We start from the raw sequence: 68,161 nt of genomic DNA on the forward strand, positions 1-68,161 counted from the left end.
CACACCTACATATTGACAGCACAAATCTGTGATCTGATCTTTCTGTAAAACTAATTTAAAATCAACTTTATTTTAAACCTACCTCATCTGGTGTTTAGTCAACCAGTGTTGGGGAAAAGGGGTTCTATGGAAAGGTTGAGTTCCTTCTAGTCATTGAACAGTGGTGTATTCCACTCTAGTGGCCTAGCCCTAGATACCAAACTAACTCACAGTATCTAAGGAATCAAATCCCATCACGTTTATTAATTTGTGTATAGTTGTAAACAGGACTTTTCAGAGATTCTCTGATCAATATTCCATTTTAGTGAAAATCAAATTTTACATGTGCAGAAAGAAATGTTGCAGATCTCTCCAGAAAGACATCCTCTTTGTGAACAGTGGAGATTCCTCTCCTCAAACATGGTCATTGTATACACAGGGCCTAGTTCAGAGTCGGATCACAATCAGCTCTGTTTAAATATGTTGGAGAATTCAGTCCTCCATCTGATGAGTTTAACATAAGGTAGAGGAAATGGCTCACACTTACAGTTGGTGTGACTCACAAAAGGTAAAGACCATAAACTCCTGTATCTACCAACACAACAGGACTCTAGCAACACAGCCTACAGTAGAGTAGAACGTCCAGCCTTCCAGTAACCGAGCTGCGATAGAGTACACAAACTTCTGTGTAGCATAAGGCTATTGAGAGGACCCTTGATACTTGACGAGAGGATTTCAAACTCCTATTGACCCTGGGCATGTGGATGATACGAGGTGAGATGACTACATCCAGACTGTCCTCTGTCAAAGTGTTTTTTCTTTACAATGTACTTTTGAGCTGTTTTTTTTTTAACATAGGTTTTTGTATGACTTTTCCTGGGTCATGTTCGTTAAGGCACACCATAGTAAAGCTTTTTGCAATGAAAAAAAAACAAGCATTTATTTTTTTGGGATACTTTCAGAATCAGATATCACTTGTTTTAAACTTTATTCAGTGCCATTTTATTCTGTTTGGTGCCTACTGACCACTGCCTTGATCTCATTAACTGGTGTTCATTTCCTCTGCGGATGGTTTCAGGCTCGGCTCCAGAGGTTTCGCTGATAGGCCTGCCAGGCACAGCTAGACTGGCAGAGAACAGCAAGGCTGGCACTGTGACCTACAGCTTCCAGGTGGCTCTGTCCCCAGGTTCCAGCTTGGCATCAGGATACCCCAGGATACTCAACTCTGACCCCCTCACCAACAAATTCACTGTGTCCATGATCAACACTAACAAAGCACAGGCGAGGCATTGCTCAATACTACCCTAGCAAGGCCTGATATGTACCAGGCCATGGGTTCAAATGCTATTTGAAATCTTTAAAATACTTTGAGCATTTCTTTCAGCCTGTCTGGAGAGCTATGTGGATGGGGTTTGTACTTTTGAGACTTTTTAAAAATGATTTCAAATCATTTTTAAACCCAGGTCTGGTACAACCCCTCACAGAAGAAACGCCATGTCTTGCAAAGTGAAAGTAAAGGTGGATGATTTCATGATACATTTTCTGTTCTGAATACAGGTAACAGTAACAGGTACTACCAACCTGGATTTTGAGACATCACCCAACAGCTTTGTCCTTCAGATCCTCGCCGTGGACAGTACGAAGGACCTGGCTCTTCAGAGACTCACAGTGATCCTAACTGACGTCAACGAACCCCCTGTATTCCTAGATGAAGGTACTGTGTGTGTGTGTGTGCCTGTGTGTGAACATGCGTGAAATGGTTATTATGACTTCCACAGCCCATTTTAACCTCCTGTGTGTTCCTGTATCCTCTCAGAGTCTGTCCTGTATGTTCTGGAGAAATCCCCACCAGGACAGATCTACAGGCCAACAGTCTCTGATCCTGAGAACCAGCCTGTGACTGTATGACTTCCTCAACCTCTCTCTCACTCACTCACTCACTCACTCACTCACTCACTCACTCACTCACTCACTCACTCACTCACTCACTCACACTCACTCACTCACTCACTCTCTCTCACATACCAGGGTTGGGTAAATTTCAATTCAGTTAGGAAGTAAATTGAAATTCATCGTATTGAAATTGAATTTACTGTGCAACCCTGACACACACTGTCTGTCTATTAGTTGAAATATCTGACTTCCATGTTGTTGTGTATTTTAGTTTACACTGACCCCGTCAAACACAGAGTTTCGTATTGACGTTGGCTCAGGCTTCCTGACTACAACTAAACAGTTCAGCTATCTGACTGACCCCAGAAGGTAGAGATATGTCTCCTGCACACAGACATCACATTCTAATATATTGGGTACTGTGCCGTTGAAAATGTCTCTCCACAGATGTCGCTAACAGCATAGCACAGCATTATGTCAGTGTGTAGTGATGTCTTGTAAATGTTACATTCTAACATTCTTATCCGTCCTGCATTCTGTGTCCTGCAGCTATGCCTTCAACCTGACAGTGAGTGATGGGAACATCAGCATATCCAGAACACTGGTCATCAACATCGTCAACAGGAACGATGATAAACCTCAGTTCCTGAAGTCAGTGTTACTGTTGAAGACTTTAGTAACACTTTACTTTAGAAAATACTCATATACATCGTTTATAAAAGTGAATTTGTTTATAGTTTTAAACAAATCTGTCATAAACGGTTGTAGGTAGCACACTGGTTGAAATTGTGTGTTTCTCATTTAGCTCTTTCGATTCCTGTATGACCTTACCCATTTTTATTTTTTTACTGTATATCTATACTGTGTGTGTTTTGTGTCGTAAGCAGTACAATCACAGACTTCACAGTCTCTGAGGAGCTGAGTCCAGGGTTTATCGTGACCAACATCACAGCAGTGGTACCCGATGACTCCTTCTACATCATCTACAGCATCGGCACCAACAACTACCTGGCTATACACAGTTGTGAGTACACTGCGCAGTCATACTATACATACTTACCGTACTTCCACAAAATATCGATAATTGACCATAACTAAAAGGGAATTTGTTCTGCGATCAATTAGTGAAGATTGTAATTTTCAGTTTTAACAAACCGTCCCCACTACAATTAGAAAAACATGGAATGTGGACATACAGTATGAGCTCAGCGTCACTACCTGATTGAAATTTAAAAAAACAATGAACATTATTTAGATTTTTTTTAAATGCTCACTGTGCGCCCTGTGTTTTGGCCTGTCCCATGTCTCAGACACTGGCCTGGTGACTATAGCCAACAGGATGGACCGTGACTCAGCTCCTCTCAGGGAGGACCCCGTAATAACGGTCCCTGTGACAGCCACCTCCAGCCCCTCTGGTCCTCCCTCCAACACCATCACCCTGACCAACACCATCACTCTCACCATCACCGTCACTGACATTAACGACAACCCTCCCATCTGCTCCCCAGGCGCACAGAGGTCATATTTTTATACTGTTGTTTATCTTTTATTTTCAGTATTGTATCCAACAGATAGAGACAGTTAGGTAGGAAAGGAGTGTGTCAGAAGAGATGTGGCTTGGATTTGAACCCGTGTTGACACTAGTATGTACACGAAGGCAGCAGCCATTATTGTTATGTATCCATTGCATCGTTTCCTTTGACTGGATCCAGGGTGGCAGTATCTGAGACGGAAAAACCTGGGTCCCTGATCACCACGGTAACGTGTACAGATAATGACGTTGAGACGGCCTTCAGAGAGTTCCTGTTCACTGGCCTGTCCTGTCTGGGCTGCGCTAACCGCTTTGCTCTGGAACCCACGGGATCCAATCAGATCGTAGTAAGCAGAATATTAATATTTAAAGGGACAGGAGTTTTTCCTGACCAGTGACATGAAAGTATAACATTACTGAATGATCCCATTTATACAAAGTCACAAACGTATACTTACATGAGGTTGTTTACAATTCTTTCCCCGTACAGCTCAAAGGAAACCTGGACCTTGAGGATCCCAGTAACCTGCTTGATGGTAATGAAGCAGCTGTGGCTGAGGATAAGGATGAGCCCAACCTAAAAGGTAGGTGACTGTTTATTTGCTGGTTTGCTTGTTTCTTTTTTTATTAGGTGACTGACTGCCTAGACTGAACACAATTGTATATCACAAAGTACAGTAGTGTGATTTCCCCCCCCCCCCCACACTCAGACTCATTTTGAACTCTAATTCCCATGGTGCTTTGCAGGTAGTGCATACATCTATGTGACGGTGACACCTGTGAATGAGTTTCCCCCTGTGTTTAGCACTCCATCGTATTTCTACAGAATCTCTGAGCTTCTTGGACGTAAGTTACTACAACTATAATAACTACACTAAAACAATAACAACTACAGCAACTACACTACAGCAACTACACTACAACTATAACAACTACACTACAACTATAACTACACTACAACTATAACTACACTACAACAACTACACTACAACTATAACAACTACACTACAACTATAACTACACTACAACAACTACACTACAACTATAACAACTACACTACAGCAACTACACTACAACTATAACTACACTACAACAACTACACTACAACTATAACAACTACACTACAGCAACTACACTACAACTATAACAACTACACTACAGCAACTACAGTACAACTACAACAACTACACTACAACAACTACACTACAACTATAACAACTACACTACAACTATAACTACACTACAACAACTACACTACAACTATAACAACTACACTACAGCAACTACACTACAACTATAACTACACTACAACAACTACACTACAACTATAACAACTACACTACAGCAACTACACTACAACTATAACAACTACACTACAACAATAACAACTATAACAACTACACTATAACAACAACACTACAACTATAACAACTACACTATAACAACAACACTACAACTATAACAACTACACTACAACAACAACACTACAACTATAACAACTACACTACAACTATAACAACTATAACAATTACACTACAACTATAACAATTACACTACAACTATAACAACTATAACAACTACACTACAACAATAACAACTACACTACAACTATAACAACTACACTATAACTATAACAACTATAACAACTACACTACAACTATAACAACTACACTATAACTATAACAACTATAACAACTACACTACAACTATAACAACTATAACAACTACACTACAACTATAACAACTATAACAACTACACTACAACAATAACAACAACACTACAACTATAACAACTACACTATAACTATAACAACTATAACAACTACACTACAACTATAACAACTACACTATAACTATAACAACTATAACAACTACACTAAAACTATAACAACTACACTACAACAATAACAACTACACTACAACAATAACAACTATAACAACTACACTACAACTATAACAACTATAACAACTACACTAAAACTATAACAACTATAACAACTACACTACAACTATAACAACTATAACAACTACACTACAACTATAACAACTACACTACAACTATAACAACTACACTAAAACTATAACAACTACACTACAACTATAACAACTATAACAACTACACTACAACTATAACAATTACACTACAACTATAACAACTATAACAACTACACTACAACTATAACTACACTACAACAACTACACTACAACTATAACAACTACACTACAACTATAACTACACTACAACAACTACACTACAACTATAACAACTACACTACAACTATAACTACACTACAACAACTACACTACAACTATAACAACTACACTACAACTATAACAACTACACTACAACTATAACAACTACACTACAACTATAACAACTATAACAACTACACTACAACTATAACAACTATAACAACTACACTACAACAATAACAACTACACTACAACTATAACAACTACACTACAGCAACTACACTACAACTATAACAACTACACTACAACAATAACAACTATAACAACTACACTATAACAACAACACTACAACTATAACAACTACACTATAACAACAACACTACAACTATAACAACTACACTACAACTATAACAACTACACTATAACAACAACACTACAACTATAACAACTACACTACAACTATAACAACTACACTATAACTATAACAACTACACTACAACTATAACAACTATAACAACTACACTACAACAATAACAACTACACTACAACTATAACAATTACACTACAACTATAACAACTATAACAACTACACTACAACAATAACAACTACACTATAACTATAACAACTATAACAACTATAACAACTATAACAACTACACTACAACAATAACAACTATAACAACTACACTACAACTATAACAACTATAACAACTATAACAACTACACTACAACAATAACAACTATAACAACTACACTACAACTATAACAACTACACTACAACTATAACAACTACACTACAACTATAACAACTACACTATAACTATAACAACTACACTACAACTATAACAACTACACTACAACTATAACAACTACACTACAACTATAACAATTACACTACAACTATAACAACTACACTACAACTATAACAACTACACTACAACTATAACAACTATAACAACTACACTACAACAATAACAACTACACTACAACAATAACAACTACACTACAACAATAACAACTACACTACAACAATAACAACTACACTACACCACACCGAGCTCATTGATATGTGTGTGCCTCTCCCTCCAGGTGGGACGGTGATAGGATCAGTGAAAGCTACGGACAGAGACCTCCCTGCCACCGACGTCCGTTACTCCCTGATCTCTGGTGGAGGAACTGGTGGTCTGTCTAACATCTTCTCCCTGGACCCCAAGCTGGGGAGTCTCACCCTACTGACCCGGCCAGACTACGAGACCACCCAGACCTACCGCCTGGTCATCAGAGCTGAGGACGGGGACCCCATCAGTCCGCTCATTGTCACCACTACGGTACCACGGCCTGGTGACCTTTATATTGACATAACAAGACATTATTCCTAATGATGTAAACACAGTCCAGTGCCTGTTTTTTCCAACCACTTTTTTTTTCGTCTTCCAGGTTGCCCTAGCAAAAGGGGTATTTATCTTCAATGGGTCTTACCTGGTAATTAAAAATAAATATGCATGTATTGGTGATTTTTGCGTTTTGTTTAGGTCACTATCAACATCACAGAGGCCAATGACGAGCCTCCACTGTGTGGCCCCAACCAGACACATCTAATAATCCCCAAGGACCTGAGGACAGGCTCCAACATCCAGGGCTTCATCATGACCTGCTCAGACAGGGACTCCCCTTCAGCCTCCTTCATCTACTCTATCTCAGGTACCGCCGGCCTCTAGGCAGCATATTCAGAAAACATTTCAGTACGAATGCTGATCTAGGATCAGGTTCCTCCGTCTAAATGATCTAATATGATACAAAAGGCAAAACTGATTTGAGATGACTTGGTCCGTTGTGGCTCAGTTGGTAGAGCATGGCGTTTGCAACGCCAGGATTGTGGGTTCGATTCCCACAGGGAGACCAGTATGAAAATGTATGCACTCACTGCTGTAAGTCACACTATATAAGAGTGTTTGCTAAATGACGTACAGAGTATTCAGAAAGTATTCAGACCCCTTGACTTTTTCCACATTTTGTTACCTTACAGCCTTATTCTAAAATAGATTAAATAATTTCTTTCCCCTCATCAATATCAACACATTACCCCATAATGACAAAGCAAAAACTGTTTTTTAGACATTTTTGCAAATGTATAAAAAAAAAAAACAGATATCACATTTACATAAGTATTCAGGCCCTTTACTCAGTACTTTGTTGAGGCACCTTTGGCAGCAATTACAGCATCGAGTCTTCTTGGGTATGACGCTACAAGCTTGGCACGCATGGGTTTTTCCCATTCTTCTCTGCAGATCCTTTCAAGCTCTGTCAGGTTGGATGGGGAACGTCGCCGCACAGATATTTTCAGGTCTCTCGAGAAATTTTTGATCGGGTTCAAGTCCGGGCTCTGGCTGGGCCACTCAAGGACATTCAGAGACTTGTCCCAAAGCCACTCCTGCGTTGTTTTGGCTGTGTGGTTACGGATGTTGTCCTGTTGGAAGATGAACCTTCACTCAAGTCTGAGGTCCTGAGCGCTCTGGAGCAGGTTTTCATCAGGAATCTCTTAGTACTTTGCTTCGTTCAACTTTCCCTCGATCCTGACTAGTCTTCCAGTCCCTGCCGCTGAAAAACATCCCCGCAGCATGATGCTGCCACCACCATGCTTCACCGTAGGGATGGTGCCAGGTTTCCTCCAGACGTGATGCTTGACATTCAGGCTAAAGAGTTCAGCTTGGTTTCATCAGACCAGAGAATCTTGTTTCTTATGGTCAGAGTCCTTTAGGTGCCCTTTGGCAAACTTTAAGGGGGCTGTCTTTTACTGAGGAGTGGCTTTCATCTGGCCACTCTGCCATAAAGGCCTGATTGGTGGAGTGCTGCAGAGATGGTTGTCCTTCTGGAAGGTTCTCCCATCTCCACAGAGGAACTCTGGAGAATCTGTCAGAGTGACCATCGGGTTCTTGGTCACCTACCTGACCAAGGCCCTTCTCCCCGATTGCTCAGTTTGGCCGGGCGGCCAGCTCTACGAAGAGTCTTGGTGGTTCCAAACTTCTTCCATTTAAGAATTATGTTTCCCAGATCTGTGCCTCGACACAATCCTGTCTCGGGTCTCTACGGACAATTCCTTCCATAGCTTGCTTGGTATTTTTTTATACATTTGCAAAAAATTCTAAAAAACTGCTTTCGCTTTGTCATTACAGGGTATTGTGTGTAGATTGACAAGGGGGAAAAAAACAATTTTATGAATTTTAGAATAAGGCTGTAACGTAAACAAAATGTGGAAAAAGTCAAAGGGTTTGAATACTTTCCGAATGCACAGTAAATGTAATTAGCACTCCTACTGTAAGATGCTTTATGGACACCAGCCCTGAGCTAACTGAGAAACCTGTACTCTAGATATGATCCTTGAAGACTGGTCTGACATACTTAACTTTTAGAAATATATAAGATATCATAGGCTTGATATTTCCCAAAATGTTTCCCTATAGGGGCCAGCAACCTGAACAACCATTTTGTGTTCTCACCTTCCTCTGGCACCAACGTCACCAGACTCTTCCTGAAGGAGCCCTTTGACTATGAGAGTGGCCTGGACCGAGTCTGGCACTACAGGTCAGATATTCTAGCTACTATTGGTGCTCTTATCAGTCTGAACACCTATCAGTCTGACAAACATATACTGTACAATGCACTCTGAACTGAGAAACTATCTGACTGTGATGGTTACATGCAGTCTTAACTTCTAACTTTATATGGTTGATTGGTTGGTTGGTACAGCCTGACTGTGCTGGTTTCTGATGGGAACCTGCGGTCTGCAGGGTCTGAGCCAAGAGGTCTGACCCAAACTGGCACAGTCATCATCAATATCCTAGTAGTGGACCCTGACCTCACCACCATCACCACCACAACTATAGTAAGCCTTATCTCTATACTTTAATGAGCCTAGCGTAAAGTCAGATCACCACTCCCCCAGGGGGCATTGCTTTCTTAAAGCAGTGGTTGCAGCTGCTGCCTTTGGTCATGGCGACCTGAATTCGAGCTGTGCTCAGGGACCTCCTACACTCCAACCACTATTCGGACTCCTAACCAATTGTGCTATTTTATGTTTTTTTCGCAGTGCAAAAAAAAATATATAAAAGAAATATATATAACGATGTACAAATGGCCCCTGACTAACCTGAACCCCTGCACATTATACGGTACCCCCTGTATATAGCATCATTATTGTTATTTTGTTGTGTAATAAACATTTTTTTAAAGTTTTACTTTAGTTTATGTAGTAAATATTTTCTTAACTCTATTTTCTTAAAACTGCATTGTTGGTTAAGGGCTTGTAAGTAAGCATTTCACTGTAAGGTCTACACCTGTTGTATTCGCCGCATGTGACAAATAACATTTGATTTGAATAAAGACATTAGTAGTGTTACCATAACAACTATTTGCCTCTTTTCTACATCTACTCTGAACAACACATCTTGATGTGAATTTCCTCACACCACAGACTAGAGCAACCACAGTTAACCTTTCCCTTGCAGCCTCGTGTAACATACATCACCATCACCAAGAACACGTACAGCATTGACGACTGGTATATATGGTTTGTCATTGCTCTGGGGACCATGCTACTGCTTGGTTTACTGTCATTCCTGCTGTATCACCTCTGTGGGAAGCTCTACAAGGCTCTTAAACACAGTGTCTGCTCCTGCTGCGAACCCAGGCCCCGGGAAGACAAGGAAGTACTGTGAGTATTAACTGAAATGATGTTACAACCAGCTTACGACGTCTTTACAACCAGTTTTGCCTGCTGAGCCGAGCTGTGAGAGAATCATTACGTTTTACGTTTTAGTCATTTAGCAGACGCTCTTATCCAGAACGACTTACAGTAGTGAATGCATACATTTCATACTCCATACTGGTCCCCCATGGGAATCGAACCCACAACCCTACCAACTGAGCTACACAGGACTAAACAAATGTTGTCAAACCATCCAGTTATTGAAGGTACATTTACATTTTAGTCATTTAGCAGACGCTCTTATCCAGAGCGACTTACAGTAGTGAATGCATACATTTAATTTCATTTTCATGCATTTTTTGTACTGGTCCCCCGTGGGAATCGAACCCACAACCCTGGCGTTGCAAACACCATGCTCTACCAACTGAGCCACAATCGTTACATGGCTGTGGGGGAATCGTTACACGGCTGTGGGGGAATCGTTACACGGCTGTGGGGGAATCGTTACACGGCTGTGGGGGAATCGTTACACGGCTGTGGGGGAATCGTTACACGGCTGTGGGGGAATCGTTACACGGCTGTGGGGGAATCGTTACATGGCTGTGGGGGAATCGTTACATGGCTGTGGGGGAATCGTTACATGGCTGTGGGGGAATCGTTATATGGCTGTGGGGGAATCGTTACATGGCTGTGGGGGAATCGTTACATGGCTGTGGGGGAATCGTTACATGGCTGTGGGGGAATCGTTACATGGCTGTGTGGGAATCGTTACATGGCTGTGGGGGAATCAAGACATTGTTGATAACAGAAATGTATATTTCATGTATTACTAATGATATATTTTATTTTCTCTGTCACATAGGATCCCAGAACCAACACCTCCAAAGAGGGAAATATTAATGGTAAGAGTCTACCTACAGTCTGGCTACAGTCTACCTACAGTCTACCTACAGTCTGGCTACAGTCTACCTACAGTCTGGCTACAGTCTACCTACAGTCTACCTACAGTCTGGCTACAGTCTACCTACAGTCTACCTACAGTCTGGCTACAGTCTACCTACAGTCTGGCTAGTCTACCTACAGTCTACCTACAGTCTGGCTACAGTCTACCTACAGTCTGGCTACAGTCTACCTACAGTCTACCTACAGTCTGGCTACAGTCTACCTACAGTCTGGCTAGTCTACCTACAGTCTACCTACAGTCTGGCTAGTCTACCTACAGTCTGGCTACAGTCTGGCTATAGTCTACCTACAGTCTGGCTATAGTCTACCTACAGTCTGGCTAGTCTACCTACAGTCTGGCTATAGTCTACCTACAGTCTGGCTACAGTCTACCTACAGTCTACCTACAGTCTGGCTAGTCTACCTACAGTCTGGCTACAGTCTACCTACAGTCTGGCTAGTCTACCTACAGTCTGTTAAAGTGCCGCTGTGTTCTAGGACCTCGATTCAATTGTTGGTGACTGTCCTCTCTATATACACGCTCTCTCTATTCCAGGAAGTGATCAAGATCAACACTGTATTTGATGGAGAGGAAGTTGATCCTGGTAAGTTTCTCTCATTTCCTGTTATTTGTTCTGAGATTATATAAAACCTAATTCTGACCTTTAGCATTTAAAAAAAAAAATGTAAACATTTTTTTTTTACATTTTTCAGTCACAGGGAGGGTGTACGAGTACAACAGTAAGTCTGGAGCCAGACGCTGGAAGGACGTTACCACTGTGTCTGAGTCTGTCCCTATGATACAGCCAGAGAGCAGCAGCATGGTCAGGAGTGGGAGGGCTAGCACTGGCCAATCAAAAATGAGGAGTGAGGGAGTAGGCAGGGCCACAGAGGATAGAGGATCTCCCTGGTCCAGTCAGAGCAGACAAACGTCTGGATAGTCTGCAAGGTCTGCTCGGTCTGCTCTTTCAGAAGGAGGCGTAAAGTTAGATATGGTACCCATGACAACTAGGGGAAGGCCCAACATGTCTGAATTCTGATTCCTCACTGACATATAATACATTACTTGTGTGTTTAGACATTTTTCAAATCATTATTATAGGATTTAAGTTTTGGGAAAATTGTTTAGCCTTTACAACAGTTGTGTAAACGTTTGTACAGATAATGTACGTGCAGAGATACTCAAATATGTTGTACATTAGTACAAGCTGGGTCGGGTCATAATATGACTTGGTAACAGCTTTGTAAATCAAAATAACAGACAAATAAATATAACCTGTCAACGCTTATCTAGATCAAAACTGCTCTGGTGTTGCTATGTTACACAGACCGTTGAGGCACAGACCGTTGCCGTCATTCATCAAAGTCAAGTGTAACCAACTGTCCTACTGATGATTCACTAATCCTGCCACCCTTCTACCATAACTGTGTCTTTTGGTACGTTTTGAAATGCTCAGAAAAAAAGTATATTCACACAGAAAATAATCAAATAACATTTTCATAATTGCAAAGAAAGTTGCTATAGACTATAATCAACTTTTTCAATGTTAAAAGACCGGTCCTGTACAGGACATCAACTAACAGTTGGGCACTACAGTCAGACGCTTCATCATTGGTCAGGGCCTTTTCACGCAGGGAAGTTGTCAGCAGTCATATGAATGACACAGTTGGTCTTCAGACACTCCTGGGAAGAGAAGAGAAGGGAAGGGAAGAGAAGGGAAGAGAAGACAAGGGAAGAGAAGAGAAGGGAAGGGAAGAGAAGAGAAGAGAAGGGAAGAGAAGAGAAGGGAAGAGAAGGGAAGGGAAGAGAAGGGAAGAGAAGACAAGGGAAGAGAAGAGAAGGGAAGGGAAGAGAAGGGAAGAGAAGAGAAGGGAAGAGAAGGGAAGGGAAGAGAAGAGAAGAGAAGAGAAGGGAAGAGAAGAGAAGGGAAGAGAAGAGAAGGGAAGGGAAGAGAAGAGAAGGGAAGAGAAGGGAAGGGAAGAGAAGAGAAGGGAAGGGAAGAGAAGGGAAGAGAAGGGAAGGGAAGAGAAGGGAAGGGAAGAGAAGGGAAGAGAAGGGAAGGGAAGAGAAGGGAAGAGAAGGGAAGAGAAGAGAAGGGAAGAGAAGGGAAGAGAAGGGAAGGGAAGAGAAGGGAAGGGAAGAGAAGGGAAGAGAAGGGAAGAGAAGAGAAGGGAAGAGAAGGGAAGAGAAGAGAAGGGAAGGGAAGAGAAGGGAAGGGAAGGGAAGGGAAGGGAAGGGAAGGGAAGGGAAGAGAAGAGAAGGGAAGAGAAGAGAAGGGAAGGGAAGAGAAGAGAAGAGAAGGGAAGGGAAGAGAAGGGAAGAGAAGACAAGGGAAGAGAAGAGAAGGGAAGGGAAGCATTCGTGATGATTTAAGTCACAGGGAGTAGACAAGCAAACGACACCTTCCACATTGCAGCCGACTTTGAAGTCGAGTCAAGACTGACTGATCTACAAATAAATCACCTTGTATCATAAATATCTACTCAATATCATTTTTTTTTAGATCAGGTCAGTCACAATTTACCCATGATACATCCTGATTTAGGATCAGTTTAACCAGCACCCTGTGACTGAGTACTGGGTTGCTGTGTGTGGTAGAGGGGAGATAGACTGGCCCTATATTTGTTTGTGCTGTCAGTAAATTACCATATGAGTTGGCAAAACAGCACAAACAAATCTAGAACCAGTCTAGAGGACAGAGCATGTGACAAAGCAAAAAAATGTTATGTGTTTGAGAGAAGGGAGTTGACTAAAGTCAACACACAGCTTCACACAGGAATGTAAACAGCCTGTCTCCTTACTACTGTAACCAGCTTGATGTGCCTCTATTATAGCCTAAAAAGGAATTGAATTGGGTACAGTCTCACTTATCTCTAATATTCACAAGAATACACCAAAGACGTCATAGATTTCATCAAGGCAATTCATTGGCTGGGATTGTCCTGAGAGAGAAAAAACCCCACTATACTAATATCTAATACATTCAGTATTGTACATGAAAGAATATTCTAAATGACCAAAGCATATTACATGTCAGTGGATGGACAGAAAGCAACATTGTGATTAAAAGCTAAAGTTTGAAGGAAACTGACACAGTAATAGAATAATAACTATTTACAGACACAAAACAAAAAGTTAATGTGACAAGAACAACTGTCAAAAGGCGTACAAGAGCAACTCAGAGGAAGTTAAAAAGGTTTGTTCCTGCAAGGGCACCATACCACCTCTCCTCTGCGGGCACTGTTGCTGATTAGGGCATCAGTGGATGGCGAAGGGGGGTTCATATAAGGTCTGGCACCTGCCTGCGCTCAATCCCTAGGCTCTGGAGCTGGGCAGTCTGTCTCTGTCGTGCCATGGGGTCTCTTTATCGGGGACCCAGGTGTTGCCCACCCACAGAACGACATTCAAGGAACCACAGAGAGAGAGAGACAAGAGAGAGAGACAGAGAGACAGAGACAGAGAGAGAGACAGAGACAGAGACAGAGAGAGAGAGAGAGACAGACAGACAGACAGACAGACAGACAGACAGACAGACAGACAGACAGACAGACAGACAGACAGACAGACAGACAGACAGACAGACAGACAGACAGACAGACAGACAGACAGACAGACAGACAGACAGACAGACAGACACAGACAGAGGCTTTTTCTCAATTTCATATAAATCTGTTCTCTCCTTGGCTCCGCCTCTTCATCTGCACTGACCCGGAAAAGATTGACGTGTGAAAACAATATGGTGGAAGCTCATCATTAGGCTGTCTTTCACTTGATCATTTTATTTTAGATCAGTGGGGAAAAGGAGAGAGAATAAAAACATGACTGAGAAAAGACATTATCTCACCAGACATGTTGAGACCATGCCCTGTGCCTTTCAGCCCTGTGCCTTTCGGCCCTGTGCCAGGGTACACTCTGTAGTCCCCTGGCCCACGACGATGCACTCTTCAACCACAGGATGGCAAAGAGCACGATCACCACAATGTTCTGCCAGAATGGAAGGAAGGAGACACACACACACAAGGAGGAGCTGGGGGACGACAACATTTAAGAGTCAGGGTCTCTCTAGCGGCCTGGAGCCAGCCCTGGTCTGCTGTTTCCAACTATTTATGTGTCTTAATGAATAAATACTCAGAAGCTTTGCCATCAGCAGACCATGCAGTAGCCTGATTCCAATAGGTATTACCAGTGTGACAACTATATGCACACAATGACTAGTACTATCTAGTGTGGTTGACTTACCTACCGTAGTAAAATGCACTGACTATAAGTCTCTCTGGATAAGAGTGTCTGCTAAATGACCACAATGTAAATGTATTAGCGTGATGGTATTATTTCATCCCAGAGTGGTGTGTTCATGTAACTCACATAGACCAGCAGTCCCCATACGGTACGGTCCCCATACGGTACAGTACAGTCCCTATACGGTACAGTCCCCATACAGAACAGTAAAGTCCCCATACAGTACAGTACAGTCCCCATACGGTACAGTACAGTCCCTATACGGTACAGTCCCCATACAGTACAGTACAGTACAGTCCCCATACGGTACCGTCCCCATACGGTACAGTCCCCATACGGTACGGTCCCCATACGGTACGGTCCCCATACAGTACAGTCCCCATACAGTACGGTACAGTCCCCATACAGTACGGTACAGTCCCCATACAGTACGGTACAGTCCCCATACGGTACAGTCCCCATACAGTACAGTACAGTCCCCATACGGTACGGTCCCCATACGGTACAGTCCCCATACGGTACAGTCCCCATACAGTACGGTACAGTCCCCATACGGTACAGTCCCTATACAGTACGGTACAGTCCCCATACAGTACAGTACAGTCCCCATACGGTACGGTCCCCATACGGTACAGTACAGTACAGTCCCCATACGGTACGGTCCCCATACAGTACGGTACAGTCCCCATACGGTACAGTCCCCATACAGTACGGTACGGTCCCCATACGGTACGGTCCCCATACGGTACAGTCCCGATACGGTACAGTCCCCATACAGTACAGTACAGTCCCCATACAGTACAGTACAGTCCCCATACGGTACGGTACAGTCCCCATACAGTACAGTCCCCATACGGTACAGTACAGTCCCCATACAGTACAGTACAGTCCCCATACAGTACAGTACAGTCCCCATACAGTACAGTCCCCATACGGTACAGTCCCCATCCAGTACAGTCCCCATACGGTACGGTCCCCATACGGTACAGTACAGTCCCTATACGGTACAGTCCCCATACAGTACAGTACAGTCCCCATACAGTACAGTACAGTCCCCATACGGTACAGTCCCCATACGGTACAACCCCCTCTGTCAGTGATATTACTATAACATACAGATAGGTTACTAGCTACCCTCTGTCAGGGATATTACTATAACATACAGATAGGTTACTAGCTACCCTCTGTAAGAGATATTACTATAACATACAGATAGGCTACTAGCTACCCTCTGTCAGGGATATTACTATAACATACAGATAGGTTACTAGCTACCCTCTGTAAGAGATATTACTATAACATACAGATAGGTTACTAGCTACCCTCTGTAACAGATATTACTATAACATACAGATAGGTTACTAGCTACCCTCTGTCAGTGATATTAATATAACATACAGATAGGTTACTAGCTACCCTCTGTCAGGGATATTACTAGACTATACAGATAGGCTACTAGCTACCCTCTGTCAGGGATATTACTATAACATACAGATAGGCTACTAGCTACCCTCAATCAGTGATATTACTATAACATACAGATAGGTTACTAGCTACCCTCTGTAACAGATATTACTAGACTATACAGATAGGTTACTAGCTACCCTCTGTAACAGATATTACTATAACATACAGATAGGCTACTAGCTACCCTCTGTAACAGATATTACTAGACTATACAGATAGGCTACTAGCTACCCTCTGTAACAGATATTACTATAACATACAGATAGGTTACTAGCTACCCTCTGTCAGGGATATTACTATAACATACAGATAGGTTACTAGCTACCCTCTGTCAGGGATATTACTATAACATACAGATAGGTTACTAGCTACTCTCTGTAACAGATATTACTAGACTATACAGATAGGTTCCTAGCTACCCTCTGTAACAGATATTACTATAACATACAGATAGGTTACTAGCTACCCTCTGTCAGGGATATTACTATAACATACAGATAGGTTACTAGCTACTCTCTGTAACAGATATTACTAGACTATACAGATAGGTTCCTAGCTACCCTCTGTAACAGATATTACTATAACATACAGATAGGTTACTAGCTACCCTCTGTAACAGATATTACTATAACATACAGATAGGTTACTAGCTACCCTCTGTAACAGATATTACTATAACATACAGATAGGTTACTAGCTACCCTCTGTCAGGGATATTACTATAACATACAGATAGGTTACTAGCTACCCTCTGTCAGGGATATTACTATAACATACAGATAGGTTACTAGCTACCCTCTGTCAGGGATATTACTATAACATACAGATAGGTTACTAGCTACCCTCTGTCAGGGATATTACTATAACATACAGATAGGTTACTAGCTACCCTCTGTCAGGGATATTACTATAACATACAGATAGGTTACTAGCTACCCTCTGTAACAGATATTACTATAACATACAGATAGGTTACTAGCTACCCTCTGTCAGGGATATTACTATAACATACAGATAGGTTACTAGCTACCCTCTGTCAGGGATATTACTATAACATACAGATAGGCTACTAGCTACCCTCTGTCAGGGATATTACTATAACATACAGATAGGTTACTAGCTACCCTCTGTCAGGGATATTACTATAACATACAGATAGGTTACTAGCTACCCTCTGTCAGGGATATTACTATAACATACAGATAGGTTACTAGCTACCCTCTGTCAGGGATATTACTATAACATACAGATAGGTTACTAGCTACCCTCTGTCAGGGATATTACTATAACATACAGATACGTTACTAGCTACCCTCTGTCAGGGATATTACTATAACATACAGATAGGTTACTAGCTACCCTCTGTCAGGGATATTACTATAACATACAGATAGCTTTATCCCTTCAGGTATATAACCTTCAATCAAAGTTTCTCTTGTTTTCTCCCCGCAAGAAATGGACACAATATTTCTTCCACAGTAACGTTAGCCACTACAGCTCCCAAAAGCGAAAGCCGCGGTTAAACATAAATTCAGATGATAAAACGTGAAAAACTCAGTTTGCTATTCAGTCAATATGATCGATAATAACAAATAAAATATTCTAAAGATTCCAAGAATTTGATGAAGACAATCGGTTCTTTAACAAGCGCAAAATCTACTCGAAGTTGGGGCATCATTACCCTTCCAGCTGCTGCTAGACCGAAACGAAGACGCTACCTGCCACTGCTAATATGTTGAAGTAACCTAACTTTATACTTGAAGAGTGAGCGGCAGTCCTCACAGACCGTTAGTTACTTTGAAGACTGTGTGGCCTGTTACCTTTGAAGACACACACTATCCCTTTTTAAACTGGCTCATTTAAATCTAGATGGAAAAGTCATTTTGTTGTTTATCCATAACATTTGAAATGAATCTGCCTGATGTTTTTCTGGATTATTTGTCCATCTTCAATGAACTGGAGGGAAACGGTTGTTTAGTTCTTACAAATAATTTTTGAGAATGTGAGAATATCCTGGACATATGGCTCGTGAACACAGAAGGGAAGCCTGCCTTCCACTGCTTCAAACCAGAGACAGAGACGATATAAAATGGGCTTTCAGAAAAATAAAAACAAAAGATAAAATCAAAAGATTCAAGTTGAATTCATCTCAATAAAAGGTGATTTTTATATCATTTCTCAGTCATACATGTACATGATACATAGTTTCTTAGTTTATATATTTTTATCATTGTGCTAATTAAGTCTCTCTCTCTCTCTCTCTCTCTTTTTCTCAGGAAGATGTTGAGTGTTGTTTATTCTCATCCTTGGTGGTCAGTGCTGTACAGGGAGGTAGAAGGGATCCAGTCCTTTCTGCGTAGTATGTTGGAACATGTACAGGCCTCAATCTACAGACTCTTCCAGATCACAGTCCCTGATCTTAGCGTTGTCTCTGACCTCATCAAATGTATACGTCTTCAGTATCACTCCATTTCTGAAAACGGTTTGAAGCAGATCCTGGGGAAAGAAGAGCGGGAGAAAACATGACAACATTTTTTTTTATTTAACTGGGCAAATCAGTTAAGAACAAATTCTTATTTTCAATGACAGCCTACTAGGGAACAGTGGGTTAACTGCCTTGTTCAGGGGGAAGAACAACAGATTTTTAGATTGTCAGCTCAGGGATTTGATCCCACAACCTTTCGGTTACTGGCCCAACGCTCTAACCACTAGGCTACCTGCCGCCCCAATATGACTTTTAAACCACTCTATATTAGTCCCAATATTTATTTCTGTTCAAGCCTCAGAGAGTAATGAAAAGACATATCTATGGCTTTAGGACGACCACTTGTTTAAATTACTTACTGGACCGTATTCCTCCAGGGCCCCCTTCCCTTCTTCCAGTGTCACAAAGTCTCCTGTTGGTGTTCTGTGGAGCGACAGACGACCTTTCTTTGATCTTTTATTAGGGTCAGCAACAGGGTCCTTGAACACATTCAGCTGTAATCAAAAGAGCATAATACAACAGTAGTCACCAGATCACTTTCTGAGTCCAGATCACTTTCTCAGTCCAGATCACTTTCTGAGTCCAGAGTCAAAATGCAAGCCGAGATCTACCATTCAGATTTTTCTTCTTCTCTCTAGTCATGGTTTTAAAAGTTTAGAAATCTCCCAGTATTAAGTTTTCTGTGGCTTTCTTTTACGCCTGCTACGTTATTGCTGCCACGGTCATCTGAGCCATCTGATCTGTTGTGATTACATCATGTAGGTCTGATATCTGATCGAAGGTTAACTTTACAGTAATACAATTGGTCAACAACAGATTATGAATCCAAACAACTCAGATGTTACAAAGAGTCTTAAGATTCATTGTCTCTTTCTCTTAAGTGTTTCTGACCTGCACTGGTGAATATATACCTACAGTACACTCTGTCTGTCTGTCTGTCTGTCTGTCTGTCTGTCTGTCTGTCTGTCTGTCTGTCTGTCTGTCTGTCTGTCTGTCTGTCTGTCTGTCTGTCTGTCTGTCTGTCTGTCTGTCTGTCTGTCTCTCACAAACCAGGGTTTCTTCATCTCTCTCCCACTCTGACCATGTTTAGAATAATGTAATGCTTGTTAATGCTTTGTAACTTAAGCTCACGCCTTGTACAATGTTATCCTTCATTTTACAAAGTAATTAAATACACTTGTATTTAGAATTCCATTCTTATGACCATTCATTGAACTTAGTCAGCTAAATGTATAATACATGATTTAACGCTAGTGTTCTTGCACGTTGCCATCTATCTTATGGAGTCAGATCGTCCATGTTGATAGTCTAATTGCTTAGTGTTTATTACGGATCGCCATGTGACTGACGTATATATAACATGCTTACATATCAAATATTGCCCACTACAATAGTAATGAATTACAGTGTTATTACACAGGGATTAGAGCAGCTTTATATAAAGTATTAACAAAGACTTGGGCTCTTTCCCCAATTCATCTTTCCTCTCCTCCTCTCTCCTAGCCTCCTCGAAAAGTATTGGATGAGAAGGACCGAGGGGAGGGACCCTGGATCCTCTCCTCCAATGCTTTTTCGGAAGGAAGCAAGGAGAGAGGACACAAGGAATTGAGAACAGATGAATTGAGAAAGAGACATGAATTCACAACAATGTCCTCTCATGAAAATGACTGGACGGACGTTCACTGACTCACCCCCAGTCCGTTGGTCACCACAAAGCTACACTTGAAGCAGCAGCTGAGCAGGTCCCGGGTCAGTTTTTGGAGTAGTGCACCGCCCGACCCAAAGCCCACATTCTCTATACTCCACCTGTGTTTCTTCATCCCCGCCACGATCTGAAAACGACAGAACACCCGAGGGGTGAGTTCAAGGTTATTTTACTGAACCAAGCCCTACTAATGCTATTCATTTAAAAGCAGTGGATTCCATTTCAATCTTACCCGGAAAAGCCTGGAGTGGTTCAAAGCTTCCAACAAGTAAGTCACACAACGGATTCAACTAATCCTAGTCTCCAGTCAAGACTTTGATTAGTTGAATCAAGTGTGTGGCTGTCTGGTTACAATAAAACCTTAGAACAACAGATCAGATTGGACACCACTGGGTAAGAGGTTAAGAAGGTAGGAGGCTCAGGTAGGCGGGTGAGTACAGTGAACATACCTCCTGCAGAGTGTTGATGTCCACACCATCCCCCTGGATGACTCGGATGTAAGGGGGTAGCACCTTGTAACCTTTGCTGTTCTCTGTGGTGCAGAACTTCCTCCCTAAAATCTCCAACACCTTGGAATCAGCAAGATGGTGGGAGACATGTTCATAGTTCTACTATCTCTTTAATGATATGAATGTATTTATAATGAACTGTAGTCAGAAGACTAACATCATAATGTTCCTACACAGTGCCAGTGATACTACCAGTGATACTACCAGTGATACTGCCAGTGATACTGCCAGTGATACTGCCAGTGATACTGCCAGTGGTACTACCAGTGATACTACCAGTGATACTGCCAGTGATACTACCAGTGATACTACCAGTGATACTACCAGTGATACTGCCAGTGATACTACCAGTGATACTACCAGTGATACTGCCAGTGATACTACCAGTGATACTACCAGTGAGACTACCAGTGATACTGCCAGTGGTACTACCAGTGATACTGCCAGTGATACTACCAGTGATACTACCAGTGATACTGCCAGTGATACTACCAGTGATACTACCAGTGATACTACCAGTGAGACTGCCAGTGATACTACCAGTGATACTGCCAGTGATACTACCAGTGATACTACCAGTGATACTACCAGTGATACTACCAGTGATACTACCAGTGATACTGCCAGTGATACTACCAGTGATACTACCAGTGAGACTACCAGTGATACTGCCAGTGGTACTACCAGTGATACTGCCAGTGATACTACCAGTGATACTACCAGTGATACTGCCAGTGATACTACCAGTGATACTACCAGTGATACTACCAGTGAGACTGCCAGTGATACTACCAGTGATACTGCCAGTGATACTACCAGTGATACTACCAGTGATACTACCAGTGATACTACCAGTGAGACTGCCAGTGATACTGCCAGTGAGACTCATCCCCTTTCTCCATTAGAACCAGGGGGAAAAAACGAGGACAAAAAGAGAACTAAACAGAATCAGGACCGATGGTTCATCAATGTGTTTCCACCACCAATAAACTACTAACGCTAGGTGATGATTTATCTATCCTTCTTTACCTTGAGGACAGTATCTAATGGGTCTCCTGAGTCTGGCCTGATGACCAAGGGTGCGTCGGCGCTGCGGGACTCGATGAGGCTCCTGAGGTCCTCTCCCCATATCTTCTCACAGGCGTTGTAGATATCATAGCTGTCGCTGACGATGGACACGGGCACGTTGGGGAACTGCCTCACAATGTGCTCGAAGGCATCTCTCTCGTGGTCCTTACCCCAGGCGGTGATGGTGCTGGTAATAATATATTTATCCGTTGGTAAGCAATACAGTATATTTGGTAGAGCAAGAAATCACTTAAACCAAAGCGTGACTTAAATGGGTTTGAGAAACACAGAGGAACAGTAGTACAATACAAAACCCAGAAGAGGGAGCTAGATAGCATGCTTTGAAAATCATAGTGAGAGTAGATGAGTTCTCTGGAATGAATTAAAAAAGTTCAACTGACTTGTTGACGGCCATGTACATACAAAAATCAGTCAATTTCTACAGTGTGATTGCTTGCTTTAGCTCTAATCTGTGCTAACTGTGCTCTACCCGCTGTGTCTACCTGTGTCTCTCTGTTACCTGTGCTCTGCAGCTGGCACAGAGAAGCCTGGCACAGGGTCTTTGGTGCCGTAGTACTTCTTAATGACACAGATACCAGCCACCGTGTCTGTGCCTTTAAAGTTCACCAGGTGGGCAGATGCTCCGATGCCAGCAGTCTGAAACCAGACAAAAACATTACGTGACAGGAACAACTAAATAGTACGGCTGTGTACTAGTGGTGTATGTATAGAAGATGAGAAACTGAACAGGTTTTTTGATTACAAAGGGTGTGTTCGTAAATTCACTATGGAGTGCCAGAGTGTGCTCAGAATGCGCTCTGGGCGTTCGTAAACTCAGAGTGTTGTCAGATTGTCTATTAGTAAATTCAGAGTGTTGTCAGATTGTCCATTAGTAAATTCAGAGTGTTGTCAGATTGTCCATTAGTAAATTCAGAGTGTTTAGCTCTCGGAGCGTTCAGAGTGCACACTGGATGCTCTGGTCGAGGAGTAGGGCTGATCCGAGCGTTCTGACCTCACAACGGCTGTCAAGCACCCAAGCTAACTGGCTAACGTTGGCTAGCTTTCTAGCTACTTCCAGACACAAATGAGAGAACCTCACTCTGACCATTTTACTCTCCCTAGCAGAGCTGGTTAGGCTGTTTTCATGTTGTCTAGTGCGTCAGTGACTGTAACTGTGCTGCTGGCAACATTTAATAACGTTTTTGACTTATAACACCGGTCATATTCAATGGGTGTTGCGCGTTCAAAAATGAATCCGTTATTTTGGGGTGGCAGGTAGCCTAGTGGTTAGAGCGTTGGGCCAGTAACCGAAAGGTTGCTGGATCGAATCCCCGAGCTGACAATCTGTTGTAAAAATCTGCCGTTCTGCCCCTGAACAAGGCAATTAACCCATTGTTCCCCAGTAGGCCGTCATTGTAAATAAGAATTTGTTCTTAATTGACTTGCCTAGTTAAATAAAGGTTATATTTAAGATAAAATAAAATTCTGCGCTCTGAAATGGGAGTATATAGCGAGAGGGTATTTATGAACGCACCCAAAGTGTTGTTGAGAAGAGGAAGGTTTCCCAAACTTGGTTCTGGGGCCCCCCTTGGGTGAACTTTTTTTTTTCATTTTTTTTTTGTCCTAACACTACACAGCTGATTCAAATAATCAAAGCCCAGGACTAAGTTTGGGAAACCTTGGCGTAGAGTAGTGTTTCTCAAACTTTTACTTTGGGACCCCGAGACATTTTACAATTTAGTTTTAGCCCTGAATTAGCCCACCTGCCTTACCTAGTCAAGAGCTTGATGAATAGATCAAATACATGGAACAGCTGAGGAAAGGTTTGGGAAAGGGCCTTTGTTTGACCCCAGGTTGACCTGCTGCATTATGCTATCCATGTATGTTGTATGCACAGTATGATGAATCTAACACTATTATCATAATTATCATCCATTACAGTAAGTACCTCTTGAGATGAGACTCCCCTGTAGCCAAAGTCATGTAACTTATACTCCAGTTTGTCCAGGTTCCCTGATGTCTCCAGTAGATACCTGGCTAGGATCTTCTTCTGCTCTCTGGAGTTAGTAGCTACTGTGATGGGGTACCAGATCTGCACCAGGATTGTCTGTTAGGAAAAAGAAGAGAGGAGGTTAGTGGTGTAAACGGTCTGGTCGAGAATGAGAAGAAGAGAGGAGGTTAGTGGTGTAAACGGTCTGGTCGAGAAGGAGAAGAAGAGATGAGGTTAGTGGCTTCTGTGATGGGCTACCAGATCTGTACCAGTATGGTCTGAGAGAGGAAGAGAGGAAAGAGTTGGTGATGCTGGGGAAAGTAGTCTCTTTAGTACATCATGGACATGAATCAGCGCTACCTACTATACAACATGTAGAGATAAATACAAATCAAACACTTACAGGTGGACCATACTTGCGAACATAAGCAAGAATTTAAAATTAAACAAGTTCACACGCACAAAATCCATATCAACTAAATGAAATTGTTGATTTACTTGCATGTGACATAAATTGAAATTGTAGCTGGTCCTATCAGATAAAATGGCACAGATTAGCCCTTTGCTAACCTCACCAGGTGGCAGTGATTACATCCTGGCACAACTTCTGCAGCCAATTAAAATCGTAGACGTAGTTGGACGTGTCCTTAACATACCTCAATCCAACAGCACGTTCTGATCATCAAAGCAACTAGGCTATCACGTGTATTTGACTGACTGGTCAAATTGCTCTCTGTGTGAAGTGCATAGTCCATGTAATTGTCGCAGATTGTGGCAAGGGTTCGAATCTCAGATGAGCCCCCCCCCGAACTGAAATGTAGAAATGTGTGTGTTGGAAAGGGATGTAGCCTACAGCCAACAGCTTGAAAATGAAAAAGGAATTGAATTTCATCCTTGTACACAAACACACTGCTATTGCCTGCATTATTATAATAATCCACTTTGTCACATGCGTTTTGAATCGCGCATCAAGGACCGGCATTGAACAGTTTTTTCTTCAACAAAAAAGTTTGATGCGAGGTGGGCTCGAAATCACGGTTAAAAAACACTATATATAACGAATTTGAATTCGGAGGGCAGAAATTATTAAATATTAAAGCATTAGACCTCTCACTAAAGGCATCAGTCATTCAAAAGTTATACTTAAATCCGAAATGGTTCTCTAGTAAATTAGTAAGAATGTCTCACCACATGTTCAAGAATGACCTTTTTCCCTTTATTCAGATTACAACTGCTCACTTTCGGTTATTTGAAAATGAAATCATCTCCAAAATATCATTATTTTTTAACAAGCCTTAGAATGTTGGTTGCAATTTCAGTTTAATCCATCTGAAAAGACAGAACAAATAATACAACAAATATTGTGGCTAAACTCAACTATACTAACTGATTAAAAAAAACATATTTTTCAATAAATTTTAAAAAAGGCATCATTTTTGTAAATTATATCATAAATAGGACTGGTGGAGTTATGTCCCACATGCAGCTAACACAGACATATGGAAATGTCTGCTCTACCCAAAATTACAACCAACTAATTGCAGCATTACCATAATAACAGAAAAGGCAAGTAGAAAGGGGGAAAAAGCAAGGAACTTGTCAGTTGGCCCTGCATTAAAGACCATAAACGGTTAAAGAATATTGTGATAAATAAAAACATATACCAATTTAATTTAAGGACCAAAAAATTGACAGCTGTGCCATATAAATTGCAAAATAGTTGGGAAAAGATTTTCGATGAACCGATTCCATGGCACATGGTTTATGAATTGATACGCAAAACAACGCCGGATTCAAAACTTAACCTTTTTCAATTTCAATTATTATACAAAATTCTTGCAACCAATAGAATGTAATATATATTGGGGATACAAACTTTTGCTGTGAGGAGGCAGAATCAGTACATAATTTATTTTGGTACTGTCCATATGTAGCTCATTTTTGGTCACAGGTCCAGGAATGGCTGAAGAATTGCAACATTTACCTAGAACTAACACTGCAGATAGCAATACTGGGTGATTTCAAAAGTCATAGTCAATCAATCAATAATATAATAATTATTTTATCTTTAATTTACAATCTGTAGAAGCTATGAGAATAGAAAGGTTCAGTACTTTTGCAAAGCATCACAGCACAGTTGAAAAATATATGGCTGCTAGAAATCCAAAATGGAGGGTGGTAAGAGTTAGATGGCAGTGGTTGAATGGAGCTGAAGGGTGGGACTAATAACAACAATATAACCAATGTAAAACATACGAGGTCTGTAAAATGTATATAGGTTCAGAAATGTTGTGAAATAGCACAGTTACAAATAGAAATAAAACTGGATGGATATCAGAAATAGATGAAGGAATAAAAACAAACAAAATATAACTATTGTAAAATAGATTGTGTCTGTAAAATGTGTATAATATGTATAAACTGAAGGTAGAAGCCTAAGTGTAATTGTTTATTAGTTTACACCAATTGGGGGTGGGGTGGTAGGGTTTGCAGGGAATAATTTAAAAAAATTCAACAACAAAAAAGTGTGTATATGTATAAATGGGTATGTACACTACCGTTCAAAAGTTTGGGGTCACTTAGAAATGTCCTTGTTTTTGAAAGAAAAGCACATTTTTGGCCTTTAAAATAACATCACATTGATCAGAAATACAGTGTAGACATTGTTAATGTTGTAAATGACTATTGTAGCTGGAAACGGCTGATTTTCAATGGAATATCTACATAGGCGTACAGAGGCCCATTATCAGCAACCATCACTCCTGTGTTCCAATTAGCTAATCCAAGTGTATCATTTTAAAAGGCTAATTGATCATTAGAAAACCCTTTTGCAATTATGTTAGCACAGCTGAAAATTGTGGTGCTGATTAAAGAAGCAATAAATCTGGCCTTCTTTAGACTAGTTGAGTATCTGGAGCATCAGCATTTGTGGGTTCGATTACAGGCTCAAAATGTCCAGAAACAAGACCTTTCTTCTGAAACTCGTCAGTCTAGTCTTGTTCTGGCCCCAGTGCACAACCGAGCAAGAGGACAAGTAAATTAGAGTGTCTAGTTTGAGAAACAGACGCCTCACAAGTCCTCAACTAGCAGCTTTATTAAATAGTACCCGCAAAACACCAGTCTCAACGTCAACAGTGAAGAGGCGACTCTGGGATGCTGGCCTTCTATGCAGAGTTCCTCTGTCTAGTGTCTGTGTTCTTTTGCCCATCTTAATCTTTTATTTTTATTGGCCAGTCTGAGATATGGCTTTTTCTTTGTAACTCTGCATAGAAGGCCAGCATCCCGGAGTGTAAGTATGTATGTATGTATATGGGTACATATATTTACCCCAAAAATATATGGGGGATTGGAAATGGGGGTCGGTAGACCTTGTGAATGTTGACCGGTTTAAAGGTCTTACTCACATCGGCTGCGGAGAGCGTGATCACACAGTCTTCCGGAACAGCTGGTGCTCTCATGCATGTTTCAGTGTTATTCGCCTTGAAGCGAGCATAGAAGTAGTTTTGCTTGTCTGGTAGGCTCGTGTCACTGGGCAGCTCTCGGCTGTGCTTCCCTTTGTAGTCTGTAATGATTTGCAAGCCCTGCCACATCTGACGAGCGTCAGAGCCGGTGTAGTAGGATTCAATCTTAGTCCTGTATTGACGCTTTGCCTGTTTGATGGTTCGTCGGAGGGCATAGCGGGATTTCTTATAAACTTCTGGGTTAGAGTCCCGCTCCTTGAAAGCGGCAGCTCTAGCCTTTAGCTCAGTGCGGATGATGCCTGTTATCCATGGCTTCTGGTTGGGGTATGTACGTGCGGTCACTGTGGGGACGACGTCATCGATGCACTTATTGATGAAGCCTATGACTGTTGTGGTGTACTCCTCAATGCCATCGGAGGAATCCCGGAACATATTCCAGTCTGTGCTAGCAAAACAGTCCTGTAGCTTAGCATCTGCTTCCTCTGACCACTTTTTTTTATTGATCTAGTCACTGGTGCTTCCTGCTTCAAGTAGCCTAGTAAAGGATGCATCAGTGCAATATTGCCACAAAACATTTTGTTACAGACCAATGCTAAACCTTGAATTTGTAGGTTAAAAATATTTTAAGAAATGCCATTGGTTGGTGGATTTAAAATCTAATATCATTGATAGGCTGAAGCAGAAGTTGTGCTAGGATGTAATCACTGTCACTTAGTGAGGTTACATGCAAGTAAATCATCTATTTTAATAGGTGGATACTTTAAATGCGTGCTTATGTTTGAAGTATGGCCCCAGGCTCTTTTGTAAACCTTGCATCTTATTGTTGATATTTATTAAGGAGCCTCTGCCCTGACACTTTCTACCACGAGCAAGATATAAATACACAACAATGCACTAAGCATCTGTCCAAATGAAGTTGTTTCCTAAGGACATGTGTCAGATATAAAAATAGTGCTGAAGCATGTCTCAAAGATGCTATGGTAATGTCATAGTGAAAAAGGGGGTTGGGCACCGATTAGAGGCCTAATCCCAGATCTGTTTGTGCCCTCTTGCCAACTCCTATGGTCACTGTCGCATGAGGAGTTGGCAAGACAGCAAAGACAGATCTGGGACCAGGCTAAGAAGCCATATAAAATGAAATTCAATTCAAAGGGCTTTAACGGCATGGGAAACATATGTTAACGTTGCCAAAGCAAGTGAAATAGATAATAAACAAAAGTGAAATAAACAATCAAACATTTCTAACTAACCTCTACCCAGTTGGTGAGCCAGTAGCATTCTGGGTCAGTACTCTCCACGGTGAAGAGGACATTACCCCTGGGGATCACACTACCCTCAGGAACAGCCTTGATTTCAATGGGCAGATGGCCGTCATACTTCTGAAACACAAAAACTCAGGGATCCGTACTGTAGCATGATTAGACCGCAGAACATTAGATGGTTTTGGGTTATGATAGAGTATGAACATTTATAAGCAGAGTCCTTCATTTAAAAAATGTTTTTAAATCTAAACTATTAACAAAAATATTACATGTAGCTCCTTTAGCATGCAATACACACAAAAAACCCTCTGCTGCCCTTGTACCTCCAGTATGTACTCCCAGCCCTTTTCGTTGAACACATCATCCTGAAAGTGTTCACGGTAAACTTCCTTTGCTTCTGTGATCTTCTGTGGAGTCACCACTTTCCCTGGGAAGGTGAGAGATGACAGATACAGGCGGTCGACACATGAAGGATGTGGGAAAGATGGAAAACGTGTAATTGTGAGAGGAAGCTGGGACCAAATGTTTTTAAAGTTAAGAATAAGACAGTATAAATTGTAAAAGTGGTGTACTAGGTGTGTACTTGGTGTGTACTAGTGTTGCACTAGGTGTGTACTAGGTTTGTACTAGTGGCGTTCTAATGACGTTCTAGTGACGTTCTAATGGCGTTCTAGTGGCATTCTAGTGACGTTCTAATGGCGTTCTAGTGACGTTCTAATGGCGTTCTAATGGTGTTCTAGTGACGTTCTAATGACGTTCTAGTGACGTTCTAATGGCGTTCTAGTGGCGTTCTAATGGCGTTCTAGTTTCGTTCTAATGGCATTCTAGTGGTGTTCTAGTGGCGTTCTAGTGGCGTTCTAATGGCGTTCTAGTTTCGTTCTAATGGCGTTCTAGTGGCGTTCTAGGTGCTGCTCTTTTTCATGGTCCTTCGAGCCGAATGGTCAATTTAGTAATAATAAGAATGATATTTGTCTTACCTTTCAGATACTTATGAAGGATATACTGAAGTCCATAAAATACAGTTTTATCATATTTCACTTTCTGAATCTTAGTGGATTCGGTTTTCTTTGCCCGACACTCAAAGTAGGAGTAAACCTTGCTGGTGTTGGGAGGGTACTGCTTGTAATGTGTGACCTGAAATTAGATTATAGAAATACATTTAATGACAATTATAAGCTGGGTGGTTCGAGCACTGAATACTGATTGGTTGACAGACGTGGTATATCAGACCGTATACCACGTATATGACAAAACACTGCTCTGATTACGTTGGTAAACAGTTTATAATAGCAATAAGGCACCTCTGGGGTTTGTGGTATATGGCCGATATACCATGGCCAAGGGCTGTATCCAGGCACTCCACGTTGCGTCGTGCATAAGAACTATCCCTTAGCCGTGCTATATTGGCCACATACCACACCCCCTCGGGCCTTATTACTTAATAATACCACAGCGTTGTTGAATACTCATTTCTGATTGGCTAGAAAAGCATTCTAGAATGGACATTAAAACCAGATAACAGGACAGTTGGAAAATATATTGGGACACCTTGCAATCATGACGCAATATGCACCTACACATGCAGACCATACTTGCTACAAAGTTACAGAAAGCTGAACCAACAACCACACAAACTGAAATAGGATACATTGTAAACACAGGTCCAATGATGAAAAACGTAGTTGCTAGCTAGCAATTCATTAGTTCTTTTTGCAGGGACTGGAGCATCTGATGACCTGAGTGATGAGTGACGAACATGAATTTCTCCAGTCCCTACTGTAGTCATGACACAAGTGGCGCTATGCTGTCAAATCCTCCCACATGAAATGTCTAGTTTGACCAGCTCTTTTCAGTGACTGATATTGTTTTAATTCGATTGTCATATTGGCACGTTTTGCCATCAACAAACTATTTAACTAGCTTGTAGCCTAGTGTTTGATATGCAATATGATTTCCTCGTAATAAACAGTGTCGACGAGTGTCCTGACGAGAAGGCACTATACCAGGCAAAATTGGGCATCATCCGCTCATTATTATGGATGAATCCAAATGAATGTCAATAGAAAACAGCTTAAACAAATGCAAATGCAGCTCCAGTGCTGTTATTCTGGCTGCAGAGGTCGTGACTGTGTTGGCTAGCTAGCAAGCAAGGGATAAGAACGTTGGGAACATATAAAATGAACAACTAGGTTAAATATGGGGCTCCCGAGTGGCGCAGCGGTCTAAGACACTGCATCTCAGTGCTAGAGGCGTCATTGCAGTCCCGGGTTCCAATCCAGGCTGTATCTGGAGCTGATTGACAGTCCCGTAGGGTAGGACACAATTGGCCGGGGTAGGCCGTCATTGTAAATAAGAATTTGTTCTTAACGGACTTGCCTAGTTAAATGAAATCGAACGAACGACTGGGTTGCATCTCTATCGATGAAAAGTATGATTTAGCTTAGAAAAATACAACAACAAAAAATATTAGATAACTGTGGTATAAGCGGGATAAACACCTCCGTTCTGTACATTACCTTGGAAAAATGTACTCTGCAAAGGGACGAGGCGGACGTCATCCATCATTTCCAAGGTAATGTACAAAACGTCAGCGTTTATCCCTTACTAATTTGACAATACTGAAACTTCATGGTCTCACACCCACTTAACATTAAGTGTCCCTCCAACCTGCTTTACATTCTGTAGAAATCTACAGTCAGAAGAAAACATGCAGATATCTGTACAGGTGTATAATAAACAGGAAGCAGATAAGTAATATTTGCTCCCCTTACTGTACTCCCTGTTCACCTACGACTGCATGGCCAGGCACGACTCCAACACCATCATTAAGTTTAATGACGACACAACAGTGGTAGGCCTGATCACCGACAATGACGAGACAGCCTATAGGGAGGAGGTCAGAGACCTGGCCGGGTGGTGCCAGAATAACAACCTCTCCCTCAACGTAACCAAGACTAAGGAGATGATTGTGGACTACAGGAAAAGGAGCACCGAGCACGTCCACATTCTCATTGACGGGGCTGTAGTGGAGCAGGTTGAGAGCTTCAAATTCCTTGGTGTCCACATCAACAACAAATTAGAATGGTCCAAACACACCAAGACAGTCATGAAGAGGGCACGACAAAGCCTATTCCCCCTCAGGAAACTAAAAAGATTTGGCATGGGTCCTGAGATCCTCAAAAGGTTCTACAGCTGCAACATCAAGAGCATCCTGACCGGTTGCATCACTGCCTGGTACGGTAAGTGCTCGGCCTCCGACCGCAAGGCACTTCAGAGGGTAGTGCGTACGGCCCAGTACATCACTGGGGCAAAGCTGCCTGCCATCCAGGACCTCTACACCAGGCAGTGTCAGGGGAAAGCCCTAAAACTTGTCAAAGACCCCAGCCACCCCAGTCATAGACTGTTCTCTCTACTAGCGCATGGCAAGCGGTACCGGAGTGCCAAGTCTAGGACAAAAAGGCTTCTCAACAGTTTTTAGCCCCAAGCCATAAGACTCCTGACCAGGTAACCAAATGGTTATTACCCGGACTATTTGCATTGTGTGCCCCACCCTCTTTTTACGCTGCTGCTACTCTCTGTTTATCATATATGCATAGTCACTTTAACTATACATTCATGTACATACTACCTCAATTGGCCCGACCAACCAGTGCTCCCACACATTGGCTAACCGGGCTATCTGCATTGTGTCCCGCCACCCACCAACCCCTCTTTTACGCTACTGCTACTCTCTGTTCATCATATATGCATAGTCACATTAACCATACCTACATGTACATACTACCTCAATCAGCCTGACTAACCGCTGTCTGTATATAGCCTCGCTACTCTTATTTTCAAATGTCTTTTTACTGTTGTTTTATTTCTTTACTTACCTACACACATACTTTTTCACACGATTGGTTAGAGCCTGTAAGTAAGCATTTCACTGTAAGGTCTACACCTGTTGTATTCGGCACACGTGACAAATATACTTTGATTTGATTTGATTGTTTGGGGACTTGGGGTCATCAAAAACCTGCAGTTTCCAGCAGGTGTATACAATTTTCTCCTTTGCCCAGGAGAAAAATAACTTTACTGTTGGTTAAATAAACCGACCGAGATTATGTTATATTTGTTTTATTAAATAACCATCCCACTCTTCCTCTGCATGCTCTGTGCTAGTGACCTTTGGTATCACTGGCAGCAACTGTCCTACCCTTCTCGTCACCCTGATGAATTTAAACTCTAAATGTCACCCAGTTATACCCTGTCTCTGACCTACTCTGCTCCTGCTCTGTGGGACCTGACTGAGTACTGTCAAAACAAAAGCATAAACAAATGCAAGACAGGAACTAAAAACTATTGACAACATGACCATTCTTGTTGGTGAAGTCTTTGTGATAGTACAGATGTAGGCTCTTAATTTGATCACCCAGTTGTTGCAGGAAATTTGGAAATGCAAACTTGTAGTGTATATTCAATGTTTAAAAAGGCTTCTAAAGGCTTGTAATTTCCACTTGAAAAATTCAGACTTGATTTGCCCTAACTAAAAATGTATCAACCCCTACTAAATTGTCCATTAACTATAATCCACACAATAATTCACATTTCCTGTTGCTGCAGGATTATTTTCCTGCTGTGAGAAAATAATTAATATCATACACCTGTATGCCAAACAAACTGTCTGCATGCTATTTATAATATATGCAGCATAATGCCAAGGTAATCAAAGAGGTGTTCTGTCCAAAGCTACTTGTTTCTGACCATCAGCTCCAAAAGCAACAGCATTTATTCTAAATGAGGTGAACTGTGGAGACCATTGTGTTCACTTCTTAAAGGAGAAGTTTCCTTTTTTACAATCCAATTATGTTTTTTTTGTTATAGAAAGGCCCAGACACCTTTTTTGTGATTTGAAATGTTTTTAAGAAACTTACCGCAAACAGCAAATCACTTCCTCATCCTTGTTGTGTAGTGTGGGGACCCCACGAAAAACATGCTCCAAAACACCCAAATACGTCCTTTTAGAAACGGCAAGGTCTTTAGATGTTGTACACATGAAATTGTGTAATTCCGAACTTTATCCGCAATGTTATATTCCCTTTTGCCCAACACGTTTCCCCTATCCAGATGTTCCATTCTCAGTGTAGCCTGCTGCTACAGGTAACTGCCAAAATAACGGAAACAACTATATAAAGTGTCTTAATAGCACGTTGGGCCACAACAAGCCGTCAGAACAGCTTCAATGTGCTTCCTGTGTGAAAGCACTCCATACTTTCAATATACTTTGTATCCTTCATTTACTCAAGTGTTTCCTTTATTTTGGTAGAAATATAAAAGAAGAATGGACGGAGAGGTATCGCTCGTGTCTAAACAAAATGGAATATAACGTTGCGGATAAAGTTGGGAACGACAAAATGTCTGCATCACTAACACTGAGAGCTTTGCCGTTTCTAAAATGACGTTGGTTGTTTTTGGAGCCTTTGTTCATGTTTTTTTTTTGCAGAGGCCCCAACACTACACAACGAGGATGAGGAATTGATTTGCTGTCTGGACACTTCTCCTTTAATCCCTTTAAAAAGTATAAGAGCTTGTTTCAGTCGTCACAGTAGTTTCAGTTTGAGTAGTTTATATTAATAAGTCTGTTGCCAAGCCAACTTCTATCTGACGGGCATCAATAAAAAGTGATTGTTTTGGAAATAAACTTCTCATTAAGGCACTCCCAGTTTATAACATCTGTGGCAGCTCTAAAACAGAACAACTCGACAGTACTGTCAGCATATCAGGCCTTGAAATCCAAGGGCAGATTAAATCCTTGTCCTCAAATGGCAACAAGTCTAAACGGATATTGAAGAATCTATCTGAGCATATCGACTATAACGATTATAGCCAACATCAGGTCATACCAATGTATCACCATCTCTATAAGCTATGTAGCTGGGTGTGGTTCCTGCTAGTACTGTGATTTAGTACAAGGATACACTGTAACAAGGTGCATCGGCAGCCAGATCCTTTACTTTAATATGGCATACAGTTGTGTAAAGTACTTAAGTAAAAAATACTTGAAAGTACTACTTAGGTATTTTTGGGGGGTATCTGTACTTTACTATTTATATTTTTGACAACTTTTACTTTTACTTCACTACATTTCCTAAAGGAAATTATGTACTTTTTACTCCATATATTTTCCCCTGACAACCAAAAGTATGCGTTACATTTTGAATGCTTAGTAGGACAGGAAAATGGTCTAATTCACACACTTATCAAGAGAACATCCCTGGTCGTCCCTACTGCCTCTGATCTGGAGGACTCACTAAACAGAGAACATCCCTGGTCGTCCCTACTGCCTCTGATCTGGAGGACTCACTAAACAGAGAACATCCCTGGTCATCCCTACTGCCTCTGATCTGGAGGACTCACTAAACAGAGAACATCCCTGGTCATCCCTACTGCCTCTGATCTAGAACATCCCTGGTCATCCCTACTGCCTCTGATCTGGAGGACTCACTAAACAGAGAACATCCCTGGTCATCTCTACTGCCTCTGATCTGGAGGACTCACTAAACAGAGAACATCCCTGGTTATCCCTACTGCCTCTGATCTGGAGGACTTACTAAACAGAGAACATCCCTGGTCATCCCTACTGCCTCTGATCTGGAGGACTCACTAAACAGAGAACATCCCTGGTCATCTCTACTGCCTCTGATCTGGAGGACTCACTAAACAGAGAACATCCCTGGTCATCCTTACTGCCTCTGATCTGGAGGACTCACTAAACAGAGAACATCCCTGGTCATCTCTACTGCCTCTGATCTGGAGGACTCACTAAACAGAGAACATCCCTGGTCATCCCTACTGCCTCTGATCTGGAGGACTCACTAAACAGAGAACATCCCTGGTCATCCCTACTGCCTCTGATCTGGAGGACTCACTAAACAGAGAACATCCCTGGTCATCCCTACTGCCTCTGATCTGGAGGACTCACTAAACAGAGAACATCCCTGGTCATCCCTACTGCCTCTGATCTGGAGGACTCACTAAACAGAGAACATCCCTGGTCATCTCTACTGCCTCTGATCTGGAGGACTCACTAAACAGAGATTATCCCTGGTCATCTCTACTGCCTCTGATCTGGAGGACTCACTAAACAGAGAACATCCCTGGTCATCCCTACTGCCTCTGATCTGGAGGACTCACTAAACAGAGAACATCCCTGGTCATCTCTACTGCCTCTGATCTGGAGGACTCACTAAACACATGATTCATTTGTAAATTATGTCTACGTGCCTGCCCCAGCTATCCGTAAAAAAAAGGAAAATGTAAATGCCGTCTGGTTTGCTTAATTTAAGGAATTTGAAATGATTTATACTTTTACTTTTGATACTTAAGTATATATTAACAATAACATTTACTTTTGATAATTAAGTCTATTTAAAACCAAATGCTTTTAGAATTTTACTCAAGTAGTATTTCACTGGGTGACATTTACTTGAGTCATTTTCTATTAAGGTATCTTTACCTTTACTTTCCACCACTGATGACATTAATTCAACGTACTACGGCCACTATGTTAAAAGACATGGCAAGAAAAACACTAAAGAATATATTTTTTAAACACACAGATAAAATGTTGATCTGGGCTGGGTTCAATGGTTTATTACAGCTTGTAATGTTCATGTTTCACTGTAAACAGAAAGCTATAGGAATTACTTTCATTTTCATTTCTGATGAAGAGATACCATTATTCTAACTTTCAATATAATGGGCTCTTAGAATATTATTCCGACTTCAGGTGACCATAGAAGGCGACCATAGAACTCAGATATAATACTGTAGCTATTGTAACGTTATAACAAAAAATAATGTATGTTTATCATAGACGATTTGGCTTAGCTGGGTGTTCTTGCATTATACCTTCAAATATATTACAATCAATTAGAACCACCACACACTTAAGACATCATTTCACGAGACATAGTCCTAGATATACTACTGTCGCTAACTAGTGCGTAAACCCAGTGTATAATGTCACTCGCCTTGTATGAATCGGTAGCCAGCAGGAAATTGAAGTCTCCGTGCTCCATGTTCCCCTCGTGATTGTAAAATCTGATTGCTGAAGGGCGGGGACACTCAGCCACGCGCTGTCGGATCTAAAGTACAAACAGAGATGAAGAGGCGAAGCGAGAGGCTTGACTCCGCCTGAAATCTGTCCGCGCTAAAATAAACATTAGGCATACCAAGTGACGAGTTATTGTATTGGGGGCAATGAGAGATAGTCGAATTTGGTCAAACTAAAAGTGGATTTCTAGTTTGATAGGTGAGGCTTATTTGATCGAATATTAAGTTCCATAACGCCTAGGTTTCGAATGTACTGAGTTGTGACCCGTTGTTCACATGCGTATCTGCCCTCTCATTGGCAAAACATTTCCCACCTGATTTCCCCTCCTCCCGGCCTTCCTTTCGCCTTTGCAGATATCTATTTCCATTGTTAGAGCGGTCCGTCGACCATCTTGTCAATATAATAGATACTCTTTGGTACAACACGGTACAAATACATGGAGGTAAACTATGTACTTAGGAATGGTGGGGACACACGGAACAAGGATTCTTGCCTATTATCCAGGCTGGCCTCAGAGCCATATGTAAGATATTGTACTTATTGTGTCCCTTTGTTTTTGTCACATAATGCTAAGGACATACAGTGGCGACCCGTCATTCAGGGCAGGCGGGGCAGAGCTAAATATAGATATATTTGGGAGTGTTGCCTGTTTTGCATGATATTACGTGTCACATATCAGTTTGCAAACAATGTAAAATAAAATATAAAAAAAAAAAGAATTGCATTAATAAATCCGCATACAAACTTAGTCTCTTTTTTGCTTTCTTGAGTAAGGCAGCTCCAAAAATGCAGGTGTTTCAGCCTAGCTCAGTGCTTTTTGTGGTGATGGGGCAGCCAGCGGAAAATAAATCTTGTCATATGAAGTGCACATCGGCCATTGGACACAACAAGTTAGAAATCACAAATTCAACAATAGGTGGCTAACTGCAAGCATTGCAATGCAATCACTAGCCTGCTATTCAGTGGAGTGGATGTGTGGTCCCAAGTCTGGGTTTTAAGTGTCTCTTTTCCAAGTTTAAAAGGATAAACATTCAACATTGGCCATGCTGTCAATCCAGCATGACTTCTGCCGTGCTCAAAACAACTGGAAACTCAGAGCTGGGAAATCTGAACTGGGAAAACTAGCGCCGACTGGGAAAATACGTTTTGAACGGTCATCCAACTCGAAATTGCAAGTCGGGAACTCAGGCCTCTTGCTAGAGCTCCAACCTGAAGATCACTGACGTCATCATGATTCGACTATGTTTTTTTCCCCAGAGTTCTCAGTTGTCTTGAAAACACCATAAATTCTGAGAATGCCAGACTTTGATGATAAAGTTTGACGACAAAATTTACCCACGAAGGACCGCCGTGCAGCACAAGCAAAACAAGGCGAGTCCAGAATGTCTTGTATGCTGCTGCTGCATACATATGTAATATGCCAGTGAGATATGTATACTGTAGCCAAGAAAGTAATACTAAGTGTATGTTGTGTAGTAAGCTGTTGGTAGCCCATGTGCCTCACCCTAATAATTAGGTCCCTTTTCCGCTCCTAATTTCGACTACTGTTCTGACTTGGTGGTGCACATGTAGCCTATAGCCTGTTTTAAGGAAATGTAATCATCAAATATTGTAAGAGCTTTTATTGTCTGCTTATATGCCCCCTTTATTTATCCTGCGGTTCTGACTTAGTGTACAGGGAGGATACTGTAAGAATGGTCCATGTTCTGAATTCTGTCGCTGTACATTTCAAAAAGTGCTGAACAAATAGTTATATTGACTACTATACGGCCGTCCTAGCTCGCTCATTTGTCTTAATCGAAATTTCGTATTGCCTCTTATCCACTCGTTGTCCCATTATGCCATAGTTTGTACATCTCAATTGTCAGTTGAAACCACATTTGTTTAAGTAAGTCAGCCATATCAGCTATGTTTTCTTAAAAGGCAGTAAATGAGGCTGAATGAACTGTTTCGCTGCCAGACAAGGCTCTGCTGATAACCAGGTGTAGCAGTGGTAAGGTGTTGGGACTGATATGTTTGGACTCTGCTGTTGGGACAGCTTTATGTAGGTCCTGACAGTTTCGGGGAACTTTTGTCACCGTTATAGTGCAATTCATGTATTGTTTAGTGTTGTGTTGCTGGCATGCATATTTGTATTTTAAATTTTTTTGGCCCCACCAAGATTTACATGCTAAAATCGCCACTGTGGACATACAAAGCAGCATCAGTTACAGTAAGTCACAGAGACCAGGGCAGTTCAGGGAGCAAACATAGACCAGGGCAGTACAGGGAGCAAACAGAGACCAGGGCAGTTCAGGGAGCAAACATAGACCAGGGCAGTACAGGGAGCAAACAGAGACCAGGGCAGTACAGGGAGCAAACAGAGACCAGGGCAGTACAGGGAGCAAACAGAGACCAGGGCAGTACAGGGAGCAAACATAGACCAGGGCAGTACAGGGAGCAAATAGAGACCAGGGCAGTACAGGGAGCAAACAGAGACCAGGGCAGTACAGGGAGCAAATAGAGACCAGGGCAGTACAGGGAGCAAATAGAGACCAGGGCAGTACAGGGAGCAAATAGAGACCAGGGCAGTACAGGGAGCAAATAGAGACCAGGGCAGTACAGGGAGCAAACAGAGACCAGGGCAGTACAGGGAGCAAACAGAGACCAGGGCAGTACAGGGAGCAAACATAGACCAGGGCAGTACAGGGAGCAAACAGAGACCAGGGCAGTACAGGGAGCAAACAGAGACCAGGGCAGTACAGGGAGCAAACAGAGACCAGGGCAGTACAGGGAGCAAACATAGACCAGGGCAGTACAGGGAGCAAACAGAGACCAGGGCAGTACAGGGAGAAAATAGAGACCAAGGCAGTACAGGGAGCAAACACTAGTGTAAACCTAGCTGAAGTAACAGTGGAAGTTACTGTATTTGAGCCCGTTAAGGGTGTCGAAGTGAGCTCAGGACAATATTTATTTTTAACCTTTATTTAACTAGGCAAGTCAGTTAAAAACAAATTCATATTTACAATGACGGCCTTCCAGAAGGCAAAAGGCCTCCTGCGGGGACAGGTCCTGGGATTAAAAATAAAATACAAATATAAGACAAAACACACATCACAACAAGAGAGGAGCGTCAGTCACTTCACCCCCACCTATTTTCATAACTCTTCTTGAACTGCACTGTTGGTTAATAAGGGCTTGTAAGTAAGCATTTCACGGTAAAGTCTACACTTGTTGTATTCGGCGCATGTGACAAATAGTTTGATTTGAGAGAGACCATAACACTACATAAAGAGAGACCTAAGACAACACAGCATGGTAGCAACACAACATGACAACATGGTAGTAACACAACATGGCAGCAATACAAAACATGGTACAAATATTATTGGGCACAGACAACAGCACAAAGGGCAAGAAGGTAGAGACAACAATACAGCATGAGAAGCAGACACAACTGTCAGTAAGAGAGTGTCCATGATTGAGTCTTTGAATGAAGAGACGGAGATAAAACGGTCCAGTTTGAGTGTTTGTTGCAGAACGTTCCAGTCGCTAGTTGCAGCAAACTGAAAAGAGGAGTGACCCAGAGATGTGTGTGCTTTGGAGACCTTTAACAGAATGTGACTGGCAGAATGGGTGTTGTATGTGGAGGATGAGAGCTGCAGTAGATATCTCAGGTAGGGGGGAATGAGGCCTAAGAGAGTTTTATAAATAATTAACAACCAGTGGGTTTTGCGACTTGTATACAGAGATGACCAGTTTACAGAGGAGTATAGAGTGCAGTGATGTGTCCTATAAGGAGCATTGGTGGAAAATCTGATGGCCGAATGGTAAAGAACATCTAGCCGCTCAAGAGCACCCTTACCTGCCGATCTATAAATTACGTCTCCATAATCTAGAAAAAACCTCAATGCAATGAAGATCATGGATATGGATGCAGATATGAATGCCAATGTGGGCACCTTCAGACCTGGCACAAAGGATGGAGTTGTACCGCATTCATTCATCAGGAAACAATATCCTTTGTGTACTTTTCTTAGTGCTTGAAAGAGTTGAAGAGGTCGAGGGGGGAGAGATAAATGCTGCCAGATCTTAACAGTACCCTGTGACGTGATTCAGTACATTTTCAGTGGTGGAAGAGACCCTCTGGAGTTCCTGCAGTCTGTCTGGCGCAATAGTGCATTCTCCTGGCTGGTATTATAGGCCTTTGCGAGTGTTTTCACTGAAACATCAGTGATGTAAACTTTTCAACTGAACACTTGGTCATACTGATCATCATGTTTCTGCAGAGAGAGCCCAGTTACAGAAGGAGACAGAAATGCTAATCATGAAGATCAATGGTGAATCTATTTATGCTATTAGTTTTACTGCAAGTTAAACTGTCGAATGGAAATAAATAATGAGAAGCGTATTTTATTGGAGAGAAATCAATTACTTAATAACATCTAGGAATTTCAGACAAGATACACACACATTTACATTTCTGTCGAGTATGAAATCATTTTAGAAACACTGTCTACATCCAAAGTTTCATTACCATGCATTTTTAACACACAAAGATATGCTACATAAATAAACAAACATAATACATTACTTATTTTAAAGTTTCAGTATCTTTAGAAAATTAAGTTAAAAGCTTACAGAACAAGTTGTACAGAGTATCAGTTAAATCAAGACCATCAGACATGAATCCCTGCCAATCATCAGCTGTACTCCCCCTCACAAACTTCTACAGATACACCATTGAGAGCATCCTGCCGGGCTGTATCAATGCCTGGTACGGCAATTGCACCGTCCACAACCAAAGGGCTCTCCAGAGGGTGGTGTGGTCAGCCCAAGGCATCACCAGCGGGCACACTGCCTGCTCGCCAGGACAGCTACAACACCTGGTGTCACAGGAAGGCCAAGAAGATCCTCAAGGACCTCAGCCACCCGAGCCACACCCCGCTACCATCTAGAAGGCGGAGACAGCACAGGTGCATCAAAACTGGGACATACAGTTGAAGTCGGACGTTTACATACACTTAGGTTGGAGTCATGATGATGGTGATGGTGGTTGTGGTGATGGTGATGATGGTTGGGGTGATGATGGTGATGGTTGTGGTGATGATGGTGATGATGGTTGGGGTGATGATGGTGATGGTTGTGGTGATGGTGATGGTGGTTGTGGTGATGATGGTGATGGTTGGGGTGGTGGTGATGGTGGTTGTGGTGATGATGGTGATGGTTGGGGTGGTGGTGATGGTGGTTGGGGTGGTGATGGTGATGGTGGTTGTGGTGATGGTGGTGATGGTTGGGGTGGTGATGATGGTTGTGGTGATGATGGTGATGGTGGTTGTGGTGATGGTGATGGTGGTTGTGGTGATGATGGTGATGGTTGGGGTGGTGATGATGGTGGTGGTTGTGGTGATGATGGTGATGGTGGTTGTGGTGATGATGGTGATGGTTGGGGTGGTGATGATGGTGGTGGTTGTGGTGATGATGGTGATGGTGGTTGTGGTGATGATGGTGATGGTTGGGGTGGTGATGATGGTGATGGTTGTGGTGATGATGGTGATGATGGTTGTGGTGATGGTGGTGGTGGTTGGGGTGATGGTGATGGTGGTTGTGGTGATGATGGTGGTGGTTGGGGTGGTGATGATGGTGGTGGTTGTGGTGATGGTGATGGTGGTTGTGGTGATGGTGGTGATGGTTGGGGTGATGGTGATGGTGGTTGTGGTGATGGTGGTGATGGTTGGGGTGGTGATGATGGTGGTGGTTGTGGTGATGGTGATGATGGTTGTGGTGATGATGGTGGTGGTTGTGATGGTGGTGATGATGGTTGTGGTGATGATGGTGGTGGTTGTGATGGTGGTGGTTGTGGTGATGATGGTGGTGGTTGTGATGATGGTGATGGTGGTTGTGGTGATGATGGTGATGGTTGTGATGGTGATGGTGGTTGTGGTGATGATGGTGGTGGTTGTGATGGTGATGGTTGGGGTGGTGATGATGGTGGTGGTTGTGATGATGGTGATGGTGGTTGTGGTGATGGTGATGATGGTTGTGGTGATGATGGTGATGGTGGTGGTGGTGATGATGGTTGTAGTGATGATGGTGATGATGGTTGTGGTGATGATGGTGATGGTTGGGGTGGTGATGATGGTTGTGGTGATGATGGTGGTGGTTGTGGTGATGGTGATGATGGTTGTGGTGATGATGGTGATGGTGGTTGTGGTGATGATGGTTGTGGTGATGATGGTTGTAGTGATGATGGTGATGGTTGGGGTGATGTTGGTGTTGTGTAGACTGCTGTATAGTGAGGGTATCAGGGAGTAAGCCTACAGGAAAACACTTAGGTGGGTTCTTTATTAGTGTTTTCTTATCTGTAATACCTCTCAATCTGTTAATAAACAGGTTGTTTTCCCCAAAGGCGGATGGGGCGCGACATTCTATCTAATAGTGATGGGTCGTTCGCCAACGAGTCGGTTCTAAGAGCCGGCTCTTGTTTGTTAACGTTGTTAATAAACAGGAAACAGAATACTCTCTCAAAACCCTCCAGTCTGAAATGCTCTAATACTACTGTGTCCACATTGAATTACATTTTAAATCAAATTGTTGTTATACTGTGTCAAAACACATATATGTTTCCCTCCTTGTTTTACACACCTAGAGTTGGTTTACAGGGCTACAGTAGTTTGGTATCAAATGTTCCCACACTGATATTCCACTAATACCACATTCTTCCATCCAAATCTGCCGGGAAAAGACTGGATGGCTGCTGCCAACCACAAGGCCAGGAGGGCACAGTCAGTCACATCTGCAACAGTTTGGGAACACTGCCTTGCTGGGATTACAACAATACATCATGGTTTGAATTACACACAAACTAGTGTTTGTTACTTGAATTCTTTGGATCAAAATTGACTGTGTGAGGATGATGGACACACACAGAATGTATATTAAGAGGGAAAACTCCATGCATATGTGTGACTGGTCCCAGATTTGTTTGTACCATTTTACCAACCACTATAGTCATTGGTGTGAAATGGACCATAGGAGTTGGCAAAAAAGCACAAACAGATCTGGGACCAGGCTTGTCCTTTACAGCAAAGTGGCCACAGGTCCCTTGACGATCTCCAGTAAAATGGGTCTGAGTGGGAAAGAAAAGAAGCTGGTCCTCTGCTCAGCACAGAAACCTAGGCCCTAGTCCCTTGACAATAACCCAGTCTGACTGATTTATTATGTTTCCTCCCTAAAGACAGAAAGGAAGTGGGTCAGAACAGGAAGTGCCAGTCTAATTGTACTCCCTTTTTAGCTTTTAGCTGGAATTATCTTTACATAATTTAACACATAGTTGGAAAATACACAGAATATAGGCCATTTACTGTAAATTGTGACCATTTGTCCAGCTTGAATTTACACATAGTTGGAAAATACACAGAATATAGGCCATTTACTGTAAATTGTGACCATTTGTCCAGCTTGAATTTGAACCAATGACTGTAAACAGAAGAGACTACAATAGAATAGCCTGAAGCAACTGCAGCTGCTTTATGCATATTCATTATAAAACTACCAGTTTATTTATGAATCCAGTGCCATAATGGTATTCCTTTTATGTATATATATAACAAATCTTACACATTTTTGCTATGTCCATGTCTGAGTAGGCTATTATGTTTGGTTACATTAAATGAGTGAACGCTCACAACATGCCACTGCAGGTTTTTGCCATCCTATGCATTGCTGCAGCTCGCTTCTTCATACGCAATCCCTGGGTGGGTGGTTGCCATGGTTTCCCGGGTCACATGCGTGGGTTTCCTGTGGCCAGAAAGAGCAGCAGAAGATGCCATTCAACATACTGAAAGGACTCTCTACCATTACACGTGGATTATAAAACATTCACCGGGCAATTAAGCGTTTTCCCAGTTTCATTTTTGTTCCTCTCCAGTCTCTTGTATTTAGAATTGAATAGAATTATTTCGTTATTTGGGAAGCACATTAGGTATAACGTTACATTTTATTCGTATTTCTCTTAGATTTGACATCAGGAATGAGTATAGAAATTCCTGAAGGATTGACGGAGCTGTTGCAGAGGTTTACCGTGGAAGTGTTGCGGAATCAGCCGGGAGATTTGCTCGAGTTCGCGTTGCAGTATTTCACCCAACTGAAGGACAGTGAGACCACCGGGACCGCTTTCGGAAATGACCAGAATTCGGCCACGCGACCCAGTGGGAAAGCGGTCAATTTCATCGACGAAGCCATGCAGATCGATTCAGAAAATGGAGAGGAAGAGGAGAGTGACGACGAGGAATTTATTGGTAAAGAATAATAACCATGTGTATATTTAATTCGGCAGCCAATGGAATAATGGAATGGAATCCTACAATTGCAATATGTTTACCTCCTAGAGAGAATATAGCCGGTGTGTGTGTGTGTGATTAGCGTTGGAATTGCTTGCCACATTGTAACAACACCATGGCATGTATTTTGTCTGGGCTGGTATTGCCCGTATATGGTCATGCCATGGTGGCTGATTGATGTGCATACTAATAATACTATAGCTGTGTAGCCTTTGGTCTCTAACCGACAGCGTATCCTGATTTCATTTGACATCATTAGGGCTTAACAGTGCATGTAGGCCGAGTTACTACAGAGGGAACAAGAGCCTATACAGTCGTCATGATAAAAATCGCATAAGCCTTTACATTTCATATGCAACAGTATGTTATTGGCATTGTACAGCTCTGTAGGTCTGAAAGTAAAGCAGTTGGGGGGGAAAAGTGTTTGTGACAGGTTAGCATTCCATTAGTGGTTGTGGAGCCTGACTGAAGAGGAAGTCTGGATGCCTGCTAATAGGAGGATAGGCCACCCAGGGCTGCAACTTGCCTGGCTACCCAAACTCCTTCCTCTGGCCAAACGCCACGTCACGCCCACGGACGTTAGTTTCTTCTCCCCAATGAGGGGGTGCGATTAATCTCGCCTGGTCGCCCGTGTTGGTGTGTTTTGCAGCGGCTGAGAGTTGATTGCATTCGATTTGGAGCCAGGTTGCCTCCCGGGCGTGAGCCAGGTTGCCTCCCGCTCTGTCCGTGTCAAAACAAAAGTGGAAGTAATTATGCACGTGTAGTAATGAGTAGGATTCTTTGTTTTCACATGCAAAAGTGATTGCTTTTGATAAAAACGCTTTATCTGCCTTCTCAATGAAAAGTATATAGTTTGAAATTTCTAACATTTATTTTATGGAAAATATATGTATTTATCTGGACAATGCCCCATGCTGCCTTGTTGACAACATGGCGGAGTGGTGCAGATTACTGTTTGATTTGAGAAGTTCTCTCTTCCCTCCCCACTTTCGCCCGATGACATGATGGGCCATAGCTCGGTGTAGCTCGGACCAGATCAATCGAACCCCCTCATTGATTGGGGATCTGAGTATCTCCCTGAAGATTCCTAGAATGGAAATCCATTCTAGACCGTCTGATTGGTCTCAGAACCCTATGGGTTGGGCCAGAGCCAGAAAAGAACACACATGGGTAAAGTTATGTTTTGAAGATTCACCATTGGCTTTGATAATCTGATTGTTTAGAGATGATCCAATCGCTGATTACTTTGTTTTGTACAACACCCCCTAATTTTGACGTCACTACAAACGACTTCAGTGATGGCAGTCTCAGGCTGAAGTGCATAGCAGTGGAACAATTCTGTTTGCGTCGTCAGGCAAGGCTGCAACAGGGCTAGGCCTACATTCTCTGTTTATACATTTTATGTAACACATAGAATAGAATAGAATGGAACAAGCCCCATGCACGATTACTGCACGATTACTGCTTGCAGATGGAATAGAGTAGCATAGACTAGAAGAGAGAAGATAAGACCTTGGCTGACGCAGAAATGCCACATTACTCCCATGAGCCCTTGGCCCTGACACAGTATCACCACAATGTTCTGTTCCAGTTTGTTATAATAGTGTGACAAAAACACATGTCAGGGTTCCCCACTTGGTGGCCCACGGATGGTTTTATTTGCCCCCCACCCCAAGTTTTCTGAGCAAAAAAAAATAATATTTTTTTATTTTATTGCAGGACAAAAAAGATTGTGAAAACACCAGCGAATCAGCTCCAAGTGGTTTTAATTTTGGAAATCTTTGGTCCCAAGTATTCCCATGTATAATAGAGAAATATATGTGATATCGTATACAAATGTAAGCAAAGTTTGAAATGATTATGTTTTAGTCAAATATTATATCTGTTTGGGCTTCTTGCGGTCAATTTGCAGTCTATAAATTATTAGTCATTATGTTCTGGCCCCCTGACCATCCGCTTAAAAAAAATCGTCTTGTGGCTGAATCTATTTGATTATCTCGGACATACAGTATGCGATGCCTTTGTAGATTTATGTTGGTGCGACATGCATATGGTATTGTGGGAAGTTGTGCCTCCTGGGTTTCCGTAGTCAGTGAATCTAAAGTAAACAGTCTGAGCTCATCACAGACTGAGTTCCATCTCGCTTCAACCTATCACGTGTCTGCGTCTGATTATTATTTTATAAACAATTAGTAATGTAGCTATGGTACAAACCCTGAGAGATGGTTGTTTCAGGACAGGTGCAGTCATGTGCATTCAATCTTCCTGTTACTGGCAAGCCTTGACTGCACTTTTCATGGCCCGTGAGAGGACCTATAATTCCCCCTTACACAACACAACCAACCCAGGCCCTCAGCTCATCATAATTATATTTAGACGAGAGAGAGAGGCTGGCTAACTAGGTAATCATGGATGAGATGAGACCTCTTACCTAATGTATTTTTCATGTGGAGATATTGTTCTAGTGCAAAGTGTTTTAAATTGCTTTGGTTCATTGATGCTTTAAATTCATTCTCAATTAAATTTTGTTCAGAGAAGCAAAATGCAATTCAAAGGACTTAGCAGCTGTTCCCTGTTAGGAGTTTTAGGTCAGCAAAGGGTGCGTGCATACCTGGTTTTATGTAGAGCCAAAGATATAGTAGAGAGAGTTTGGACAGTTTGAAGTATTATGATGCATTTACATAACACCACCTATTCTATGGCAGCCATGTTAGCTCTGCATGGGCAATATTGACCAATAGCAGTTATGGTTTACCTGGTTTGATGAAGTTATCAAAGAGAGAGGATATGCATTAGGTCACATCTGTGATTAACATTTTGTTATAACAATCCACAGTAGATCAAATGTCCTTTTCACCCATTATTCAATTGCCAGCTTTGATACATTTCTCAGAACATGTCCTCTGTATGGTATCACTGCATTATTGGAAGTCCTCTTTCTTTCTTTGGCCTTAACGGAATGTAATCCTATATGAATCCGATATGAATCTGATTTGAATCCTATATGAATCCTATACGAATCCTATACGAATCCTATATGATCAGCTAACATTTTGCTTTCCTCTTATTTCAGCTCCAGTGATGAGTCGATTCATTAGAAGAGCATCAGGTGAGTGTGTTACATCTGTTGTTATGTCAGGTGTGCAGTGGTGGAAAAAGTACCCAATTGTCGTACTTGTGTAAAAGTAAAGATACAGTAATAGAAAATGACTTAAGTGAAAGTCACCCAGTAAAATACTACTTGAGTAAAAGCCTAAAAGTATATGGTTTTAAATATACACTGCTCCAAAAAAATAAAGGGAACACTAAAATAACACATCCTAGATCTGAATGAATGAAATAATCTTATTAAATACTTTTTTCTTTACATAGTTGAATGTGCTGACAACAAAATCAAACAAAAATAATCAATGGAAATCCAATTTATCAACCCATGGAGGTCTGGATTTGGAGTCACACTCAAAATGAAAGTGGAAAACCACACTACAGGCTGATCCAACTTTGATGTAATGTCCTTAAAACAAGTCAAAATGAGGCTCAGTAGTGTGTGTGGCCTCCACGTGCCTGTATGACCTCCCTACAACGCCTGGGCATGCTCCTGATGAGGTGGCGGATGGTCTCCTGAGGGATCTCCTCCCAGACCTGGACTAAAGCATCCGCCAACTCCTGGACAGTCTGTGGCTCAACGTGGCGTTGGTGGATGGAGCGAGACATGATGTCCCAGATGTGCTCAATTGGATTCAGGTCTGGGGAACGGGCGGGCCAGTCCATAGCATCAATGCCTTCCTCTTGCAGGAACTGCTGACACACTCCAGCCACATGAGGTCTAGCATTGTCTTGCATTAGGTGGAACCCAGGGCCAACCGCACCAGCATATGGTCTCACAAGGGGTCTGAGGATCTCATCTCGGTACCTAATGGCAGTCAGGCTACCTCTGGCGAGCACATGGAGGGCCGTGCGGCCCCCCAAAGAAATGCCACCCCACACCATGGCTGACCCACCGCCAAACCGGTCATGCTGGAGGATGTTGCAGGCAGCAGAACGTTCTCCACAGCGTCTCCAGACTCTGTCACGTCTGTCACATGTGCTCAGTGTGAACCTGCTTTCATCTGTGAAGAGCACAGGGCGCCAGTGGCGAATTTGCCAATCTTGGTGTTCTCTGGCAAATGCCAAACGTCCTGCACGGTGTTGGGCTGTAAGCACAACCCCCACCTGTGGACGTCGGGCCCTCATACCACCCTCATGGAGTCTGTTTCTGACCGTTTGAGCAGACACATGCACATTTGTGGCCTGCTGGAGGTCATTTTGCAGGGCTCTGGCAGTGCTCCTCCTGCTCCTCCTTGCACAAAGGCGGAGGTAGCGGTCCTGCTGCTGGGTTGTTGCCCTCCTACGGCCTCTTCCACGTCTCCTGATGTACTGGCCTGTCTCCTGGTAGCGCCTCCATGCTCTGGACACTACGCTGACAGACACAGCAAACCTTCTTGCCACAGCTCGCATTGATGTGCCATCCTGGATGAGCTGCACTACCTGAGCCACGTGTGTGGGTTGTAGACACCGTCTCATGCTACCACTAGAGTGAAAGCACCGCCAGCATTCAAAAGTGACCAAAACATCAGCCAGGAAGCATAGGAACTGAGAAGTGGTCTGTGGTCACCCCCTGCAGAACCACTCCTTTATTGGGGGTGTCTTGCTTATTGCCTATAATTTCCACCTGTTGTCTATTCCATTTGCACAACAGCATGTGAAATCTATTGTCAATCAGTGTTGCTTCCTAAGTGGACAGTTTGATTTCACAGAAGTGTGATTGACTTGGAGTTACATTGTGTTGTTTAAGTGTTCCCTTTATTTTTTTGAGCAGTGTACTAAAGTATCAAAAATAAATGTAATTGCTAAAATATACTTAAGCACATTTTTTTGTCCATTGATATAACATCAAATTGATCAGAAATACAGTGTAGACATTGTTAATGTTGTAAATGACTATTGTAGCTGGAAACTGCAGACTTTTTTATGGAATATCTACATAGGCGTACAGAGGCCCATTATCAGCAACCATCACTCCTGTGTTCCAATGGCACGTTGTGTTAGCTAATCCAAGTGTATCATTTTAAAAGGCTAATTGATCATTAGAAAACCATTTTGCAATTATTTTAGCACAGCTGAAAATTGTTGTTCTGATTAAAGAAGCAATAATACTGGCCTTCTTTAGACTAGTTGAGTATCTGGAGCATCAGCATTTGTGGGTTCGATTACAGGCTCAAAATGGCCAGAAACAAATAACTTTTTTCTGAAACTCGTCAGTCTATTCTTGTTCTGAGAAATGAAGGCCATTCCATGTGAGAAATTGTGCTTTTCTTTCAAAAACAAGGACATTTCTAAGTGACCGCAAACTTTTGAACGGTAGTATACATTATTTTCTTTGGTAAAAGTTGTCAAACATATAAATAGTTGTCAAACATATAAATAGTAAAGTACAGATACCCAACAAAAACTACTTAAGTAGTACTTTAAAGTATTTTTACTGAAGTACTTTACACCACTGCAGGTGTATTACTACTGGGCTGGCACAAAAGCCTTTTGCTGTAGTAGGTTTAGCTTCTCAACCGTGAGATCCCCATTCCCAGAGAGCCTGAAGTCAGCAGCCATTCAGTCAGCACCCCATTGTCTGTTTATAGAACATGTCACCCTTTCAATAATTGACATGCTTTTACCAAGAATCTTCAATCTTCTACAGTACAGCACTAACTCTGTCTGGCCTGTTCGTTCAGTCAGCAGTCTACCTATAAAACAAACCGTTAAATCTCTTATCAAGGATACCTTCTGAAGTTACACTGACAGTCAGGCTACAATCTTTATTTTTTATGTAACTGATATGGAAAATTTTGAGGCATTAAAACACGGAGGTCATTCATCATAACTGTTTATCCACTGTGTTTCATTTGGCCTCTGCTTACAGTAGAGACAACGGTGGGTAATTCATCTCTATCTTCCATTAGTGAAGAACAGGAAGGAAATACATCAGTGAATGATGTAGGGTGACATGAGTTCTATCCTAGTCTTCTGTGTGGGAGCTTGAGGTTAGACAGGCAGACAGACAGGCAGACAGACAGGCAGACAGACAGGCAGACAGACAGACAGACAGACAGACGAGTGACTGTACCATTATCTGCATGGTTGGTAACAGGATGGTTGGCTAGAGGCATGCAGGAGCTTATGGGCTAGGCTGGTCAACCATACTGCCTGCTGCGCTCACTGGCCTCGCTGATGGGCTGGTCAACCATACTGCCTGCTGCGCTCACTGGCCTCGCTGATGGCCTGGTCAACCATACTGCCTGCTGCGCTCACTGGGCTCGCTGATGGGCTGGTCAACCATACTGCCTGCTGCGCTCACTGGCCTCGCTGATGGCCTGGTCAACCATACTGCCTGCTGCGCTCACTGGCCTCGCTGATAGGCTGGTCAACCATACTGCCTGCTGCGCTCACTGGCCTCGCTGATGGCCTGGTCAACCATACTGACTGCTGCGCTCACTGGCCTCGCTGATGGGCTGGTCAACCATACTGACTGCTGCGCTCACTGGCCTCGCTGATGGGCTGGTCAACCATACTGCCTGCTGCGCTCACTGGCCTCGCTGATAGGCTGGTCAACCATACTGCCTGCTGCGCTCACTGGCCTCGCTGATAGGCTGGTCAACCATACTGACTGCTGCGCTCACTGGCCTCGCTGATGGGCTGGTCAACCATACTGACTGCTGCGCTCACTGGCCTCGTTGATGGGCTGGTCAACCATACTGACTGCTGCGCTCACTGGCCTCGCTGATAGGCTGGTCAACCATACTGACTGCTGCGCTCACTGGCCTCGCTGATGGGCTGGTCAACCATACTGACTGCTGCGCTCACTGGCCTCGCTGATGGGCTGGTCAACCATACTGACTGCTGCGCTCACTGGCCTCGCTGATGGGCTGGTCAACCATACTGACTGCTGCGCTCACTGGCCTGACTCATGCCAGCAGTAAGGGAGTGTAAGAGGTCTTCAGGGGAGGTTGGGGTCAAGATACCTGTTTTGTTTTTGTGTGGTACAGGAGAAGTACGGCCAGTGCTGTCCACACACTGCAAAAAAGGTCTTCAGACTCTATATAAAAAAAAAAAGCATATTTATTTTACATAATGAAAAATTATAGTGTGATTCCTTTTGAATGGATAAGTATAATTAAGGTCTAGTTGCCAAATACAATATAGGTTATGTGTAAACAATAGATATGCGCTTTGTCATTCACAAGTAGAAGGACTGAGCTCTGGTTCAGTTGGGTATAAACTCTTTCTGATCTGTTTTAAAGAGCAAGGCTTAAATATGTCTACTGAATCTCTCTGTGATGTCATGGAGCATTGAGCAAGTTTACAGGAAGGAGATCATATCTACATGTTTATACAAATGTTACATTGATGAAACCTTTTTTTAGCCCGCCACACTATAAACAATGGTGTGGTGTTAAGTATATCACAAAGACTCTTCATCTCAGCAGAATAAGACAGTTGCTTATATGACTGGGATAAGTGGGATCATGGTAGAAATCCTGTTAATAAACTCCCAGAATCTCACTCTCACCCCATATAGTCTTGGATCTTTAACATGGACTATCTTAGATTTGTTTTGTTTACCATTTGTATGGCTTCAGAATGACTGTATATCGTTTAACAGAACATTTCTGCTTAATGTATTGTATTTTAATGTCTTGCAGTAACTTTCATTCATCTCTTCCATCACACAGTTTGTGCTGAGGCGTTCAACCCTGATGAAGATGAGGAAGACAAAGAACAGAGGGTAAGATGGCCCAGACAGACAGAGGAGTGACTGTACCACTTCAAAATAGTACTGCTGTACAACTCAAAACAAAGTATTACAGAGAAACTACAGGATACAGGATCTTGATTCCACTTGATATTGTACTTGATTAGTATTGGAGGTAGTGCACGGGGTATGCATGAGTTATGGTGGCATCATGTTAATGACGTTTCCTCACTAAATGTCTCACTGTGAATAACATGAGTGGCGTGTGTGTTTTCCCAGGTCACCCATCCTAAAACAGACGAACAGAGGCAGAGACTACAGGAGGCTTGCAGAGACATCCTGCTGTTCAAAAACCTGGACCCGGTAAACTGAAGAAATATTCCCTCATTTTAGGCTGAGTGGGCCTCTCTGCCCCTCCACCCACTGGCTGCTGGGATTCAATGGACTGACGTACTCTGTACACACACACATACACACACACAAACAGAAAACTGTACACAGAAAAAAGAACAGACCGTAGCCCGGGGCCTGTAACTTTGTCATGGCCCAATGCACTGTGGGATTTTTTAGCTAGTTATTTTGAAATACTGTAACAGCATGTAGAGAGGAATCAAGTTCAAGTTTTCATTTATCCTACATACTGTACTGTGATGATGCTGTGGCATATGTAATGGGTAATGTGGCCTTACTATTACAAATACTCAGTACAATGTTGGTTTTCTAATTTAATATACTTCTAGTGTAATATAATCCACAGGTCTTTTGTTTCAGTTTGAATTGTTTTTTATTGTTTGTTTTCTCATATCACAGGAACAGTTTTCCCAAGTACTGGACGCCATGTTTGAGAAGTTCCTTGAGGTAGGAGAACACATCATAGATGAAGATGACGATGGCGACAACTTCTACGTCATTGAAAGGTAATCCCTGACATTCTGTAGTAGCAACCTCGTCAAGAGGTTTGGATCTCCTGGCTCAACGGTTAAAGGGGATACTTTGGGATGTTAGCAATGATGCCCTTTATCTACTTCAGATGAACTTTGTTATGCCTCTGTGTTCAGTAGGAAGGAAGATCGAGGTAGTTTAGCATGCTAGCAGATAGTCATAGACTTCTAGTTATTGTGCTAACGCTAGTTAGCGTTGGCTTGCGAAACTACTAACTTCCTTGATACTGGACTGACAGCCGGCCGGGGTTACTTCCCAAATTTGCTACATTACATCACAGTATATTTGGCAATAGTTTCATTTCAGTTAATCATTTCAGCTAGGGTAAACACTATGATGAAAAAGTGCTAGTTGCACTACACTTCCCCAAACCATCTTGTGCTCAGTGTGTAAATGTATATTTTAAACTGTAGAGCTTTGTGTTTTATGTTGTAAATGGTTTGAAACCTTGTGCACTGCTATTTTGGCCAGGTCTCTCTTGTAAAAGGGATTGTTCATCTTAATGAGACTAACCTGGTCAAAACAAGGTCCAATAAAGATCACAGTATTTGTCTTGAAAGGACTGTTATATGATCCAATTGGCTCTCTCCATCTCGCTCTCTCTCTCTCCCTCTTCCCCCTCCATCTCTCTCTCCTTCTTCCCCCTCCATTTCTCTCTCTCTCTCTCTCTCCCTCTTCATCTCCATCTCTCTCCCTCTTCCCCCCCATCGCTCTCTCTCCATCTCGCTCTCTCTTCCCTTTCCATATCTCTTTCTTACCCTCTTCCCTCTCCATCTCTCTCTCTCTCCCTCTCTCTCTCTCTCCCTCTCTCTCTCTCTCTCTCTCTCTCTCTCTCTCTCTCTCTCACACACACACAGAGGGACCTTTGACATCTATATGAGGGTTGATGGTGTAGAGAAGACTGTGGGGGCCTATGATAACAGGGGGAGCTTTGGGGAGCTGGCCCTGATGTACAACACCCCCAGGGCTGCTACCATCATCTCCACCTCGCCCGGAGCCCTCTGGTGCCTGGTGAGTGAATGCTCTTCTGTTCCCTAAACTGTTTCTCATAGTACATGCAGTGCCAGACAGTACTGAACCGTGCATATTCTATTATGGGGTAGCAGGTGTCTGACAGTTGTCAGGGGAAACTGGCATTGTGAGGAATGGCTCAGGTGTCAGGGGAAACTGGCATTGTGAGGAATGGCTCAGTTGTCAGGGGAAACTGGCATTGTGAGGAATGGCTCAGTTGTCAGGGGAAACTGGCATTGTGAGGAATGGCTCAGTTGTCAGGGGAAACTGGCATTGTGAGGAATGGCTCAGGTGTCAGGGGAAACTGGCATTGTGAGGAATGGCTCAGTTGTCAGGGGAAACTGGCATTGTGAGGAATGGCTCAGTTGTCGGGGGAAACTGGCATTGTGAGGAATGGCTCAGTTGTCGGGGGAAACTGGCATTGTGAGGAATGGCTCAGTTGTCAGGGGAAACTGGCATTGTGAGGAATGGCTCAGGTGTCAGGGGAAACTGGCATTGTGAGGAATGGCTCAGTTGTCAGGGGAAACTGGCATTGTGAGGAATGGCTCAGTTGTCAGGGGAAACTGGCATTGTGAGGAATGGCTCAGTTGTCAGGGGAAACTGGCATTGTGAGGAATGGCTCAGGTGTCAGGGGAAACTGGCATTGTGAGGAATGGCTCAGTTGTCAGGGGAAACTGGCATTGTGAGGAATGGCTCAGTTGTCGGGGGAAACTGGCATTGTGAGGAATGGCTCAGTTGTCGGGGGAAACTGGCATTGTGAGGAATGGCTCAGTTGTCGGGGGAAGCTGGCATTGTGAGGAATGGCTCAGTTGTCGGGGGAAACTGGCATTGTGAGGAATGGCTCAGTTGTCGGGGGAAACTGGCATTGTGAGGAATGGCTCAGTTGTCAATGTGTCAGGGATCATGTTCACTTATATGGACTCACTCTATTGTAAGTTGCTTATAGGTACATTATGCTCCGATGGGTACATTGCCAGAATTCTGCCTCTATGTATTTAGCTGTGGAGAAACAGCTGAGAAAGCTTAGTGAGGTAAAAGAACCGTTTTGTACAATCTGAATCTGTACTCTCTGAGCTGGAAGCATTGGACTGTACATTAGCAGCACATGTGTCCTTTCCCAGGTGTTTAACCCCAGATGCTCACAGACCATAATATAATGACATGATATAATAATACTTCTGCTGCTTTTTGTGGAAATTCTTGACATGTATTTAATGATAAAGCTCCCTCTGCTGGACAATATTATGTTGGACACAGGGACAAAATGTTTATAGAAACTCTAGGAGTGGTAATGGAGTACTGTACTAGTAAACAAAACAATCACAAATTGTGGACTGTGTGTGTCTTGAATATACACTGAGACACAAAACATGAATCTTTCCATGACACAGACTGACCAGGTCAATCCAGGTGAAAGCTGTTGTCCCTTATTGATGTAACTTGTTAAATCCACTTCAATCCGTGTAGATGAAAATGAGGGGACAGGTTAAAGAAGGAGTTTTAAGTCTTGAGACAGTTGAGTCATGTATTGTGTACGTGTGTCATTCAGAGGTTGAGTGGGAAAAACAAAAGTTTTAAGTGCCTTTGAACAGCGTATGGTAGTAGGTGTCAGGCGCATCACTTTGTGTCAAGAACTGCAACGTTGCTGGGTTTTTCACGCTCAACAGTTTCCTGTGTGTATCAAGAATGGTCCACCACCCAAAGGACATCCAGCCAACTTGACACAACTGTGGGAAGCACTGGAGTCAACATGGGCCAGCATCCCTGTGGAACGCTTTCCACACCTTGTAGAGCCCATGCCCCTCATGCAACTCAATATTAGGAAGGTGTTCCTAATGTTTGGTAAACTCAGTGTATCTTTCACCATATCCAGACATCGACATGACTTGTTGTTTTCATCCTACCATTAGAAATGATTGATCTACTCTGTTGTTTTCATCCTACCATTAGAAATGATTGCTCTACTCTGTTGTTTTCATCCTACCATTAGAAATGATTGCTCTACTCTGTTGTTTTCATCCTACCATTAGAAATGATTGATCTACTCTGTTGTCTGCAGGATCGTCTGACATTCAGGAGGATCATAGTGAAGAACAACGCGTTGAAGAGGAGACTGTACGAGGAGTTCATTGAATCACTTCCACTGTTAACATCATTAGAGGTACAGGATAGATATCTCTTCCTGTTTGTTATGTATATCCTGGTCCCAGACCTGTTTGTGCTGTTTAGCCAACTCCTATGGTTGTTTAGCATCACAATGACCATAGGAGTTGGCAAGACGGCAGGTCTGAGACTTTGCTACTTTCTTTCTCTCTACCAGTAGAATCGAAAGTGTATTTTAAAGTAAAACCAACTGATCCATTTAAACCAATTTGAAACCAATCTCAAACCCACTTTTTTCCCTACAGCTTTCAGAGAGAATGAAGGTGGTGGATGTGTTGTCTTCTAGAGCCTTCTGCGATGGAGAACAGATTATCTCTCAGGTATTTATACATCTCAGTCTTACGTTGTAAATGATCCCACCATTTATATGCAACATGTGTGTTATGTTCGTATTAAATGTTCCCAATCTCTAACTAGAACAGACTTATTTCAGTCATTCTTTGTTATGTATTTGTTATTCTCCATTTGAACATAATCCTGTATCTTCTGTTACAGGGGGACCTAGCAGATTGTTTTTATATAGTTGAATCTGGTCAAGTTAGAATCACCATGAAGAGAACCAGGGTAAGTTTGCGTTGTTCTGTGATGATTTAAAAAATATATATAAAAGTAGTTCATGTATGCACCATCAAAATAAATCATATTTACTTTGGACAGATTTGTGGGATTTAATGTTGTTTATGTTGTTTTCTTATGTCTTCTCTGTAGACGAAAAAGGACCAAGAGGATGTGGATATAGCTACATGCTCCAGGGGGCAGTACTTTGGAGAACTGGCCCTCGTCACCAACAAACCCAGAGCTGCTTCAGCTTATGCTGTGGGAAGTGTCAAGTGTTTAGGTACTGTCTTTACTACACTGTATGTTCTGTTTGACTTCCTGTTTCAGTCCATGACATAACTGTATGTCTTAGTGAAAGCACCAGCTTTTGAGAGAAGCACTTCTGTATTTATGTGAAAGCCAACAAAAGCCTTCTCTGCCATTCACTTGTTGTGACATGGTAACACTTTACATTACAGCATGGAATAGAGGGTGTATTTACACGATAATAAAGTGGAGTGTTGACACCTCTCCTCTTGTGTTCACCAGTTATGGTTTCCCATCCTGTGTCTTGACACCTCTCCTCTTGCTTTTACCAGTTATGGACGTGCAGGCGTTTGAGAGGTTGCTGGGCCCCTGCATGGACATCATGAAGAGAAACATTGCAAATTACGAAGAGCAGCTGGTTACTCTGTTTGAATGTAGCACCACTGACATTGAGGAGATAAACCCATGAAAACCAGAAGGGGAAAAAGACAGTGAGATGCACTATGACGATGACGATGTGATAAATTGGTTGGTGGGAAGTGGAAAAAGTCTTGTCACTTTATGTGTAACTTTTCTATATCTACCTTTGTAAAGTATTGTTTTCTTTCCGAAATAGGAAGCACAGTATGTTAGACAGGTAAGAAGAAACATACAGGATCGATTCCAGATAACATACAATGGTTTTTGAAGGATCGTTGACTTTGGAGTAATATTTTTATTGAAGCAAAGATATGTGTTATTCCAAAACGTAAATGTTCATAAGTTCTGTCCTCACAACTTTCCTTTTTGGATTTTTTTATTTATCAAAGACATTTTAAGTCACTTGTTTGTATATTATTGATCACTATTATGTTATGTAAAATATAAATTGGCCTTTTCAGATTCTCTGATAATGTCATATTTCTTCAAAAATCTTGTACCAAAGGTCATTACATCCTTACTAGATTCTGAGTGTGTAAACAAATCACGATCATCCATACCTTGCACATTAAAGTGTTCATAATTTGATATTCTCATGTTTACATCATTTTCAGTAAAGATGTTGGTTCATACTGTACATTGTAGGCTAGGGGATACCCAGGGGTACTATGTCATTTCTGGCTTCAACAACAATGTTGAACAGTTGTACCAACAAATAGTGCCATAAAATTCAAGGGATGAATTGAACAATGTGATTTCCTATCGTTGCACTCTGGTATGGCTGACGTGGTGTTTACAGAGTTAAGAATCTTATTACTGACATACAGTACCAGTCAAAAGGTTGAACACACCTACTCATTCCAGTGTTTTCCTTCTCTATTTTTACTAATTTCTACATAGAAAATAGTAAAAAATTAAGAAAAAAACCTGGAATGAGTCTTCAAACTTTTGACTTTTATTTTACAACAGACTTTATTATAGTTTGTGACTTTTTATTTTCTACATCAGAGAATGTACATTTTCATGAGAAAATGTATTTTTTTTCTTCCTAAAACGTGATTTGAAGTCCCTGAACATGTCTTTTGTGAACTGTAATACATTCTCTGCTGTGTGGATTGGACCTTTTTTTAAATGTATTTTCGCTGTAAAATGACACCCAAATCTAACTGCCTGTAGCTCAGGACCTGAAGCAAGGATATGCATATTCTTGATACCATTTGGAAATGTGGTAAATGTGGTAAAAGATAATACAAAGAAAAAACCTTGCTTTTTTTTTGTATTTTTTTTTTTTGTACCATCATCTTTGAAATGCAAGAGAAAGGCCATAATGTATTATTCCAGCCCAGGTGCAATTTATATTTTGGCCACTAGATGGCAGCAGTGTATGTGCAACGTTTTAGACTGATCCAATGAACCATTTCATTTCTGTTCAAAATGTTGTATCAAGACTGCCTAAATGTGCCTAATTGGTTTATTAATAACTTTTCCAGTTCATAACTGTGCACTCTCATAAAACAATAGCATAGTATTATTTCACTGTAATAGCTACTGTACATTGGACAGTGCAGTTAGATTAACAAGCATTTAAGCTTTCTGCATATATCAGATATGTCTATGTCCTGGGAAATGTTCTTGTTACTTACAACCTCATGCTAATCGCATTAGCCTACGTTAGCTCAACCGTCCCGCTGGGGACCCACCAATCCTGTAGAGGTTTTAAGAAGTTATTAAAAAAGATGGCTGACCAAGTATTACACCTTCAAGCTCTTGATTCCTCAGTACTATAGCATTAGACATTAACCACTATAATAATGGTATTTGACCACTTTATTGTCTTCTTGAGCTAGTTTACACTACATAGTTTTCACAAAAGTATGTGGACAACCCTTCAGATTAGTGGATTCGGCTATTCAGCCACACCCGTTGCTGACAGGTGTATAACATCGAGGACACAGCCATGCAATCTCCATAGACAAACATTTGCAGTAGAATGACCCGTACTGAAGACCTCAGTGACTTTCAATGTGGCACCGTCATAGGATGCCCCCTATCCAACAAGTCATTTTGTCATATTTCTGCCCCGCTAGAGCTGCCCCGGTCAACTGTAAGTGCTGTTATTGTGAAGTGGAAACGTCTAGGAGCAATAAGGGCTCAGCCGCGAAGTGGTAGGCCACACAAGCTCACAGAACGGGACCACCGAGTGCTGAAGCTCGTAGCATGTAAAAATCGTCTGTCCTCATTTGCAACACTCACTACCATGTGACAAATTACCTCTGGAAGAAACGGAAGCACAAGAACTGTTCGTTGGGAGCTTCAGGAAATGGGTTTCCATCACCGAGCAGCCGTACACAAGCCTAAGATCACAATGCGCAATGCCAAGTGTTGGCTGGAGTGTAAAAGCTCACCGCCATTGGATTCTGGTGCAGTGGAAACTCGTTCTCTGGAGTGATGAATCGCGCTTCACCATCTGGCAATCTGACAGACTAATCTGGGTTTGGCGGATGCCAGGAGAACACTACCTATCCAAATGCATAGTGGCAACGTTAAAGTTTGGTGGAGGAGGAATAATGGTCTGGGGCTGTTTTTCATGGTTCGGGAAAGGCCCCTTAGTTCCAGTGAAGGGAAATCTTAACGTTACAGCATGACAATGACATTCTAGACGATTCTGTACTTCCAACTTTGTGGCAACAGTTTTGGGAAGGCCCTTTCCTGTTTCAGCATGACAATACTCCCGTGCACAAAGCGAGGTCCATACAGAAATGGTTTGTCAAGATCGGTGTGGAAGAACTTGACTGGTCTGCACAGAGCCCTGACCTCAACTCCATCGAACACCTTTGGGATTAATTGGAACGACAACTGCGAGCCAGGCCTAATCGCCCAACATCAGTGCCCGACCTCATTAATGCTCTTGTGGCTGAATGGAAGCTAGTCCCCACAGCAATGTTCCAACATCTAGTGGAAAGCCTTCCCAGAAGAGTGGAGGCTATTATAGCAGCAAAGGGGGGACCAAGTCCATATTAATGCCCATGATTTTGGAATGAGATGTTCGACAAGCAGGTGTCCACGTACTTTTTGCCATGTAGTCTATTTCCATGTGTTTCTCATCTTAAATGTACATTTTTAAATATTAAATTCAACTGTTCTCATGTGCCAGTGAAACATAATAATATGAAGTTTTAGCAATGACGTCAAAGGATATTGATAATGTGTTTCCCAAATGTCATCCTATTCCCTACTATGGGCCCTGATCAAAGGTAGTGCACTATATAGGGAATTGGGTGCCATTCGCGACACAGGCATTATTTTATGTATTGCTGTCTACCTCTACATGATAAATTACAAACAACCTGTACCTTTAAGAAGTAGTTCACAATTGACCCCTGCTCTCTCAATAGCAACCCTTCTATCTCTCAATAGCAACTTCTCTCTCCCTCTCTCTCTCTCTTAATAGCAACCTCTCTCTCTTGCTCTCTCTCTCTCTCAATAGCAACTTCTCTCTCTCTTTCTCTCTCTCTCAATACCAACCTCTCCCCCTCTCTCTCTTTCTCAATAGCAACCTCCAGTGGTTGAATTTTCCATTGTTTGCTTTCCATTGTGTTTTTGGTTCCCTTAGTCTGTGAACAAAATGTAACAAAATGTAACTTGGCTTATACAGGAGGTATTATACAATGAATTTTTTTGGCAGTGCGGTTTTGTGAATAAGGTTCACAACAGACTGGAACTGTGGATATATCTGAGGAGGAAATCCAGTATTATTGGCTGTTGTTGGTTATATCTCACTTTTCATTACAATAAAGAACAGTTTTGTATTAAGAAGCTGCTACGCTTATTTCCTTTAGACACTAACTTCACTCAAGGTGAAAATATTGATAATGAAAATCTCTATTATTATGCATCTATATGTTGCATCTGTGTGTTGCAACTGCTATGGTGAGCATCAACGGGTGCACAACTGGGTCCCACTTTACATGGACAAGTCTAGGTAGGTACAGTGTGTACTGCGGTTGATTGTGATGAATTGTTACATAATGTAAAACTGTTCAGTTGTACAGTATGTCACATTATGTAACTGTAATTATCTGTACCTGACCATGTAATAATGTAAATATTTATTATTTGGATCTCTCCACTATAACATGGACAAGGCTTTGTCAAATGAACTCAGACAACGTTGATATTACATTGTTATTCGACAAGTATAATATAAGGGATTGATGCGAGTTTCAATAACAAAGGAATATCTCGTCTTCTACTTGTTATGACCAATGAGCTGTTCCTGTGAAATAACGGACGTACACATTCAGCCAATGGGCGTTTGATCAACAAACCAAACCATGCCCATTTACAGTACCCTCAAGAACTCACCAATCACGACTAGAGATTCGCTTTACTGACGTTATTATCTTCCAATAGGTGACCGTGTTTGGAAGTATTCGTTCCCACCCCTTCAGTAATTGCCAGAGAGTTACTTGATGGCGACATGTTTGGTGAGTTAATAGATTTCTCAGAAACAAAAGACTAACTCATCTAGAAAAATAAGCAGTGTAATGTAATTTATTCGGCGCATGTCGTTTTGTGTAAATTAACGGTTTTCATTCAACCGTTCGATGTCGAATGACAACTTATTCTACACACATTTTTTTCATTGTGACGTTTGTTGTTTTGGTTGTAACATTAGCATGCTAGGCTAACAGCTTGTTAGCTATTCGTCAAGATAGTGACAAAAAAAAACTAAACAAACAAAAACAGACCACTTCCAAAGTAGAGAGACTAATGTGGAGGAAAAAAATGGTTTTGGTTTAAAAAAAAAATCGAACTTACATCTTGTATCGTTTTCGCTTCATTCATTTGATAATTTCGTACACTGGGGCGAGAGCGTTGTCGTGTCTGAACTTGTTGACATTCTTTTGTTTACAAGTGAGCTTGTTCCTTTCTAGCTAACGTTAGCTGTCAGGCAGGCAAAGCCCCTCTTGACAGTGCTCAAAACAGCAAGAGAGACACCGTTTACAATGAAAGTACATTGGACAACGATCTGTTTTCACATTTCAAAGTGTCATCTAGATAGTTTTCCAGGAATCAAAATGTCAATAAATATATCGCGCATTATTTGTGATCGGGCCATTCATTCGCATGCTAGATCTAGTCTCAACGTTACAAATAGGATAGACAATTTAGGTCTAAACAATAACAATTACAAATTGGCTAAGTACCATTTAGCCATTTCTAGCTAAGGTGACGATGTAGCAGAAAGCGTCTTTGTAAAGTCTTCAGCACCTTCTATGTGATACAAATGTAACGCTAGCAGTTACATAATTCAAATGACGTTGTAATTGTTAACGTTTCAATTCCATCACAAATCTATTTAAACTATTAATTGTGACAGTGTTTTTTGTCCGAATGATACGTCCGTACAAACATTACACAACATAAGTGTTATTGACAATTGTTACGCAGTTATGAATGAATGAGCTCTGTTGCGCATGCGCGAACTTACCAAAGTTTATAAACAAGCCAGGACTGCATGCCATTGCTGCATGCATATGGGTCACATGACAGCTCTTTATGTAGTCCACGCAGACAATGGACTTTATTATTGAAATCATCCCCAATTAAATTATTTTGCCTGCAAATTAGATAAAAAAAAATTGTATGACCATATGCCATGAATGTTGCAGTAGAAATATATAAACATTTAACCAATGCATTTTCTTTGATTCATCTCCTATAAATATTCAATGCAAATATACACTATATAAGCCTAGCGTTTAAATAGGCACCTAATTAAAAAGACAAATAATGTAAGCGTATGTTTTCCCCATTTTGTATATTTTACACGCATGCCTGTTTTGGTCAGATTGTGATATTGTAATTTATCATTGTGTCTCCCGTGTTTACAGTTCAGCGAGACATGGTGTAATATGTTGTGGTGAGTTTTGACTGAACGAGTAGAGGAACCACAGATGGATGCTAGTAGAATGGAGGACTCATTTGATCATCTGAAGGCTCTGCCCTCCTCACATGACTGTCCCCCCACTCCCATGGAGTATGGTAAATATCTGTTCTAATGTAGTAGCCATGTAATATGCCTTTGTAAAAATATATATATTAACTTTTTTTTTTTTTTAAATGTAACCTTTATTTAACTAGGCAAGTCAGTTAAGAACAAATTGTTATTTACAATGATGACCCACACTGGCCAAACTTGGGCAACGCTGGGCCAATTGTGCACCGCCCTATGGGACTCCCAATCATGGCCGTTTGTGTTACAGCCTGAATCGAACCAGGGTGTCTGTAGTGACACCTCAGGCACTGAGATGCTGTGTCTTAGACCACTGTGCCACGGTGTGTGTGTGTGTGTGTGTGTGTGTGTGTGTGTGTGTGTGTGTATATATATATATATATATGTATGTATATATATGTATATATATATCCCGTGTAAACACGGGAGACACAATGATAAATTACAATATATATATATATATAGCCTACCAGCTTATTACATAATAAAGTCTTAGTTACCATTGAAAAATGTACACTGTCACAGAGATATGAAATACATGTATTGTTGTTCTCTGTACTATAGAACTGATCAACAATCTTGTCTCTCCCTACCAACCAGATGACCTGCCAGAGCTGCATGAGTTGGACGAGAGCCCGTCCTCTCCAGTCCTGTTCCATGTGGGGGCTGGTGTGTCCCGTCAGGAGTGTATAGCTGGTTCCCCTCATACCAACTGGCTGACTGAGCTGGCTATCATCGCTACCAGCCCTCAGAGCCCCCTGCTGCAGGAAGCTGCTCCTATCGAGAGGTCTGTTGTGTATCGGTGTTGAAATCGCACACGCAAGGACGTGCTCACGACACACACACACACACACACACACACACACACACACACACACACACACACACACACACACACACACACACACACACATTAAAATACAAAACCAAATTATGAAGAAATTATTGATATGTCTTTCTCTGTATTCCTCTCCTCAGGTCATCTCCTGTGCACATCTTTTCCACCAATCGTAGTTTACATTCCTACGCCCGTCCCCCCCTGGCCAGCAGTGCACCCAGCCCCTCTAGAGGTCACCTCAGGGAACGCAGCAGACGTGTCCGGGTATGACCTTTTAACCTTTCACTTCCTGTAGGTCATTGGGTTTACTGTGTACCTTATCACCCTCCACTCCTGTAGACCTAGTGATTGGCTACTATGAGGTTATGGATGAGCATCAGGGTTGTGGTGAATTCCATTTCAGTTCAGCCACGTGAGCACAGCGGTCAATCTGGTTTCACAAGACTAGTTAGTTCAGGAAGAAAACTGACCTCCCAGTTCCATTTTTTTCTCAATGTACTTGAACTTCATTGATGATTTTTCAGTTGACTTCATGAACTGACTGGATCTAAATGAAATGTAGCCTAGCTCTGCATGGGGTTGTTAAATTCAAAAAGTACAATTCAACTGCTTTATAACATTGCCACAACACTGCTGTTGATAACATGTACAATTCCAACTGTTTTGTAATATGTTTCTATCTGTTTGAACATTACCCATTCAGGCCAGCAGTGAGTCAGAGTCTGGTATTTTCTCTATGGCCTCCTTCTCTGATGATGAGGACATGGGCTGGTCACACTCCTGGCCCTCTACAGCCTGGCACTGCTTCCTGAAAGGTATGGACACACACGTACCCACACATGTACACACAGAAAGGATGAGCTTTTCCTACAATTATGGCCTTGAGTACTTTTACCTTTTACTTGTGGAGAAAACCTAGATAACAAGTGCCTGTGTAGTCAGGACTGGATCAGGCAACAGAAAACTGACACAGATCCTGTTAAGCCTGTGTTTACTCTGTTGTCTAAATGATCCTGTTTCCTCCGTGTTAGTTGCTAACCTAATCAGGTCAGTATAGTAGCAGTCTGTTTGTACTTCTTCTGTGTTGTAAGTGAGGATGGCTCAATAAAGAGCATCAAAAGTCTCTGTCTCAGTCTGTATCTTTCACATCGTGTAGGTCCAGCTGTCTCTCTCTGTCTTTTTGTCTCCCCCCACGTTCCCCTCTCTCGCCCTCAATTCAATTCAAGGGGCTTTATTGGCATAGGAAACATGTTTACATTGCCAAAGCAAGTTTGTAATGTGAACTCTGTCGGACATGGGAAGCTATTCTCGCATAAATAAATATGCCACTAACGATCGCTCGTTCTGAGAAAGGTAATGCATTGTATTTACGTGAAGCTGGCTTCAATAGTTCAGCTGGTGGTGTGAGGCTCTGGTTTGCCCAGTTGAGGTCACCATTGTCCTTTGTAGATTCTTCCGGGTCGTCGCGGAGTGAGATGATGTGGTTTTCTGCGTCGGTCAATGTTCTTACTAGATTTGCTACCTTTCCAGCTGCAGTCTGTTAGGCTGTAATCTACGACTCACTTCTTCTTGAGTGATCAGTATTTCAGAGTTCATACCATTTCACGTGTGGCGTAAGCTCTCATGTTTTCTGGCCTGTAGAGTTGAAATTAGAATTAGACCTTTTTAAACGTGAGGACAAGTCCTCACGGTATTTGGAACTGAGGTGACTTTTCGTCCCAGGGGCTTTTATTCTAGAGTGGAAAAGGGTTTGTAAAATATTTCTGATAGATTTTTGAAAACTATGCCACAATGAAATGAGGTTTATACTCTTCATTTCTAATGTCTATTCACTTGGGTGGGGCCACTGACTGGGCACACGTTACCATAAGACAATACACTTTTAATTTTAGAAGACTAAATCACATTATCTTTTCAAAAGTATTCTTAATACTTTGGCAATTTTTTTCCCAACATTCAGATGCAAGTCTCATAACTGAGGAACCTGTATAAACAGAGTTAGTGTAATGTGGCTTTTTTTGTCTTTCCTTGAGGTCACAAACATGAAACAAAACAGACCGGGTCATAGCTGGCTTCTCCACTGACCGTTTCCACGTTCTCTAAATTAGGAACAATATTTAATCCTCCAATTTGGGGAGGTAGGAGTATTTGGCGGGAATGTTCCTTTGTTCTACTGTGACCCTCTCTCTCCCGTACTGCATGGTCAGGGAGACAAGAGTCTCTGTAAGGAATGGATGACGTGGTTGTGAAGTCATAAAACTGCAGAGGGGAGGAGGGTTGTTCACATCTCTGCTAGCCGATTCACTGAAAGGGCTAGTGCCGTGACAAT

The 68,161-nt window shown here is 42.1% G+C and overlaps 4 protein-coding genes across 4 annotated transcripts in view; 3 read left to right on the plus strand and 1 right to left on the minus strand.

Moving 5' to 3' along the window:
- The first annotated feature begins 737 nt into the window (after nucleotides 1–737).
- Nucleotides 738–13,001, plus strand: LOC106561710 (cadherin-related family member 3). Its single transcript, XM_082956636.1, has 18 exons — nucleotides 738–753; nucleotides 1,058–1,260; nucleotides 1,537–1,693; nucleotides 1,796–1,881; nucleotides 2,144–2,241; nucleotides 2,422–2,523; nucleotides 2,760–2,896; nucleotides 3,183–3,452; nucleotides 3,644–3,750; nucleotides 3,894–3,987; nucleotides 4,151–4,249; nucleotides 6,686–6,957; nucleotides 7,129–7,297; nucleotides 9,058–9,262; nucleotides 9,344–9,385; nucleotides 10,068–10,302; nucleotides 11,482–11,848; nucleotides 11,958–13,001. Exons 1-18 carry the CDS (start codon nucleotides 738–740, stop codon nucleotides 12,182–12,184), a joined length of 2,886 nt encoding a protein of 961 aa, XP_082812762.1. The 3' UTR covers nucleotides 12,185–13,001.
- A 6,092-nt stretch (nucleotides 13,002–19,093) lies between these two features.
- On the minus strand, nucleotides 19,094–37,641 carry LOC106561705 (nicotinamide phosphoribosyltransferase). Its single transcript, XM_014125919.3, has 11 exons — nucleotides 37,446–37,641; nucleotides 30,408–30,564; nucleotides 29,754–29,857; nucleotides 29,419–29,547; nucleotides 24,666–24,824; nucleotides 23,238–23,374; nucleotides 22,679–22,904; nucleotides 21,590–21,709; nucleotides 21,127–21,267; nucleotides 19,795–19,929; nucleotides 19,094–19,446 (listed from the first exon to the last, which is right to left on the minus strand). The coding sequence occupies exons 1-11, from the start codon at nucleotides 37,491–37,493 to the stop codon at nucleotides 19,333–19,335; spliced, it is 1,470 nt and encodes a 489-aa protein (XP_013981394.1). The 5' UTR covers nucleotides 37,494–37,641; the 3' UTR covers nucleotides 19,094–19,332.
- A 7,657-nt stretch (nucleotides 37,642–45,298) lies between these two features.
- On the plus strand, nucleotides 45,299–60,726 carry LOC106561704 (cAMP-dependent protein kinase type II-beta regulatory subunit). Its single transcript, XM_014125918.3, has 11 exons — nucleotides 45,299–45,807; nucleotides 48,923–48,958; nucleotides 53,616–53,668; nucleotides 53,915–53,998; nucleotides 54,446–54,552; nucleotides 55,435–55,588; nucleotides 57,648–57,749; nucleotides 57,997–58,071; nucleotides 58,247–58,315; nucleotides 58,460–58,589; nucleotides 58,888–60,726. The coding sequence occupies exons 1-11, from the start codon at nucleotides 45,540–45,542 to the stop codon at nucleotides 59,022–59,024; spliced, it is 1,215 nt and encodes a 404-aa protein (XP_013981393.1). The 5' UTR covers nucleotides 45,299–45,539; the 3' UTR covers nucleotides 59,025–60,726.
- Nucleotides 60,727–63,371: 2,645 nt separating this feature from the next.
- Nucleotides 63,372–68,161, plus strand: part of LOC106561703 (HMG box-containing protein 1) — a 10,421-nt gene continuing 5,631 nt past the window's right edge. The window contains exons 1-5 of the mRNA XM_045688499.2: nucleotides 63,372–63,462; nucleotides 64,873–65,023; nucleotides 65,595–65,781; nucleotides 65,973–66,096; nucleotides 66,536–66,647. Of these exons, the coding sequence (XP_045544455.1) occupies nucleotides 64,936–65,023; nucleotides 65,595–65,781; nucleotides 65,973–66,096; nucleotides 66,536–66,647 (511 nt within the window). The 5' untranslated portion in view covers nucleotides 63,372–63,462; nucleotides 64,873–64,935. The remainder of the gene's footprint in view (nucleotides 63,463–64,872; nucleotides 65,024–65,594; nucleotides 65,782–65,972; nucleotides 66,097–66,535; nucleotides 66,648–68,161) is intronic.

Source organism: Salmo salar, chromosome 10 (assembly GCF_965601325.2).
Source record: "Salmo salar chromosome 10, fSalSal1, whole genome shotgun sequence".
In the NCBI taxonomy this organism is placed as follows: Eukaryota; Metazoa; Chordata; class Actinopteri; order Salmoniformes; family Salmonidae; genus Salmo; species Salmo salar.

What these genes read in the sequence shown, in the direction of transcription:
- LOC106561704 (XM_014125918.3), top strand. Translation starts at nt 45,540, where the DNA reads ATGAGTATAGAAATTCCTGAAGGATTGACGGAGCTGTTGCAGAGGTTT. An exon ending in TGACGACGAGGAATTTATTG is followed by an intron (nt 45,808 to 48,922) that starts GTAAAGAATAAT and finishes CTCTTATTTCAG; the next exon opens with CTCCAGTGATGAGTCGATTC. An exon ending in AACTTCTACGTCATTGAAAG is followed by an intron (nt 54,553 to 55,434) that starts GTAATCCCTGAC and finishes ACACACACACAG; the next exon opens with AGGGACCTTTGACATCTATA.
- LOC106561710 (XM_082956636.1), top strand. An exon ending in TCAACACTAACAAAGCACAG is followed by an intron (nt 1,261 to 1,536) that starts GCGAGGCATTGC and finishes TTCTGAATACAG; the next exon opens with GTAACAGTAACAGGTACTAC. An exon ending in TATCTGACTGACCCCAGAAG is followed by an intron (nt 2,242 to 2,421) that starts GTAGAGATATGT and finishes TGTGTCCTGCAG; the next exon opens with CTATGCCTTCAACCTGACAG.
- LOC106561705 (XM_014125919.3), bottom strand. Translation starts at nt 37,493, where the DNA reads ATGGAGCACGGAGACTTCAATTTCCTGCTGGCTACCGATTCATACAAG. An exon ending in GGGGAGTCTCATCTCAAGAG is followed by an intron (nt 23,375 to 24,665) that starts GTACTTACTGTA and finishes GTCTGGTTTCAG; the next exon opens with ACTGCTGGCATCGGAGCATC. An exon ending in GTGCCAGCTGCAGAGCACAG is followed by an intron (nt 22,905 to 23,237) that starts GTAACAGAGAGA and finishes TATTATTACCAG; the next exon opens with CACCATCACCGCCTGGGGTA.